Source organism: Chiloscyllium plagiosum, unplaced genomic scaffold (assembly GCF_037043375.1).
Source record: "Chiloscyllium plagiosum isolate Xiang-an unplaced genomic scaffold, Cpla_swu_hap1 HiC_scaffold_30, whole genome shotgun sequence".
In the NCBI taxonomy this organism is placed as follows: Eukaryota; Metazoa; Chordata; class Chondrichthyes; order Orectolobiformes; family Hemiscylliidae; genus Chiloscyllium; species Chiloscyllium plagiosum.
In genome coordinates this window covers 55,639,180-55,711,268 of record NW_028270168.1, presented here as the reverse complement: position 1 = coordinate 55,711,268, position 72,089 = coordinate 55,639,180, and the positions used below count along the sequence as shown (strand labels likewise).

At 44.0% G+C, this 72,089-nt stretch overlaps 1 protein-coding gene across 2 annotated transcripts; it reads left to right on the top strand.

Moving 5' to 3' along the window:
• Window positions 1-16,960: 16,960 nt before the first annotated feature.
• On the top strand, window positions 16,961-55,219 carry LOC148142204 (putative G protein-coupled receptor 139). Of its 2 annotated transcripts, none has more exons than XM_087977031.1 (2): window positions 16,961-17,556; window positions 54,082-55,219. In XM_087977031.1, the coding sequence occupies exon 2, from the start codon at window positions 54,159-54,161 to the stop codon at window positions 54,984-54,986; it is 828 nt and encodes a 275-aa protein (XP_087833157.1). In that variant the 5' UTR covers window positions 16,961-17,556; window positions 54,082-54,158; the 3' UTR covers window positions 54,987-55,219. The 2 variants fall into 2 exon arrangements, with proteins under 2 accessions (XP_087833157.1, XP_087833156.1); XM_087977030.1 differs by lacking the exon at window positions 16,961-17,556 and adding an exon at window positions 50,808-51,111.
• The last annotated feature ends 16,870 nt before the right edge of the window (window positions 55,220-72,089 follow it).

The window sequence follows — 72,089 nt, the reverse complement described above, 5'->3', positions numbered from 1 at the left end:
ATGCTTGGTTTGAAAATAAAAATCAACAAGATCACTTATATTTTGCCACATACTATAGCTGCCTATATGTTCAAGTATCATAATTATGGAATTTTTTGATAGGCAAGGGAGTGAAAGCTTCTGTAGGCAGGAAAGTGGAGCAATGATCTGATTGAATGGTGAAGTTAAACTGATCTCTTGATCAGTTTAGCTCTGCTTCTTCTCCTGCCCAAGGGAAGCCTCAGCTCATGATTTACAAGGATCCACATGCTGACTCAAAATTCCAACAAATGAAACTACAGATTCACTATCAACTGTTTTATTGGAAAAAGGACTCTTGATTTAAATTTTATAGGATAAGTTATTTAGCAGAGGTTTATAAGGACTCACTTGTTCAGTCAGCTCATGTTATAGACCTTCAAAGCCTGCAATCAGTTACACAGCCTTCTGCTCGCTCACTCCTCTTGCTGTGAGTTTCCAGGACAATCAATCCTCACTTGGCATGAAGTCCAGTCAGCAGACATTCAGAATATCAGAGGAAGGAAAACAGATTTTGAATTTGACTCCTAAAAAACAAAGAGACACACATGATTAATGTTAAAAGAGCCATTTAAAATTAGTCAAGTGAATAATTGATAGTAATATGCTTTATTTGGAAAAGTTTAAAATTAAATGCACATTGATAATGTTCACTTTCTTCTACCATGTTTTCAAAGGGTTCATATGTTCATATGTACCTTTCACCTACCGTTTTGATAAGTTAAATGGCAGCTCAGAATAGCTCAATGGATGAAACAGCAGCAGAGGTAAGGCTGAGAACGGGAGATAGGCAGAGGGAGGGAGAGAGAGAGAAAAGTGTGAGTCAGAAAGGAAAGTGATGGGAGAGATGGGTTTGGTATTCAGTCTTTGAGATGAGAAAGTCAGGCATATAGGAACAGGAGTAGGTCATTAAATCCCTCAAAAAAGGTGGTGCTGGAAAAGCACATCCAAGGAGCAGAACATTCTGGCTGAAGGGCTTATGCCTGAACGTTGATTCTCCCTTGCTCCTGAGATGCTGCGTGACCTGCTGGGCCATTCCCGCGCCACAGTTTTTGACTTTGATCTCCAGCATCTGCAGTCCTCACTATTCAGTCCCTCAAGCTTGGTCCCCTTTCAATCTGATCAGTACAGTTGTTATGTGGCCAAATTCCATATTCTGATCTTTGGCCCATATTGCTTAATACTTTTATGTAATAAATAATGATTTATCTCAGATTTACAATCAATAATTGATCTAGCATCTATGACCATTGTGGAAGAAAGTGCCAAACATCCACCATCATTATGTGTAGAAGTTCTTCACATCATCTCTCCGGAATGGTCTGATGCTATTTCTCAGACAATGCCACCTAGTTCCAGAATATCCGACTGGTGTATATAATTTACTTTTTCTGCACTGCTTTTTTTCCTGCTAATACCTTGCAAACTATGATCAGTCCAAGCCTTAATCTACTAAATTTGGAAAAAATAGGCCTACTTTGTATAGTTTCATTTCAAAACTTAACTCCTGAAGTCATATATCATTCTTGTAAATCTACTGTCTCCCTCCAAGGCCAGTACATCCTAGCCAAGCCCTGGTGCTCAGATATGCTCATAGTAGTTCAAGGGATCTAACATTTTATATAACTGCAGCATAAATTCTGAATCCTTTTACTCCAATATTCTAGATGTTAGAGGAAACATTCTATTAGCCTTTGTGAATAGTTTCTGCAACTGTTTGTGGCATCTCAAAAGATATATGCAACTGAAGCCCAAATCTCTTTGGGTGGCACACCGTCCAAAAAATATACTGATCTCGGCAGTTTCAGTTCAAAATGCATCTGCTGCAGTTTTGCCCAGTCACCGAGTGTATCAAGATCCATCAAGATCCAATAACATCCATACCATTAAAGTTGAGATTGTATTAACTCATTGCTTTCCAGACATTTCCTCAGTGTGACAAATTCTAATGCCTCCGAACCTGTGTCACCAAGAGTTAAGTTTTGGGAGGCCTGAGAATTGCTCATTAGTGGGGCAGGGGAAGTCAGGCTTGATTATTAATGTATTTGGGCTTTAATCATTCATGCAATGATGTCTGGATAATTTGTTTTATATAGTTGCAGTGATTGAGCTTGCGGTATAACAGAATCCTGTTTAATTGTTGTAACAGGGCTCTGATTGTCCATTGTAATAACATGGCTATTATAAATATTAGCATCCCAATTACTGGTGAAGTTATTTCCCAATTACTGAAGGGATAAGTGTCTGATTACTTGGGGAACAGGAACTGTGTAAATAATCCTGATTCATCACAAAGCCATACAATAGATTGATAAGTCTATCAATCTAACTCGGCAGGGGCATGGGAACCCAGATTGTAGCTTCAGGGTGCAGGGCCTGGAGTGTAGGGAGGTGAGGAACATGGCATCAATTTCCAAGGAGGGTGCCTGTAAACAGAGAAGTGGCTTGAAGTGTGTATACTTCAATGCAAGAAGTATACGAAATAAGGTAGGTGAACTTGCAGCGTTGGTTGGTACCTGGGACTTCGATGTTGTGGCTATTACGGAGACATGGCTAGAACAGGGACAGGATTGGCTGTTGCAGGTTCCGGGATTTAAATGTTTTAGTAGGTTTAGAGGTGGGGGTAAAAGAGGGGGAGGTGTGGCATTGCTTGTCAAAGATAGTATTACAGCGGTGGAAAGGACGATGGAGGAGGACTTGCCATCTGAGGTAGTTTGGGCTGAGGTTAGGAATAGGAAAGGTGAGGTCACCCTGTTAGGAGTCTTTTACAGGCCTCCTAATAGTCCTAGAATCATTGAAGAAAGGATTGGGAAGGTGATTCAGGAGATGAGTGACAGTAATAGGGTGGTTGTTATGGGGGACTTTAACTTTCCTGATATTGATTGGGAAAGCTATAGCTCAAGTTCGTTAGATGGGTCAGTGTTTGTTCAATGTGTGCAGGAGAGTTTCCTGACACAATATGTAGACAGGCCAACAAGAGGTGAGGCCATACTGGATTTGGTTCTGGGTAACGAACCAGGCCAGGTGTTAGAATTAGAGGTAGGTGAGCACTTTGGGGATAGTGACCATAATTCGGTGATTTTTACACTTGTGATGGAGAGGGATAAGTGTGTACTACAGGGCAAGAATTATAGCTGGGGTAAGGGAAATTATGATGCGGTGAGGCATGACTTAGGATGTGTGGCTTGGAAAAGTAGACTCCAAGGCAAGAGTGTAAATGATATGTGGAACTTGTTCAAGGGGCAACTATTGAGTGTCCTTGATAATTATGTACCTGTCAGGCAGGTAGGAAAGGGTCGTGCGAGGGAGCCGTGGTTTAATAAGGAATTGGAATCCCTTGTTAAATGGAAGAGGGCGGCCTATCTCAAGATGAGACGTGAAGGTTCAATTGGGGCGATTGAGAGTTATAGGGTAGCCAGGAAGGACCTGAAGAGAGAGCTAAAAGCAGCAAGGAGGGGACATGAAAGGTCCTTAGTAGATAGGATTAGGGAAAACCCTAAGGCTTTCTATAGGTATGTTAGGAATAAAAGAATGACGAGGGTAGGAATAGGTCCAGTCAAGGATAGTAGGGGGAAGTTGCGTGTGGAGGCGGAAGAGATTGGGGAGACACTGAATGAATACTTTTCTTCAGTATTCACTCAGGAACAGGGCATTGTTGTCGATGAGAATACTGAGGCACAAATAAGTAGAATGGATGGCTTTGAGGTATGTAGAGAAGAGGTGTTGGAAATTCTGGAAAGGGTGAAAATAGATAAGTCCCCTGGGCCTGATGGCATTTATCCTAGGATTCTCTGGGAAGCAAGGGAGGAGATTGCAGAGCCATTGGCCTTGATTTTTATGTCCTCTTTGTCTACAGGAGTAGTCCCAGAAGACTGGAGGATAGCAAATGTGGTTCCCTTGTTCAAAAAGGGGAGTAGGGATAGCCCTAGTAACTATAGGCCGGTGAGTCTCACTTCTGTTGTGGGCAAAGTCTTAGAGAGAATTGTAAGGGATAGGATTTATGCACATCTAGATAGGAATAATGTGATCAAGGATAGTCAGCATGGTTTTGTGAAGGGCAAGTCGTGCCTCACAAACCTTATTGAATTCTTTGAAAAGGTGACGAAGGAGGTTGATGAGGGGAAAGCGGTAGATGTGGTATATATGGATTTTAGTAAGGCGTTTGATAAGGTTCCCCATGGTAGGCTACTGCAGAAAATACGGAGATATGGCATTGAGGGTGAGTTGGAGGTTTGGATTAGGAATTGGCTGGATGGAAGAAGACAGAGGGTAGTAGTTGATGGCAAAGTTTCTTCATGGAGTGCCGTCACTAGCGGTGTTCCGCAAGGATCTGTTTTGGGACCATTGCTGTTTGTCATTTTTATAAATGACCTGGAAGAGGGGTTAGAAGGTTGGGTGAGCAAGTTTGCGGATGACACGAAAGTCGGAGGAGTTGTTGACAGTGAGGAAGCATGTGGCAGGTTACAGCAGGATATAGAGAAGCTGCAGAGCTGGGCAGAAAGGTGGCAGATGGAATTCAATGTAGCTAAGTGCGAGGTGATTCACTTTGGGAAGAATAACAAAAAGATGGGGTACTGGGCTAATGGTCGGATACTTGGTAGTGTGGATGAGCAGAGGGATCTTGGTGTCCATGTACACAGATCTCTGAAAGTTGCCACCCAGGTAAATAGTGCGGTGAGGAAGGCATATGGCGTACTGGCTTTTATTGGTAGAGGAATTGAGTTCCGGAGTCCTGAGGTCATGATGCAGTTGTATAAGACTCTGGTACGGCCGCATCTGGAATATTGTGTGCAGTTTTGGTCGCCATACTATAGGAAGGATGTGGAGGCATTGGAACGGGTGCAGAGGAGGTTTACCAGGATGTTGCCTGGTATGGAAGGAAAATCGTATGAGGAAAGACTGAGGCACTTGGGGCTGTTTTCACTAGAGAAAAGAAGGTTTAGGGGTGACTTGATTGAGGTGTACAAGATGATTAGGGGGTTAGATAGGGTCGACAGTATGAACCTTTTCCCGCGTATTGAGTCGGGTATTACAAGGGGGCATAGCTTTAAATTAAGGGGGGGTAGATATAGGACTGATGTTAGGGGTAGGTTCTTCACTCAGCGAGTCGTTAGTTCATGGAATGCCCTGCCAGTAACAGTGGTGGACTCTCCCTCTTTATGGGCATTTAAGAGGGCATTGGATAGGTATATGGAGGATAGTGGGTTAGTGTAGTTTAGGTGGGCTTGGATCGGCGCAACATCGAGGGCCCAAGGGCCTGTACTGCGCTGTATTCTTCTATGTTCTATGTTCTAAGTCCCCAGGGCCAGACCAGATTTATCGTAGGCTGCTCTGCGAAGGGAGAAAGATGGTTGCTAAGCCGCTGGCGAGGATATTTGCCTCCTCACTCTCCATGGAGGTCGTACTGGAGGAATGGAAGGAGGCAAATGCTGTTCCTCTTTTCAAGGAGGGTAATAGGGAAATCCTTTGCAATTACAGACCAGTCAGTCTCACGTCTGTGGTCAACAAAGTTTTGGAAAGAAATCTGACAGATAGGATTTATGTCTATTTGGCAAAGCATGGTGTGATTAAATGCAGTCAGCATGGCTTTGTGAGGGGCAGGTCATGCCTCACAAATCTTATTGAGTTCTTTGAGGAGGTGTCAAGACAGGTCGACGAAGGTCGAGTAATGGATGTGGTGTATATGGACTTCAGCAAGGCAATTGATAAGGTACCCCATGGTAGGCTCATTCATAAAGTCAGGAAGTATGGGATACAGGGAGATTTGGCTATCTGGATTCAGAATTGGCTGGCTGTCAGAAGCCAGCGAGTGGTTGTAGATGGAAATTATTCTGCCTGGAGGTCAGTGTTGAGTGGGGTCCCACAGCGATCTGTTCTGGGCCTCTGCTCTTTGTAGTTTTTATAAATGACTTGGATGAGGAGGTTGAGGGGTGATTTAGTAAATTTGCAGATGACACAAAGGTTGGAAGTGTCATCGGTAGTATAGAGGGCTACTGCAGGCTGCAGCACAACATAGACAGGATACAGAGCTGGGCTGAGAAATGGCAGATGAAGTTCAACCTGGATAAATGCAAAGTGATGCATTTTGGAAGGTCGAACTCAAATGCTGAATATAGGAATAAGGACAGGAGTCTTGGCAGTGTGGAGGAACAGAGGGATCTGGGTGTGTAAGTACATAGATCCCTCAAAGTTGCCACCCAAGTGGATAGAGATGTTCAGAAAGCATTGGTGTTTTAGCTTTCATTAACAGGGGGATCGAGTTTAAGAGCCACGAGGTGTTGCTACAGCTCTACAAGTCTCTGGTGAGACCACACTTGGAATATTGTGTCCAGTTCTGGTCGCCTTACAATAGAAAAGATACAGAGGCTTTGAAGAGGGTGTAAAGAAGATTTATCACGATGCTGCCTGGACAGGAGGGCTTGCCTTATGAAGAGAGGTTGAATATGCTCGGAATTTTATCTCTGGAGAGAAGGAGGAAGAGAGGAGACCTGATCAAGGTATACAAGGTAATGAGTGGAATCGATAGAATCAATGGCCAGAGACATTTCCCCAGGGTAGGATTGACTGGCACGAGGAGTCATAGTTTGAAAATATTAGGAGGAAGGTATAAGGAGACGTCAGAGGTAGGTTTTTTACGCAGAGAGTTGTGAGTGCATGGAATGCGTTGCCAGTGTGATAGTGGAAGCAGAGTCATTATGGACAATTAAGTGACTGCTGGACATGCACATGGATAGCTGTGAGTTGAGGGGTGCATAGGTTAAGTTATTATATTTTACATTAGGATTAAACCTGGGCACAACATTGTGGGCCAAAGGGCCTGTTCTGTGCTGTACGTTTCAATGTTCTATATTCTAATAGAATCTTAAGAGCACAGGAATGGCCATTGAGCCCATTGCACTGGTACTATCTGTGAAAATGCTGACAATCTCACCCACTCCCCGCTCCTTCTCCCTAAAACCAATTCCTTATCACTTTTGAAAGTTACCATTAAATCTGCTTCCATCAGTCATTCAGATAATGTCCTCCAGATCATCAGAACTCATCGAGTGAAATAATCTCTCATGAATTTTTTTGCAAGATAATTTGAAGTTGTGCTCTGTTGTTACCAACTACCCTACAGTAGAAATATTTCCTCCCTTTGCAAATAAAACTAGCTTAAATTCTTTTATCCTTCGATGAATTAACTCTTTAAACTTTTGAATTCAAAGGCAAAGCATCTCAGCTTCTCCAGTCTCTCCACAGTCCGTGATCAGAAGCTCATCTTTGGATTAAGCATGTGACCTAGAATGTGAGTAGTGTGGTTCCGCCTCAGATTGTTCCCAGTGAAAGGGATGGACTTCATTGTTAGGGAACAGAATTTGTATCACTGATTGAGGACAATTCTCAATCATTACACTTCCACTGCCTCCTGAGTAGAGAATTGCAAAGGCCTGGGTGAAATATTCCTCATTACCCTGGTCTTGAAGGACTTTAAGTGGCTTACCCTTTATTCTGAGACAATGTCCCTTGATTCTAAACGCCTGTGAAGAAATCCTATCTATACCCTCCCTATAAGTTTCCTTGAGTTCGTTGTTCATTTTCCAAACACTATGGAACCAGTTTATGGAACTACCAGACAAGTTAGGTCTCTGAGTTAAAGCTAACTTGATAGAACGTAAGTTTTACTTTGACAGTTTAGTTCAGATTGTAGTCAGTAACTACTCACATGAGGCTGACAGTGTCAAAGAACAAAGAACAAAGAAAATTATAGCACAGAGACAGGCCCTTTGGCCCTCCAAATCTGCACCAATCCAGATCCTCTATCTAAACCTGTTTCCTATTTTCGAAAGAACTAGATTCACGTATCTATCTGCACAATCAGTTCTCCATCCACCTTTAATGCCCTTCTCTACCACTTCCGCTGGCAACGTGTTCCAGACACTCACCATCCTCTGCATAAAGAACTTTGTACGCATATCTGTCTTAAACCTTTCCCCTCCCACTTTGAGCTCATGACCCCTAGTGATTGAGTCCCCCACTCTGGGATAAAGCTTCTTGCTATCCCATCTTGTCTATGCCGCTCATGATTTTGTAGACATCAGTCAGGTCCCCGCTCAACCTCCGTTTTTCCAATGAAAATAATCCTAATCCACTCAACCTCTCTTCATAGCCAATGCCTTCCATACCAGGTAACATCCTGGCAAACCTCCTCTGCAAGGAGAAAGTAAGGACTGAAGATGCAGGAGATCAGAGCTGAAAAATGTGTTGCTGGAAAAGCGCAGCAGGTCAGGCAGGTCAGGCAGCATCCAAGGAGCAGGAGAATCGACATTTCGGGCATTTAGGAATGAAGAAGGGCTTATGCCCGAAACATCGATCCTCCTGTTCCTTGGATGCTGCCTGACCTGCTGCACTTTTCCAGCAACACATTTTTCAAACCTCCTCTTCACCCTCTCCAAAGCATCCGCATCCTTTTGGTAATGTGGTGACCAGAACTGCACGCAGTATTCCAAATGTGGCTGAACCAAATTATTATACAACTGTAACATGACCTGCCAACTCTTGCACTCAGTACCCCGTCTGATGAAGGGAAGCATGCCGTATACCTTCTTAACCACTCTACTGACCTGCATTGCCACCTTCAGGGCACAATGGACCTGAACACCCCGATCTTTATGTACATCACTTTTCCTGAGGACTGTTCCAGTTACCATATAGTTTGCTCTTCAATTGGATCTTCCAAAATGCATCACCTAGCATTTGCCCAGATTGAACTCCATCTGCCATTTCTTTGCCCAACTCTCCAATCTATCCATATTCTGCTGAATTATTTGACAGTCCCCTTCACTATCTGCTACTCCACCCATCTTAGTGTCATCTGCAAACTTTCTAATCAGACCACCTATACCTTCCTCCAAATCATTTATGTATGTCACAAACAACAGTGGTCCCAAAAATGGATTCCTGTGTTACAGCACTGGTCACAGTTCTCCATTTCGAGAAAATCCACTCCACCATCTATCTGTGTCCTGTTGCCCAGCCAGTTCTCTATCTAGCTAGTACACCATATGACTTCACTTTCTCCATCAGCCTACCATGGGGATCCTTAACAAATGTGTTACTGAAGTCCATGTATATGACATCTACAGCCCTTCCCTCATCAATCAACTTTATCACTTCCTCAAAGAATTTTATTACGTTGGTAAGACATGACCTTCCTTACACAAAACCGTGTTGCCTATCACTAATAAGCCCATTTTCTTCCAAATGGGATTAGATCTTATCTTCAGCAGCTTCCCTACTACTGATGTCAGGCTCACAGGTCTATAATTACCTGGATTATCCCTGCAACACTTCTTAAACAAGGAGACAACATTAGCAATTCTCCAGTCCTCCAAGACCTCACACATGTTTAAGGACCCTACAAAGATTTCTGTTAAGGCACCAGTTATTTCCTCTCTTGCTTCCCTCAGTAACCTGGAGGCTGAGGGGTGACATTATAGAGGTTTACAAAATTATGAGGGCATGGATAGGGTAATTAGGCAAGATCTTTTCCCTGGGGTCGGGGAGTCCAGAACTACAGGGCATAGGTTTAGGGTGAGAGGGGAAAGATATAAAAGAGACCCACGGGGCAACTTTTTCATGCAGAGGGTGGCATGTGTATGGAATGAGCTGCCAGAGGAAGTGGTGGAGGCTGGTACAATTGCAACATGTAAGAGACATTTGGATGGGTATAGGAATAGGAAGGGTTTAGAGGGATATGAGCTGGGTGTTGGCAGGTGGGTCGAGATTGGGTTGGGATATCTGGTTGGCATGGACGGGTTGGACCGAAGGGTCTGTTTCTATGCTGTACATCCTTATGACTCTATGAGATCCCATCTGGACCTGGGGACTTGTCCACCTTAATGCCTTTGAGAATACCCAAAACTTTCTCCCTCCTTATACTGACTTGACCTAAACTTAACATTCATCATGTCCCTCTCCTTGGTGAAAATCTACGCAAAGTACTCATTAAGAATCTCACCCATTTTCTCTGACCCCACACATAACTTTCCTCCTTTGTCCTTGAGTAGTCCAACCTTTTCTCTATTTACTCTTTTGCTCTTTATATATGAATAAATAGTGTTGGAATTTTCCTTAATCCTGTTTGCTAAAGTTACTTCATGACCACTTTTAGCCCTCTTAATTCCTTGTTTCAGATTGGTCCTTCTCTCCCAATATTCTTACAAAGCTTAGTCTGTTTTCGGTTGCCTGAACCTTATATATGCTTCCTTTTTCCTCTTAGCTGGTCTCATAATTTCACCTGTCATCCACAGTTCCCTAATCTTACCATTTCTATCCCTAATTTTCACAGGGACATGTCTATCTTGCACTCTATTCAATCTCTCTTTCAAAGCCTCCCACATATCAAAATGTGGATTTGAAACAGCTGCTCACAATCTGCATTCCCCAGCTCTGGCTGAATTTTGGTATAGTTTGCTTTGCCCCAATTTACCACTGTTTCATTATGACCACTCTCATCTTTGTCCATGAGTTTTCTAAAACTTATAGATTTATGATCACTATTCCCAAAGTAATTTCCCACTGGCTGGGTTCATTCCTCAACATCAGGTCCAGTATGGCCCATTACCAAGTTGGACTATTTACACACTGCTGTGAAAAATCGTCTTGGATGCTCCTTACAATTTCTGTTTCATCTAGACGTCTAACACTAAGTGAATCCCAGTCAATGTTGGGAAAATTAAAATCTCCCATCACCACCACCCTGTTGCTCCTACATCTTTCCATAATCTGTTTTCATATTTGTACCTCTATCTCACACTCGCTGTTGGGAGGCCTGTATGCAGCCCAACATTATTACCGCGCCTTTCCTATTTCTGAGCTCTGCCCATCTTGCCTCATTGCTTGAGTCTTCTATCGTGCCCTCCTTCAGCACAGCTGTGATACACTCTCTGGCCAGTAATGCAACTCTTCCATTCCTTTTACCTCCCTTTCTGTGCTGCCTGAAGCATCAATATCCTGGGATATTTAATTGCCAATCCTGCCCTTTCCTCAACCAAAGTCTCAATAATAGCAATAACATCATACTCCCAGGTGTTAATCCAAGCACTAAATTCATCTGCCTTACCTACTATGCTTCTCACATTAAAACAAATGCACCTCAGACCGCCTGTCTCTTTGCATTCATCATCGGCTCCTTGGCTACTCTTACCCTTAGTCATACTGACTTCATGATCTCGTTCCTTACAGGCTTTATTTACTGCTCCCTTACTGTCCTCTACCCTCATGCCACATTAGATCAAACCTTCCCCCACAGCGTTAGCAAAAGCACCCCCAAGTATATTGGTTCCAGTTCAGCCCAGGTGTAGACCGTCCCACCTCCCCCAGACCTGTCCCAATGTCCCAAAAATCTGAACCCCTCTGTACTGCATCAACTCTCAAGCCAATCATTTATCCTGCCTATTCTTTCATTTCTACTCTGACTAGTGTGTGGCACTGGTAAAAATCCTGAGATTACTATCTCTGAGGTCCTACCTTTTAACTTGGATCCTAACCCCCTAAATTCTGCTGGTAGGGCCTCATTCCATTTTTTTACGTGTTTCATTGATGCCTGTATGCACTACGACAACTGACTGTTCACCCTCTCCCTTCAGAATGTTCTGCAGCCAATCTGAGACATCCCTGACCTGTGCACCTGGGAGGCAACATACCATTCAGGAATCTAATTTTCGACCACAAAACCGCCTATCTACTCCCCTTACAATTGATTCCCCTATGATTCTCTCCCTTCCACTCTTTGTCCCACCCTTTAGGGCGGCACAGTGGCACAGTGGTTAGCAGTGCTGCCTCACAGCGCCAGAGACCTGGGTTCAATTCCCGACTCAGGCGACTGACTGTGTGGTGTTTGCACATTCTCCCCGTGTCTGCGTGGGTTTCCTCCGGGTGCTCCGGTTTCCTCCCACAGTCCAAAGATGTGCAGGGTCAGGTTAATTGGCCATGCTAAATTGCCCATAGTGTTAGGTAAGGGGGTATGGATGGATTGTGCTTCGGTGGGTCGGTGTGGACTTGTTGGACTTGTTTCCACACTGTAAGTAATCTAATCTAATCTAATCTTCCGTACAGACACGGTGCCATGAACCTGGCTATTGCTGCCTTTCCCTGGTGAGCTAATGTCCCCTAACAGTATCCAAAATGGCATACCTTTTCTGGAGGGAGATGACCATAGGGGATACCTGCACTATCTTCCTGCTCTTTCTCTGCCTTTTGGTCACCCATTCCTTTTCTCTCTCAGCAATCCTAACATGCGGTGTGGCCAATTTATTAAATGTGCTCTCCACGACCCCCCTCAGCATTGCATATGCTCCAAAGTGATTTCATCCACAGCTCCAAAGCCGTCACGCAGTCCAACAAGAGCTGCAGCTGGACACACTTCCTGCACTCAAAGGAGTCAGGGATATCAGCCGTGTCCCTGAGCTCCCACATTGAGCAAGAGAAACATAACACGGGTCTTGGTTCTCCTGCCATTTTTGCTGTTAAGCTTCACTTATATCTATAAATCAAATAATAGATAAATGAAAAGACAGAAAAAGAACAAAAGAAACGTTTTTACCAATCACATGATAAAAAAATTTAGACAAACCTTATCTTATGAACACAGCAAAAGTCTATTTTTGTTAGAGGAGGAAGGCGGGTGAGGGACACCAGACATGGAGTGTATCAGATTCAGCTGCTTTTCCAATGCACAATTTGATTGCTCCCACTGTGCTACAGAAATGAAAACAAATTTATCTTCCTGCTCCAGTTGCTGCTGAAAATAGAGGGCACTGACTCTTGAAGTAAGTCTTTTTAGAGGGAAACTTATCTTCTGGCAGCTGCCTTGGTCCTTGTTCTCACCATTCCCGCTGCTGCTGCTGCTGAAAATGAAGAAAATGTCCTTTCAACAAGACACATTTATCACTTAAAAAAGTTATGTTCATGTATAACAATTTTGACAGACCTCAAATAGTAATTTAAATTATTTTCCCGGTAGTATTCTTTACAAATACTCAATTTCAGTGAAGTATCAATGCGATTCTGTTTTAAATTTATTCCTGGGTGTGGGTGTAGGTGTGGCTGACCCAGTCAACATTTATTGCCCATCTTGATTGTCCAGGAGAAGAGTCGTCTGGAAGGTGCTGTCAAAGGAATCTTTGTGTGTTACTGAAATGCATCTTGTAGCTACTACATGACTCTGACTGTGTCACTGATGAGGGTGTCGATGTTAAGGCGTCGATCCAGCAGGATTTACCACATTTTATACCTTTTGATTTTTCTTCCCTAAGCAACTTTTACAGTCTAAGTTAATGTGTTCTTTGAGCATCTGGGATTTATCGCTTGTTTATATTACCAGTTTTTTTGGTGATCCCAGTACTTTGACTTATCACTTTTTCTTGCAACATCCTTTGGTCTTATGCAAGCTTTTATTGTTTTGTCAGTTAATTTACATTTTCTGCTTTGTATTTCTGTCTTATGGGAATACATACTTTATTTAGATGATTAAATATTTGCTATTACCTGTCTACCTTTACATCATTTTACATATTTTGCCAATCTACCATAAACAATTTGCCATTCCCACCTTTATAGTTTCCAATGTTCAGATTTCAGACCATAATTCCAGAATAGACCACTTTACTTCCAAACTTGATGAAAAATTTTACAATATTATGATCATTATTTCCCAAAAGTTCCTGATCAACAAAATTATTGATTAGGCAAAAGTGAGGACTGCAAATGCTGGAGATCAGAGTCAAGATTAGAGTAGTGCTGGAAAAGCACAGCAGGTCACGCAGCATCCAAGGAGCAGGAAAATCGAAGTTTCAGGCAAAAGCCCTTCATCAGGAATGAGGCAGGAGGCCCGGACACTGAAAAATTATTCATTACCCATTTTATTTACATATTACTAAATATGAAACAACCTGATTCATAATTGGTCCTTTGAAGTTGTGCTTCATAATTTAATCTCATTCTTGCAACAGAAATTTATCTTCCACAAAATTCATGCTGATTAGGTTCATCCAGTCTCTGTGGGAATTGAAGCCACCCATTATTACTGTGTTACTCACATTACATGCACATCCAGTTTTCTGATTTATATTCAAAAAGAAGTGTGATGGATACTGAATAGATTTAGCCAACAGTGTGTTTAACAGTAAGACCACATATTTATCTTAACACATTGTATTAGCACATTAAGCTGAGCTGGGATTTTTCATCATCAGTTGTTGAACACACCACTGATCATCCTTGTTAAAAATCACACAACATCAGGTTATAGTCCAACAGGTTTAATTGGAAGCACACTAGCTTTCGGAGCGACCCTCCTTTTTAACTTTGTACACCCCAGTCCAACACCGGCATCTCTGAATCACGATCATCCTTGTGATCTGGATGTAATTAGCAGATAAACACAGCACCTGAAATCACTTGTGAACTAGTTGCTGTTTCTGCAGGTATGCCATGATGTGGAATTTCTGAGTGAAGCCTTGCCCACATTGAGTGCAGATGAATGGCCTCTCTCCAGCGTGAACTCGCTGACATACAGTGAGCTTAAGTTGATCACCTGAATCCAGCCCCACAGTGGGTACACACCTGAATGATCTCTCATGGGTGTGAATATTTTGATGGTACGTCAATTCCGCACAGCCTTTAAGGCACTGAGCATTTAAAAGACCTGTCATCAGAGTGGTGGTGTATCTGGTCCCCGAACATATAAAGTACTTCCCACCGTCTGTATATTGAGAAGGTCTCTCCCTGGTGTGAACTCTCTGGTATGTCATCAGGTGGATTTTTGGAGTGAATCCCTTCCCACGCTTGGGTGCAGCTGAACGAGTCGCTCTCTGGTGTGAGTGAGCTGGCATACATTGAGACGAGATGACAATTGGAATCTAGACCCACAGTGAGAACAACTGAATGATTTATCATCAGTGGGAACATGTTGGTGTAATGTAAGCTCCCCAGAGCTTTTATAATATTTCCCACAGTTTGGATATTTCGAAGATCTCTCCTCAGTGTGAGCTCACTAGTGTGCCTTGAATTGGAAAACTCAATGAATGAGGCAAAAACAATGACTGCAGATTCTGGAAACCAGAGTCTAGATTAGAGTGGTGCTGGAAAAGCACAGCAGGTCAGGCAGCATCCGAGGAGCAGGAAAATTGATGTTTCGGGCAAAAGCCCTTCATCAAGAATACAGGCAGAGTGCCTGCAGGGTGGAGAGATAAATGAGAGGAGGGTGGGGGTGGGGAGGGTAGCAAAGAGTACAATGGGTGAATGGGGGTGAGTATGAAGGTGATAGGTCAGAGAGGAGGGTGGAGTGGATAGGTGGAAAGGAATATAGGCAGGTACGACAGGTCATGGGGACGGTGCTGAGCTGGAATTTTGGAACTGGGGTGAGGTGGGGGAAGTGGGAATGAGGAAACTGGTGAAGTCCACATTGATGCCCTGGGGTTGAGGTGTTCCATGGCGGAAGATGAGACGTTCTTCCTCCAGACGTCGGGTGGTGAGGGAGCGGTGGTGAAGGAGGCTCAGGACCTCCATGTCTTCGGCTGAGTGGGAGGGGGAGTTGAAATGTTGGGCCACAGGGCAGTGTGGTTGATTGGTGTGGGTTTCCCAGAGATGTTCCCGAAAGTGCTCTGCTAGGAGGCATCCAGTCTCCCCAGTGTAGAGGAGACCGCATCGGGAGCAACAGTGTATGTGCAGATAAAACTTTAATGGATGTGGAAGGCTCCTTTGGAGTCTTGGATGGAAGTGAGGGAGGAGGTGTGGGCTCAGGTTTTGCAATACCTGCGGTGGCAGGGGAAGGTGCGAGGATGGGAAGGTGGGTTGCTGGGGAGCGTGGACCTGACCAGGTAGTCACGGAAGGAATGCTCTCAATGAATCCTTTCCCACAGTGCATTCGAATGGCCACATCCCAGTGTGAACTTGCTGGTGTAACACAGGATGGAGAACTGAATTTATCCCAACCCACATTCCAAGCACATAAGTGGTCTCTCCCCAGTGTGAACATGCTGGTGTATGGTGAATTGTGATTATCTCCTGAACAGTCTCTCCTCAGTGTTATTACATTGATGGGACTGCAGATGGCTGGAACTTTTATAGCATTTCCTGAAGCTTTGGCATTTAGATGGTCTCTCCTCAGTATGAACCTGCTGGTGTGACTTGCGGTGAGAGGTTTGAGGAATCCAATTCCATATTTAGAGCAGGTGAATGGCCTCTCCCCAGTGTGAATGCACTGGTGTACAGTGAGAGGACATGACCACTTGAAGACAGTCCCGCAGTCAGGGAATCTGATCCCTCTCTCCTCTGTGTGAACGCAGCAATGGGACATCCAACTCACTGGAAATTTTAAAGTATTTCCCATGATCTGGATACTTAAAAGGTCTCTGCTCAAGTCAGAACTCACAGGTGTGAGTTCACACTGAATAACTAAGTGAATCCCTTATCTTAATAGGGAGCAGGTGAATGGCCATTATCTGGTGTGAACAAGTTGATGAAATTTTAGCACAGTGTTGTTTAAAGCCTTTCTCACAGTCCCCACATTTCCACTGTTTCTCCCCAGTTTGACTGCAGTTATGCTTCTTGAGGCCAGATGGTTGGCTGAAGCCTTTTCTACAACAGGACATGAGTATCCATTCTCCATACAGTGAACAGTGCTGCCTCCTTCCATGGTTAAAAGCTCTCTGTATTCTCGTTGTGGTAAATTGGGTGACTCAATCTGATTATTATGCGATATTTGGTTTCAGTTTCATGCCTGCAACTCCTCCTCTTCTCATACCTTGCAAAACAGACATCAAACAAAAAAGAGAATGAGAGAGAAGCCGCAAACACATAAAGACAGGTTGTGAAACTATGTTGACTGAATCTGGTGATTTGTGGGACCGGCATTTGGGGAAAGTGACCGTGACAGCAGCTGAATTGTCCTCCAGCCGCTCCTCCTCTTCTTGCTACTGGCCCACAGCAGCTGCCAACCACCGTAGGTTCAGCATGCACAGGATCGATGTCGAATCGGTTGTGTCACGTGTGAAGGGGATATCGTCCAACGGTGAGTTCAGAGGTTTCAGAAACCTTCCCCGTGTCTACCGCAAGCCCCGGTGGTTCAATCGGTGGAAAGGGCTCGAGCTTTCTGCAGATCTGTTTACAGGATGTGAGGAGGGAAGGATTTACAGAAACACAGCTCTAACCAAACTTAATGGTATTTACACTTAGGACTTGGATAGCATGCATCTGGAATTATGAAAGGAGAAATCTTTCTCTGCTCTGAATGTGGGAAATTATTTCATCTGTAAAAACACCAAGACACACACAACAGTGTGACAGTGCTCTGGTTATGGAAAATCCTTTCTAATATCTGAAAGACATCACACCAGGGAAAAACTGTACATGTGGCGTCTATATGGAACACTTTCCCTGACGCAGGAGCAGTACTCCGGAACCTTGTTATTTCAAATAATCCTGTTGGACAATGGCTTGGTGTCATGTGACTTCTGACCATGTATGGAGCAGGCTTCAGCTAATAACATACTGGTGAGTAACCATATTATGGGGAAAATTTGAGGTCTGTGGGAGAGTGTGAAACGCCCATCTTAATTGGAAACACATTGCTGCAGTCGCACTGGGGAGAAGCCATTCACTTGTTCAGAGTGTGGAAAGGGATTCATTCAGTCACCACACCTGCTGATACACCACTGAGTTCATAAAGAAACCTGTTAAATTTCTGCAGGAAGGTCTACAAAAGCTCTGGTGAACTGTTGATGCAACATGTTCACTGTGATGATAGACCATTCTCATGTTCTCACTGTGGGACTGGGTTTAAGCGATCTTCTGACCTCACTTTAAACAAGCGAGTTCAAACTGGGGAGAGGCCGTTCTCTCGCTCTGAGTGTGGCAAGAGATTCACAACCTTATCCAACCTGCTGAAACATCAGTGACTTCACTCAGACCCCCATTCACCTGCCCTGAGTGTTGTCAAGGATTCACTGTTTTGTCTACCCTGCCGACACATTAGCTGGATCACAATGACGAGAGACCATTTACCTGTTCCAAACTTGATTACCCCACTTGCTGAGTAACTAGCAAGTTCACAAACAACTACAGTGATTGTTGTTTTCTGTTAATCACAGCCAAGACTGATCCATGTTCATCAGGATCTGCTGCAGATGTTACTAACTTTAGCCCAATTATTCTGCACATCTGGCTGCATCTGGGGGAAGAAACCAAAAAAGTGAGGGCCAGCTGAATCCTTCTGTAATCAACGGGAACTGACTTCAACAAATAGTTAATACCCTCTGGGTTTCAGTGTTACAACAAGAAGATGATTTAACAGAGATTTAAGTCAAAAGAAAACCAAAATCAAATCCTGGAAAACTGAAAAGAACAAACATGGAAATCGGTTATACATTATTAGAAAGTGGTAAATTAATGGTGACAGTTTCAGATGAGCTTCCAGCAGAATGAACACTGTCCAGCACAGCACCAAACCATATTTTATTCCTCCTTGACCAATCGATGTATGGTTAATTTAACATGAATTTTAATATTTGGTCAACCTCCCCCATGGTCACACTCATGGTGAAGTATAATTTCTAGCTCAGTTTGAATTGCTAAACACTGTTTTATCTTTACTAATGTAGGGGAAACTTAAACCAGCAGGTTCACTTCACGCCAAGAACAGATCACAGTTTTTCACTAATCTCTGATTGGAAGCACATTTCCAGCATTCACCATTGTTCTTCCTCTGACTCTAATCCAGTTGTAAATGAGATTCTGTTCTGTGTCCAGAAGCTTTGACCATGGAAGACAGTGGTTGGGATACATTTCTTACACACACACAGGGGCTTCGCTGTCAGGGAAGAGAGACAAGAAACATCAAACTGCCATTTGTTCCCTCAGTGTCACCCTGAAGTATGTGTCCAGATTGGAGTTCTGTTGCTGCCATATGATTCTCCCCTGAGATTGTCCTTTCTGAACTCTAGCTGATGTGAAACACTCAGCAGAAATACAACAATCTATAGTGACTTTTTTGAAGGAGAGCTCATTTATTTTACATTTCTGTCCAATGTTAAACTCCAGTCCGATTTGAGAGGTTATAAACATCATCAAAAACAAACTCCAAAGGTCAGAATAAAGATATCTGAAAGTTAGAGCACACATTGAGACTACTTGATGCATCATGTTTTTGTTGCTGAAATAGAACCATCCTCACTGATCCCATTTTGCTGATGTTAGCACATAGGCCTCTACCTTCTGCACTTCAAGTGTATCCGTGTCCTTTTATTTACTGTGATGAAGGTTTATGCCTCTACCACCCATCAGACAGTGAGTTCCAGCTCCCCACCATCTCTGGGTTAAATGAGGTTCCTGTTCCTTGTAAATTACTTTCAATCTAAAACCTCCAGTTAGTGACTTATCTGTTAATAAATAGCTCCTTTCAATCAACTCTATGTGAATTCCTCATTTTCTTATCAATTCAATTAAGTCACACCTTATTCTGCTCTGTTCCACAGAAAACATCCTCAGCCTATCCAATCTTTCCCCAAAGCTAAAATTCTCCAAACATAGAAACATTCGCATCAATTTCCTAGGTGACCTTCAACTGGTAATTCATGTGCTACACATAACACTTCATGTCTGTATGTTACCAGCAACACAATCTGGTGCACTTCTACCCATTTCTCCTCTGCACTAACCTGCCATGTGTCCATTTTCATCTTTGAATTGTATCTTTAAGATGATAACTCTCAGGAATATTCTCTGACTCCTTTCTGAGTATGTATCAATATATATATCTTCTATTGTGTCTTCTTTCTGTTGCAAGTCCATTAGCCTTTCAGGACTAAACTGATCTTCTGCCTATTCAGATTTTTCCTGCACCATTACATCAAACAGGGTGTCAGCTAACTGAACCTCAACTCCTTCATCTTTCTCTTTAGCTTTTGCTTTGTGCTGTGACTTATGATGGTGGGATCTTGTTACTACACAGTCTGGGAAAATTCCTGGATATTTCTCTTTTAACCCCTCAGTTCCCTGGTCTTACTTTAGCTTTTCCACAACAAGGATCCTGCTAAATTGCTGCCAAGAACAAACTGTATTCCTGGAACTAACACTCTGTCAATCATTCCCATTGTTACTTCCCCAGTCTTGAATTGGCACCCCAATCTGATCTTACATAGGGGACTGTTATATTCCTGTCCATCTATCCCACAAATTACTAATCCCTCTTGGGCAACAGGTCAGAAAGAGTGGAGCAAAATTGATCTCTTACCATTAAAGACTGGTTAAACCCTGTATCTCTCAAAATTATAAATTCTTTCCCATCTCCCCCAGTTCTCTCTGAGTAAACTTTACCCACAGAGATGAGTTCTTAATACCGATCAGGCACTAACTCCATATTCAGCCCCTACCTAGGCTGTGTACTGTCCTGCAGCTCCTCGACTTTTCTTGGGGTTTCCTTTAAACTTTCAGTAATTCCACTGGCTTAGCTTCTTTTACCACATCTTTTTCCACAGTGCCTTTCTTTAATGACCAGCACGTGACTTTACATGTCCCACTTTACCACAGTGGAAACACCTGAGGCCTTTCACTTCCTTTCAACGGTCTTGGGACTCTTGGGGCAGTACATTGGTTCAGTGGTTAGCACTGCTGCCTCACAGTTCCGGAAACCCAGGTTCGATTCCAGTCTGTGTGAAGTTTGCATGTTCTCCCTGTGTTTCCTCCGGGTGTTCCGGTTTCCTCCCACAATCCAAAGACGTGCAGGTTAAGTGAATTGGCTATGCTAAATTGCCCATATAGTTCAGAGGTGTGTAGGTTAGTTGCAATAGTCATGGGTAAATGTAGAGTAATAAGGTAGGGGAATGGTTTTGGATGGGATAATCATTGGAGGGTCGGTGTGGACATGTTGGGCCAAAGGGCCTGTTTCCACACTGTAAGGATTCATGAACTTTTTAGCCTGTGGTAAACAATTACCAGTGTGGTCTACTCTTTGTTTTGTAGTGCAGGGTCTCCCCTTCTCCCAATTTCGATCCCTCTCAGGATGAAATTCTTACTGGAAGCTAAATTTTGCCTTATGCACCAAAGTATAATCTTCTGCCATCTCTGCTGCTCTTCTCACTTCTTGAGCTTTGTGAATTCATCCATGTGAATTCTTATCATCACTGGAAGTGAATTTTTAAATTCCTCCAGCAGAATAATCTCTCTTAGAGCCTTATAGTTCTTATCTATTTTTAAGGCCCTCACCCATCTATCAAAATTACTCTGCTTAAATCTCTCAAACTCAACCTAAGTCTGACTTGGTTCCTTCTTTATGTTTCTGAAATTCTGTCCATATGCTTCTGGTACAAATTCATAAACACTTAAAATACCCTGTTTAACCTCTTCATAATCTCTTGACCCCTCATCTGACAGTGCTGCAAACACCTCACAAGCTCTGCCTACCAGCTTAGTCTGAACTAGGATTACCCTCAAGTCCTCCTACTACTCCATCTGCCTAACAAATGTTTCAAATGAAATAAAGAAAATATCAGCATCTTTCTCATCAAAATGTGGCAGTGTTTTAATATATTTGTATATATCACTACATTCTATCTTCATCTCCATCCTGTTAACTTGACTTTCCTAACTAAGTCACAACTTCTGAAGTTCAAATTTTCTCTCCTTCGCTCTTGTTTCTCTTCTCTTCTCTCTCTCTTTCTCTTTCTTCGCTGTCTCTTTGCTCAGCTAAGAACCTTCTCTCTTTCTTTTTCCTCTCTCTCTTTCTTGTCTCTTTCTTTCTCTTTCTCTCTCCCTTTCTTTTTCCTTTCTCTCTTTTTTTATTCTTCTAACTCCATTTTTCTCAAATGTCATTTAGGTTTTTCTAACTCTACTGCACTTGTCTGCTTCTCTGACACACCTAAGTGCTTGACAAACTCTCTTACAATTTCAGCTTTACTTTTGTCCTTGGTTAAACGCAAGTCTAACCTCTTTGCTAATTTGAATAGTATGGCCTTTTTTCTGTCCTTCTAAACTTCCTCGGCAAATTTGGGAATCACGTTCAAACCCCAGAACCTCTTTAGCAATCTTAAGAGCCATTTCTCGCACTTTTAGTTTAACCCACCACAAATAACCAAAATTAAACAAATTGTCTTACCTACGTTTTGTTTAAAGATTTAGGACACTAATCGGCAAGTGTTTAAATCTGCTGGGATCTTTCATAACCCAAATCTGTTCAAATCTTTCCAAACCTCAGACTGGATCTGTCTAAACCTTTCCAAATCATGGACCTGAGCCCCCAAACAGTTACAACACGGTGGTGTACTCTTCTGCTAATTAAACCAGACACACAGAAAAGCTCACCTAATTTGTTAAAGAATGAGTGACAGAGAACTCCCAAATTCCACAATTTAAAGAAAAAAAGATAAATTTATTCTCTATCTCTAAAAGTCAACATTAAACAACAATAATTTACAACTCTTAGCCACTTTCTCCTAACTGCTGGTTAGACACCTCCAACTCTATAACACTAACTTGTTAAAATTACATCAACTTAATTTTCAAAACCCTACAGTGGCTGTCATCTCCAGTTTCTTCCCTCCTCTGACTGTAGATTTCCCTGGGTCATCTTCAGTCTTTTGCTGCAAAGATGTTTCATATGAAAAGGTACCTTTGGTAGAGAGTGCTTTGCTAGCAGTTATTCTGACAATGGAAGTTGGTTGCTCTCTATAACTAACTCTCAAAATGTCTGCTTCTTTATACCCCAAACATCAGATTGTTTCATTGGTTCAATGTTGTCAAAAACAATAAATTCAAACTTGGTTGGGTTATAGTATCCTGGGGCATAATTTAAACTGATTGGTTAAATATGAATGGTGGTCAATACCTAGCTGAGGTATCTAGTTTACAATCAAAATGTGTTTTCAATTTTCTAGTACATTCTGAGACTGCTAATCAGTCACATGCAAGCTCTCAGTGCAAAGCAACCTTCACTCTCTCTTAAAGATACAGCACACACCTTCAACTTCACAACACTACCCAGGCTTCAGAGCAAAATTGACCACAACACCACACAATCCTGCCATGTGAACCTCTGCAAGAGCATTGACATGGACACATGTGAGAATACCACCCATCGTGTACACAGCAGATACTCATGTAACTCAGCAAATGTTGTCTTCCTCATATGCTGCAGTCAAGGATTCTGTGAGGCATGGTATATTGATGAGACAATGCAGACTTTATGACAACAGATGAATGGACACCATTCAACTTTCACCATGCATAAATGTTCCCTCCCAGTCAGGGAACATTAGAACAGTCAAGGATATTTAGTTTCTGAGCTCTTGGTAAGCGTTCACCAAGGCATCCTTCAAGAAACACAACAATGCAGAATTGCCGAGCAGAAATTGATAGACAAGTTCGGTACCCATGAAGATGGCCTCAATCATGATCTTGCATTCATGTTGTGCTACATCTGACCCCAACACACTATTCTGTCTTTGTAAAATCTTCCTGGTGATCCTGTTTTGACACTATCAGTTGATAACTTTTTAAGATCTCCCTACCACAACTGATTTGTACAGTTCTGGATTACAAGTTAGTTTGGTTAGATCCTGGGCATGTGATTCTTATACCTATTATATTATTTCAGAAATTTGCTTTTTCACTAGTATGACCTTATTTTTAACTTTTCGTAATTATCTGTCTGCCTTAATTAATCGGTTCATACGCCACCCCTTCACCAGCTCTTCAGCTGTTGACATTTTACTCACACCGACTGACACTTTGGATCACCTTGAGAGAGTTATTATCCAGACTGTCCACAATCAACTCACACCATTTGTATGATGGTTTGATCTCTTTGCCAATAAGTTTTGTTCCTATGTGTTTCTCCTCATTTCACCTAATGAAGGAGCAATGCTCCAAAAGCTTGGGATTTGGAATAAGCTTGGTGTGATGTGACTTCTCAGGTTGTGAAATCCAGCCTCCCACGCAGCAGCTTTTATACAACGAGTTTCAGCTGGCTCGGGGATGGGCACCAGTTTATGATAATGACTCACTCTGGGGGTTGCACGTTGTCGACAGGTGAGACGTCATAGGTTCAACTCCCAGACGAGTGCCGCTTTTTTGTTTGTCATCAGTTTTGTCAAATCATCCGATCAGCTTTCTGAAAAAAACACTGCGTTCAATGAAGTCAGACTTCTTGAATTAGGGATTGAGTATGGGGACAAGAGTGTCATTGTAGTGAGCATGGCACAGCAACACACACGTTGAAAGTGAAAACAAGTGTTTCAGGATGTATGCCCACACAATCCAGCGTGAAATGAATCCTCTATTTGGATTATTGCACAGCTTTGAGCGTCACAGTGAAGCGATTGGAGACACCCCTGAAGAGGTTCACGTGAATAATGCCACTTACAAGAAATGGCAGCAAGTAAGATAGATTGGAAAGTTGGGACAAGTCTCCTTGGAGAACAGCAGGCTGAAAACATGTCTGATTGAAGTTTCCAAAGTTGTGAGCAGTCTAGACAGAGGAAGTAAGGAGAAAAATGCTCCCACTCCTGAAAGGATCAAGAACAATTAGGCAGAGATTTAAAGTCACTAAGAAAATCAACAAAAGTGAAGTGCGATAGAACGTTTCCATACCGGAGTGATGTGTGTGTAAGTCATAGAGTAATATCGCATCACGTAAATTTGTCAGTTTATTTTACTTTTCAAGCTATCTCACTCGTGATTGCCAAACTGATAGAATGCCATGTTTTAGTCAGTTCATAAACTCTGTGATGGCAGGGCACCATGGCCAAATGGGAAGGCATTGGTCTTATAAAACCACGTGTTGGATTCCTGTCCATGGATAGCAGCGCGTTTGTTATCAATTCCTGAGTTGCAGTGTGCCCTGTTGGATTCTGGCCCTTCCACCACTGCTATATTTAAAACAGTGTTTTGGCTTTAAGTTGGGTGATTGGCAAATGTTATTTTGAATGAGATGTTGTTGCTGTGTATTAAAAGTCTAATTTCCAGAGGAAAGCAGGAAAGCTGTTAATGTGAAATGATATTGGAGTAATTAATTACCTCAGAGTGAAGAAGCTGCATGGTAGCAGTGATCACAGTGTGGCTGGGTTTCACGTTTACTTTGAGAGAGGGCAGGTTGGATCTAAAGCGAGTGGTTAAAACCTAAATAAGGGAAATGGTATCAGTGCAAAGTTGGGCTGAAATGAAATGGGAAATTAGGTTAAGAAATAGGTCAGTGTAAGTACAATGGCAGAGATTTAAGAAGATATTTCAGTATACTCAGAAAAAAAGCACTGTCAATTTTCCATTGCTTTTGAAGATGAGGACATGTTTTTGAGCCTGACTCTGGCTTCACATTTGCACTGTGTCACACCACCCAGAAGGTAGGAATCAGGCAAATGAAGACAGTGCAGTGAAGGCAGTTTTCGTATGGAAGGGAAAAATGTGACAGCGCAGACTTGGAGGGTAGAAGGGCCTGTCCTGTGCTGTTGTTCTTTGTTGTTCAACAAGACACACAACACCCTGAGATGGAGTGTGATTATTGATGTAAAAAGGTTCGTTATAAAATCTCCATTATATAAAGACTCCCCTCACGTTGGGAAAATGAATTTCAGGCAGTGTATCTGTGATATGCAGCTAAATATTTACCTCACTGTCTCACAATGCTGAGAAGCACTGACATACTATCTTCTGTAGCAGCATGGCCTAGTGAAAGCATGCAAGGCTGATCAACCTGAATTCAATACATCAAAGCTCTCCTCTGCGCTGCACAATGTATTTCCTGTTCCTGCTCCTGCAATCAGCTCTCAATAGCGTTACCTTATAACTGTTCAGCTTCCTGCTTCTCCAAACTCTTCAAATCCGAGCAAATCTATCAAGTGCTTCCAATTTAATGCTTCTTCTGCAAAGCCCCCTGACCTTACACAGGTACAATTGACTGAATGGCCTTCCCAGGCTCGCTCACTCTGGCATGATCTGCATGATAAAAGTGCACTGTATCGGATCCACAGGACACTGTGCCATATTTCCCCACGTGGATCCAGACATGCCTTCCTCCCTGTGACACGTATATGTTGTGAGATATTCGATTGCACAGATGTGTCGTGGCTGTGTAAATATAACCTTTGTCTAACTTCCCATGTGCTGTTGGTCGAACTGTGATTTGACTCAGAATCACAAAATGTGTCTCAGTGCAGACGGAAGCCAGGCAGCCCATCTTAGCTGTGCTGGCTGTACACAATAAATAACTAAGTGTTTCGTTTGATATGATTCTCTTGCCTTCTCCTTGTAATTCGATTGAAACTGCCTTTTTGTCACATCAGATAGTGACTTGTTTAGATCAATGCAAAGTGCTACATTTTGGAAAAACAAATCAGAGCAGGTCTTATACACTTAATGATAAGGTTCCAGGGAATGTTGCTGAACAAAGAGTGCAGGTTCATAGCTCCTTGAAAATAGAGTTTCAGGTAGATAGGATAGTGAAGAAGGTGTTTGGTGTGCGTTCCTATCGGAAGGATGTTGTGAAACCTGAAAGAATTCCGAAAAGGTGGACAAGGATTTTGCCAGGGTTAGAGGATTTGAGCTGCAGGGAGAAGCTGAATAGGCTGGAGCTGTTTTCCCCGGAGCATTGGAGGCTGAGGGGTCACCTTAAAAAATCATGAAGGGCTTGGAAACGATGAATAGACAAAGTCTTTTCCCTGTGGTGGGGGAGTGCAGAACGAGAGGGCATAGGTTTAGGATGGGAATGGAAAGATATAAAAGGGACATAAGGGACAACTATTTCATGCAGACAGTGGTGCGTGAATGGAATGAGCTGCCTGAGGATGTGGTGGAGGCTAGTACAATTACAACATTTAAAAGGCATCTGGATGGGTATATGAACAGGAAAGGTTTCGAGGGATATGAGCCAAGTGCTGGCAAATTGGACTGGATTAGGTTAGGATAACTGGTGGCATGGATGAGTTGGACCGAAGAGTCTGTGTCCATGCTGTACATTTCTATGACTCTATATCCCCTTTTTCAGATATTATGAACAAAGATGACCTGTCAGCGTTTGAAGAAAGTTTTGTAAGAGGCAAATCAATTTTAAACAATTTATTGTTGAATTTGTGAAAATTCTTGTTAAAGGGGCACCAGTGGATGGTGTAGCAGCAATAACAGGAGTTTGTGGGGATAATTCAGGAGGTACAACAAGCAAGAAGTAATGTGTAAGAAGAGGATGAGGCAATGAATGCTGACAAGGGACGTCAGGGGCACATAAGAGCAAAAGAAAAAGCCTACAATGTTGGAAGTCAAAGCATTGGCAAGCCTTTTAAAAACCCAGCAGAGGATAACGAAAAAAGTAATAAGGAGGTATAAAATGAAATATTAGAGTCCACTAGCTAGTAAAATAAAATAAGGTTTTGGGAGCAGTAATCGCACTCCTTACATTTTACGGTGCGGCAAGGGCAGTACGGTAGCTCAGTGGGCAGCAGCGCCAGGGACCCGGGTTCGATTCCATCCTCGGGCAACTGCCATGTGGCATTTGCACATTCTTTCCGTGTCTGCTTGGATTTCCTCCAGATGCTGTTTTCCTGCCATTGCTCCAAGATGTGCAGATTAGGTGGATTGGGCATACTACTTTGGGGAGACTGGACATCTCCGAGCAGAGCGCTTTAGGGAACATCTCTGGGACACCCGTACCAATCAACCACACCACCCTGTGGCCCAACATTTCAACACACCCTCCCACTCAGCTGAGGACATGGAGGTCCTGGGCCTCCTTCACCGCCGCTCCCGCACCACCCGACGCCTGGAGGAAGAATGCCTCATCTTCCGCCTCGGAACACTTCAACCCCAGGGCATCAATGTGGACTTCAACAGTTTCCTCATTTCCCCTTCCCCCACCTCACACCAGTTCCATCCTTCCAGCTCAGCACCGTCCCTGTGACCTGTCGTACCTGCCTATATTCCTTTCCACCGATCCACCCTCTTCTCTGACCCAACACCTACATCCCCACTCCCATTCACCCATTGTACTCTTTGAACCTTCCTCCACCCTCCTCCCTGACCTTTCACCTCCATCCCACCCCATTCATCTATTGTACTGTATGCTACTTTCTCCCCACCCCCACCCTCCTCTCATTTATCTCTCCACCCTGCAGACACTCTGCCTCTATTACTGATGAAGGGTTTTTGCCTGAAACGTCGATTTTCCTGCTCCTCGGATGCTGCCCGAAATCCTGTGCTTTTCCAGCACCACTCTAATCCATACTGAATTGCCCATTGTGTCTAGAGATGGATTGGTTAAGTGGATTAGTAATAGGAAGCACATTAGTAATAGGAAGCAGGGATAGAATAAGGGGTGAGCCTGGGTAGTGCTATGAAGTACATTTAAGAGAGAGTGAATGCTGTTCAGAACCGAGAGCTTACAAGCACCTGTGTGATATGACTAATTGTCAGTTCATAGAACCCGTAGAGTGTGGAAACAGGATCTTTGGCCCAACAAGTCTACACCAACACTCCGAACAGTTACTCACCCAAACCCACTCCCCTACCCTATTATCCTGTATTTACCCCTGACTAATGCGCCTAATCTACACAGCCCTGAAAGCTATGGGCAATTCAGCATGGCCAGTTCCCTAACCTGCACATCTTTGGATTATGTGAGGAAACCTACGCAGACAAGGGGATAACATGCAAACTCCACACAGACAATCACTCAAGGCTGGAATCAAACCCAGGTCCCTGGTGCTGTGAGCCAACAGTGCTAACCACTGAGCCACTGTGCCACCCCATGCAGTCTCAGAGTGTTTTGAAAAATTGAAAATATGTCACATTTGACTGTGGAATCGATACTTGACTTGGTTGCTGTTTTGACAACAATGGAAATTTAACCAATCAGTTTCAAGTATGCGCCAGGACACCAAAACCCAATCGAGTTTGAATTTAATGTTTTGCCAACATTGAATCAATGAGACGATCCAATGATGGTAATATAAAATGCAGGCATTTTGAAAATTGCAGACAAAGCAACTGCCATCAACACAGATCCAAGAAATTATGAAATACTTTCTATCAAAGAAACCTTTCATATGAAACATATTTGCAGTAAAAAAGAAAGAGATGACCCAGGAAGATCTTCAGCTGAAGAACACAGACAGTAAAGGCTACAGCCACTGTGTAGTTTTGAAATTAAGTTGCTGTAATTTTAATAAGTATATTATTATAGAACAGTATCTTGTTATAGAGCTGGAGGCAGGTAATAAGCAGTTAAGAGAAAGGGGGATGAGATTTGTGATTAGTTGTTGTTTAATATTCACTTGTAAAGTTAAAGAATAAATTGATGTTATTTTTCTTAAAATATTGGAATTTAGGAGTTCTCTACCACTCATTTTAACAGATTATAAGGCAAGGTGAGCTTTTCTGGGTGTTCGGGTTAATTAACGGAAGAGATCACCGCTGTGTCATAACAGTAGGATGTTCCTCACAAAGTCGGTGTGGACTTGTTGGGCTGAATGAGGTTCTATGAATAAGAATAAGTCACAACCTTTCAGGAAGGTAGGTGCCCTAAGAGAGGGCAAGATATGTGAGTAACTTGAAATGGTGGCTGTTAATTGCCTGCAACAATAGTAGACTCGCCAACTTTAGGGGCATTTAAATGGAATACGTAGGATAGATGGGCATCAGATTGGTTCCACAGGTTGGCATAACATCGAGGACCAAGGGCCTGTATCATGCTATAATGTTTAATGCTCTATGGGAGAAGCTGTTAAAAGGCAAGTCCAGATTTGACATGTGGGAATTGTTGAAAGACCTTCTGGGCAGTGTTCAGGACTGGCAAGAAAGACAAGATGGCAAGTTAAGGGACCCTTGGAATAACGAGAGAGATTGTGAATTTAGTCAAAAGGAAAAAAAACATATTGAAGGTTTAGGAAGGTAAAATTGGACAGGGCTAGAGGAATATAAAGTGAGGAATATAAAGAAAAAAATAAAAGTGCTGTAGTGAAAGGAGCTGTTTGTTCAGTGACTGTCTTTGATGTCGGTTTCCATGGACTCTAATTATGTAACTGGAGGGTTTCCCTCTCCTATTAGTAAGGAGCTTCTTTTAGTGCATTATCCCATTGTCGCAGCAGATGCATCACCTCCGACACTAGCAGCAATCAGCAACTTGTGAGACAAGGAGAGGAGCAATCAGAATCTGAGAACAATAGACTGGAATGTACCAACAATGGATCAGAATCTGAGAACAGTAGAGAGGAATGATACAACAATGGTCAGGAATTTGTCTGAGGGTCTTTTCTGGCTTTCCTGGTATTTGTCAACATTACCACATCGGATATACGGTGCACTGCTGATTATTGAGGCAGGTTACTATCCTATCCTTGCTACTGTTGGTGTTCCTGGTAAGCCTCTCTATCTGTCCATTTATTAATTCTATAAATTATGTTGAGCTTCATTGCTATTTCTATTATCCATATTTGGCAAAGACGGAAACTATTGTCTTCAGTTTCAAATACAAATTCCACGCATTATCTATGAATTTCAGACCCTTCCCTCACAAATATCTAAGAATAAGACGGTTCACAACCTCAAGACTTTTTCGCCCTGAACTAATTTATGTCTCGATGCGTTCTCTGTCAACAAACCTGTCCACGACTGGCTCCATAATACCCCCAGTCTCCGCCCCTGTGTCAGTGCCATTACTGAATGAGCCATTATCTACACCCTGGTAAAATTCAGCCTTTCACAGTTTAGCTGTCTTCTGGCCACCTTCCAGTTACAAATCTTCCAATCGCAAGTTTGTTCTTCTCTCTAAAGTTACATCATGATGGAGACACCGTGTCAGAGTAATAATGTTGCTGGATGGGTAACTCAGAGGTACAGGTTTTCAAATCCTATCACAGTGAATGGTGGAACTTAAATTCAAATGACAGGCATTGAAATAAAAGCAAATTTCTCAAATATCAAATTCATATGTAAGGAGAAAAAGGGCAACAAGAGAAAGAGTGAGATTCTTCATGAGTACTTTGGGTCCGTGTTCACTGAGGAGAAGGACATGACAGAAGTTGAGGTTAGGGATAGATGTTTAATTACTCGAGGTCAAGTCGGCATAAGGAGGGAGAAAGTGTTGGGCATTCTGAAAGGCATTAGGGTGGACAAGTCGTAGGTCCAGATGAGATCTATCCGTGATCACTGAGTGAAGTGAGAGAGGAAATAGCTGAGGCATTAACAGATATCTTTGTAGCATTCTTGAACACGGGTGAGATCCAGGAGGACTGGAGAATTGCTACTGTTGTCCCCTTGTATAAGAAGGGTAGCAGAGGTAATCCAGGTAATTATAGACTGGTGAGCCTGACGTCAGTGGTAGTGAAGCTGCTGGAGAAGTTACGAAGGAATAGGATCTATTCCCATTTGGAAGAAAATGGGCTTATCAGCGATAGGCAGCATGGTTTTGTGCAGGGGAGGTCATGTCTTACAAACCTAATAGAATTTTTTGAGGAAGTGACAAGGTTGATTGATGAGGGAAGGGCTGTAGATGTTATATATATGGATTTTAGTAAGGTACTTGATTAGGTTGCCCATGGTTCTCGATTTCAGTTGCCAGCAACAGGAAGAGCGGGAACTTGGACCATGGGCCTGTCGGGAAAGGTGAGTCACTGATTTAAAAACTTTAAACACTTACCTCTCAAGTGTTGGCGGCAGCAGCACCTCGGAGAGCAGAGTTTTCTGGGAAAGGAGGGATCTTTCTTCCCCTCAGCTAGAGAGTGAATGTTTTCTAAACCCGAGACCCTACACTTACAGGGCCTCCCATCCATCCACCTCCTCTAACCTTATCCACAATGATACATCAGGTATGTTTCTCTTTTTCTTTTACTTTCAGATAAGGGGACAAGCAGGGATGGCAATGCAGGGAGAGGAATGTTCCTCTTGCATGATGTTTGAAGTGCGGGACGCCATTAGTGTCCCATCCAAGTACATCTGCAGGAAGTGCACCCAACTCTCGCTCCTCCAAGACCGTGTTAGGGAAGCCGGAGCTAGATGAACTTTGGATCATTCGGGAGGCAAAGTGTGGGATAGAAAAGAGTTACAGTGAAATAATTACTCCTAGGCACAAAGAAAGTTGGGTAATTGTTAGAAGGGGGGAAAATAGTGCAGGAATCCCTGTGCTTGTTTCCCTGAGAAACAAGTATCCTATTTTGGATACTGTTGGGGGGGGGCAACAAATTACCGGGGGCAACGACTTAGCAAGTGCATGCACTGGAGTGCAGGTCTCTGGCACTGAATCTGTCCCTGTTGCACAAAAGGGAAGTGGGGGAAGAAGGAGAGTATTGGCCATTGGGGACTTAATAGTGAGAGAGTCAGATAGACGGTTGGGAACGAACAAGCCTCACAGTTGGTTGCTTCCTCCCAGGTGCCAGAGTCTGTGATGTCTCGGATCGTGTCTTTGGGGTCCTGAAGGGTGAGGGTGACCAGCCCCAAGCCGTGGTCCATGTAGGTTCCAATGATATAGATAGAAAGAGGGAGAGGGATGTAAGGCATGATTTCTGGGAGCTAGGGTGAAAGCTGAGAGTGAGAATAAGCAGAGTTGTTATCTCTGGATTGTTACCTGTGCCACGTGACACTGAGGTGAAGAACAGGGAGAGATATCTGCTGAACACGTAGCTGCAAGGATGGTGCAGGAGGGAGGGTTTCATGTTTATGGATAATTGGAGCTCATTCTGGGGAAGGTGGGACCTCCACAAACAGGACGGTCTTCACTTGAACCATTGGGGTACTAATATGCTGGGTGGGACATTTGCTAGTGCTATTCGGATGGTTTAACCTAACTCAACAGGGGGATGAGAACCTGAGGTATAGTTTCAGTGCACAGGAGGACGAGCATATGGAGGACATGGACAGGATTTCACGGTCACAGGAGTGTGCTGGCAGACAGCAAGCTGGTTTGAAGTGTGTCTACTTCAACACCAGGAGTATGTGGAATAAGGTAAGTGAGCTTGCAGCATGGATGCATATCTGGGACTTTAATGTTGTGGTCATGACTGAGACATGGTTAGAGCAAGGTCAGCAATGGATGTTGTGCTGTATTGTTCTAGTTCCATAGTAGGCTGATGGGGAAGGTTAAGTCACGTGACATGCCAGGTGTACTAGCTGGGTGGATAAAGAACTGGCTGGAGACAGAGAGTAGTTTCTCAAAAGGAGTTGCTCAAAATGGAGAACTATGACCAGTGGTGTTCCGTAGGGATCTGTGCTGGCACCAGTTTTGTTTGTGATACACATAAATGATTTGGAGGAAGATATAGGTGGCCTGATTAGCAAGTTTGCAAATGACACTAGAGGCATGGCAGATAGTGAAGGGGATTGTCAGAGAATACAGCAGAATATTGATAGATAGAGGGTGGGGCAGACAAGTGGCACATGGCATTCAATCCAGGTAAATGCATTTGGTGATGCATTTTGAAAGATCCAATTCAAGAGTGAACCATACGGTAAATGGAAAAGTCCTGGGGAAAATTGATGTACAGTGAGATCTCGGTGTTCAGGTCCATTGTTCCCTGAAGGTGGTAACGCAGGTCAGGAGAGTGGTCAAGAAGGCATGAGGTATGCTTCCCTTCATCAGACAGGGTATTGAGTATAAGAGTTGGCAGATCATGTTCCAGTTTTATAGGGCTTTAGTTTGACCACATTTGGAATACTGCGTACAATTTTGGTCGCCACATTACCAAAAGGATGTGAATGCTTTGGAGAGGGTGCAGAAGAGATTCAGCAGCATGTTGCCCAATATGGAGATTGCTAGCTATGAGAAGAGGTTGAGTAGATTAAGATTACTTTCATTGGAAAGACGGGGTTGAGGGAAGACCCGATTGAGGTCTACAAAATTATGAGAGATATTGATAGGGTGGATAGCAAGAAGCTTTTTCGAAAATTGGGGTCTCGGTTACTGGGGGTCACGAGTTCAGAGTGAAAGGGGAAAAGTTGAGGGGAGATATGGATGTATTCTTTACACAAAGGGTAGTGAGTGCCTGGAATGCGTTGTCAATGGAAGTGGTAGGGGTAAGCTCAATAGCATCATTTAAGATGTATCTAGACAGATACATGAATGAGCACGGAGCCAAGGGATGCAGGCCCTTAGAAAGTAGGCAACAGGTTTAGATAGGGTATCTGGATAGGCACAGGCTTGGAGAGCCGGAAGGCCTGATCTAGTGCTGTAATTCTCTTTGTTCTTTGTTCTTATCAGTGATTTAACCAGCAGTACTTTGGCTTAAAACCTGTCTGTTTCATTGATGTCCTTTGGTTGACAAATCTAGCATTACTTCATCTTAATTAAGTCTGGCTTTAGACACACAACAGTGTGCTTGGCTCTATACTGCTTTGTGGAATGGTCACAGTCAAGAACAATCAGTGATGGTTAATAAATGTCACTCTTGCCAGTGATACGACATCTTTGGCAATAAAGAAAAGTTTAAATTCGACAAAGAAAGCTGCTGAATAAAAGCAGAAGTTGCTGAAAAAGCTGAACAGATCTGGTAGCGCCTGTGAAGAAAAATCAGAATTAATGTTTCGGGTCCAGTCACCCTTCCTCACAAACGTTTTGAAGAAAGGTAACCAGACTCAAAACATTAACTCTGATTTTTCTTCACAGATGCTGCCAAGCTTGCTGGGATTTTCCAGCAACTTCTGTTTTTGTGCTGATTAATAGCATCCATAGTTCTTTCAGTTTTTAAATAAAGATGTGGTGTGGCAGAATGACCTATTTCTGTTTCTAATGTTCTCTCATTCTGTTACGCGAAAGTTACTGTTTGTTGTTTTCACGGATTTCCTGTTATCAGGGAGACCAGAGGATTTTGTGGGTCATCTCTGCGTGCTGTATGGAGCTGTATTCACAGTGAATCTGTGTCTGCAACATGACCAATAAATAGAGACAGGGGACGTCTGTGAAGAGAGGGGAGGGGGCTGTTTCAAAGTGATACCTATTTTTCTTTCTCAAGAACATTTTACAATCCACACCAAATAGTGTGTCACAGTCTTGAGGGGCTGAAAACTCCCCTCTGTTTCTCAGCACCAGATACAAGGAGCAAATAGCTTCCAACCGCCCTTGTGTAGCAGATTTGAGGGGCTGAACAGAATGTTCACCAAAACAAACTGCCATTTGCCAGAGCAAAGAGTCCTCAGCTTGAGAGAGCTATGTATTAGAAAAAAAAGCACCATCTAAATTCCTGACAGAGGAATCAGAAGAAAAGATGTTCCTGATGGAACAACAAAAGTTGGCATCGAGCATTCCAGAAGACGTAATTTCGAGAGACTACATTCTAAATTCTTATTATGAATGGGACTTGCATTTATTGGAACAGCATACCATTTGAATCTTGGTTTGTTTAGTTGATTTGCTCACTGTTAGAGTTGGATAAATAAATTTTTACTTATTGATTTTAAAGTCAATGTCAGGGATTGAGTTTATTTAACCCTCAGAAGTTGCTGAAAAGCAGGTTACATTCCTTTTCACAATCCTTTTGCAGATTATAGAGTGAGGTGCTCCTCTTTCGGTGTTTCGGTTTTATTTCTTGGGTTGGCGAGGGGTCAACCTCTGCTTTACAACACATTGAAAATCTGTACATCACCATTTATCTTTCAAACAATACTGAGACACACACACAGACGCACTCATATACACACATGCCGAAAATAAACAGAAAAAAGGAGATCTGCAGAACATCAGTTTGAAAGAGCTTTGTCCAAATAATGGTTGGACTTATTATAAAAATTAAACAGAGATTCTACCAAATGTCATTCTGCCTCTAAAGTTATTCTGCTCTTGCAAGCTGCCAGCAATGTGATTTCTTCTGGAACACTTGGATTTGATAGAATTCCCTTTGTTTTAGGCAGTGTGAAGATTCCAATCACTCAACAGGAATCCTCCATGAGTGATAAAGATGATTGATAGATTTTCTGCTCTCATACTTTGCTCTGAGGAGAAAGAACGAAAGAGAGGGATCAATAGGTCATCGCTGTTCAGGCAGGTTGCTTATTCTCGTTCTCTGAGCTGAAATGTGCAATAATATTATCCGACAACCAAACTGGACCATGTGAGGTCTCTTTGTACTTTCAAACCATGTTCCCTGCTGCATGTTGGATTTATAATTTGAAGGTATTTTCATATGTCCATTTAATTTTTGCGTGATAAGTCTGTGTCTTTATAATATGTGAAAATGAATATATTGCTATCTTGAAATTTTTAATCCTTAGTTTTTGTTTCCCAAAGAAGCAGTAATATCCATCAGCTACATAATCTCCTCAATATCGTTCATGGTTCAGTATGAACATCTCTTATTCTCAGGCCTGAAGTGCTCAGGTATTGTTGAGTTAATAAAATCATGAGGGGCATCCATATCGTGAATAGCCAAGGTCATTTTTCTAGGGGTGGTGTAGTTCAAGACTAGAGGGTAAAGGTTTAAGGTGAGAGGGGAAAATTAAAAAGAGACATACAGAGAGTGGTGCTTGGAATGAGCTGTCAGAAGAAGTTAGATTAGATTAGATTACTTACAGTGCGGAAACAGGCCCTTCGGCCCAACAAGTCCACACCGACCCGCCGAAGCGCAACCCACCCATACCCCTACATTTACCCCTTTTAACGTAACACTACGGTCAATTTAGCATGGCCAATTCACCTAACCCGCACATCTTTGTGACTGTGGGAGGAAACCGGAGCACCCGGAGGAAACCCACGCAGACACGGGGAGAATGTGCAAACTCCACACAGTCAGTCGCCTGAGTCGGGAATTGAACCCGGGTCTCTGGCGCTGTGAGGCAGCAGTGCTAACCACTGTGCCCACGGTGATGAAGTGATGAAGTTAATACAATAACAACATTTAAAAGGCATCTGGATGGGCACATGAATAGGAAAGGTTTAGATGGAAATAGCAAATGGGACTACAGGTACATCAGACTGGGATTTCTGGTCAGCACGGACGAGTTGGACTGAAGGCTCTGTTTCCGTGCTGTATGACTCTGTAAGGCCTTCATTCCAGGAATGAGTAAAGTGAAACATCTTTGAAAAGCTATGAAAGCATTTGCACTTTATTTCAGTTTGTACATTCATGATTACACACAGTACATAGATGTGGTGCCAGTAATGCCCTGTACAGATGCAGTAAAACATCCAAATGATGATATCCAATAGTTTTTACATAAAACAGCATCCATATACCTTCCTAATCATTTGCTGCATCTGCAGCCTAACTTTCTGATTCATGTCTCCGGCCTATCACCCTCACCTTAATCTCCTTCCACCTATCGCATTCCCAAGCCAGGACAGACCTCCTCACAATATTTTAAGAAGGTAGTGTAGATCCTAACTTTTCCTTATTTTAAAGGCAGATGTGAAGTGGATATTCCAGGTGTGATGCAGCTGGTCAAACCACTCGGCTTTAAGCAAAACAATTTATTTAACCACTACAGTTGAAACACGAACAAAAGAAAACAGAATTTAGAATAACAACTATTGGAAAAATTAGTTGAAAGTGAGGACTGCAGATGCTGGAGATTAGAGTCAAGAGTATGGTCATGGAAAAGCACAGTAGGTCAGGCAACATCCCAAGGAGGAGAGTCGATGTTTTGGGCAAAAGCCCTTCATCAGTACTGGAAAAATTAACGGACCCGAAACAGCAACCGAACTAAGGAGCCAATCCAATCCAGTAACATTCCATAAACACACACCATGGCAAAAAGGTACATTGAAACACAGTCTCTTACAGGCAGCAGGGAAAATCATCCAAAGAGACTTCAGAGAGAAAGTCACTCAGGAATCATCTGCTGAAGCTTTGACCCTTTCCTGAACTCCAGCATCTTCTGACTGCAACAGCTAAACCAAACTAGAAAAACATGAACTGGGACAACTGGTCACTCCAATGCCATTGTTAAACAGGGCTCTTTCCAGACTCGTTGGTACCTCTGCCATTTTTGACTCTACCATCAGACATTTTAAAGAATGGAATATCCTTTATTGTCACGTGTACCCCAGTATAGCAGTACTTGACATCTTATAGAATGACTATCTTGGTGGATGAGCTAATTGTACTCCAATCCTAAACTGTCCCACCTAGAACATAGAACATTACAACACAGGACAGGCCCTTTGGCCCTCGATGTTGCATTGCCCTGTGAAACCAATCCAAACCCCATCTAACCTACACCATTCCATTCTTATCCATATGTCTATGCCCATAAAGTTGGTGAGTCTACAACTGTGGTAGGCAGTGCGTTCCATGCCCCCTACTACCCACTGAGTAAAGAAACTACCTCTGACATTTGTCTTATATCTATCACCCCTCAATTTGAAGCTATGCCCCCTTGCGCTAGCCATCACCATCCCAGAAAAAAGGCCCTCAATGTCCACCCGGTTTAACCCTCCGATTATCTTATGTGTCTCAATTAAGTCACCTCTCAACCTTCTTCTCTCTGACAAAGGAGAAAGTGAGGACTGCAGATGCTGAAGATCAGAGATGAAAAATGTGCTGCTGGAAAAGTACAGCAGGCCAGGCAACATCCAAGGAGCAGGAGAATCGACATTTCGGGCATAAGCCCTTCTTCAGGAATGAGGAGGGTGTGCCAAGCATGCTAAGATAAAAGGTAGGGAGGAGGGACTTGGGGGAGGCGCGTTGGGAATGCGATAGGTGGAAGGAGGTTAAGGTGAGGGTGATAGGCCGGAGAGGGGGTGGGGGCGGAGAGGTCGGAAGAAGATTGCAGGTCAAGAAGGTGGTGCTGAGTCTGAGGGTTGGGACTGAGATAAGGTGGGTGCGGGGAAATGAGAAAGCTGGAGAAATCTGCATTCATCCCTTGTGGTTGGAGGGTTCCTAGGCGGAAGATGAGGTACTCTTCCTCCAGGCATCATGTTGCCATGGTCTGGTGATGGAGGAGTCCAAAGACCTGAATGTCCTTGGCGGAGTGGGAGGGGGAGCTAAAGTGTTCAGCCACGGAGCGGTTGGGTTGGTTTGTGCGGGTGTCCCAGAGGTGTTCTCTAAAATGTTCTGCAAGTAGGCGGCATGTCTCCCCAATGTATAGGAGGCCAAATCGGGTGCAGCGGATGCAGTAAATGATGTATGTGGAGGTGCAGGTGAATTTGTGACAGATATGGAAGGATCCCTTGGGGCCTTGGGAAGTGAGGGGGGAGGTGTGGGCGCAAGTTTTGCATTTCTTGCGGTTGCAGGGGAAGGTGCCGGGAGTGGAGGTTGGGTTGGTGGGGGGTGTAGACCTGACGAGGGAGTCGCAGAGGGAGTGATCTTTCTGGAACACTGATAGGGGAGGGAAGGGAAATATATCCTTGGTGGTGGGGTCTGTTTGGAGGTGGTGGAAATGACGGAGGATGATGTGATGTATCTGGAGGTTGGTGGGGTGGTAGGTGAGGACCAGTGGGGTTCTGTCCTTGTGGCAATTGGAGGGGCGGAGGAGCAGGAAGTGGAGGAGATGCGGTGGAGAGCATCGTCAACCACATCTGAGGGTAAATTGCGGTCTTTGAAGAAGGAGGCCATCTGGGTTGTTCGGTATTGGAATTGGTCCTCCTGGGAGAAGATGCGGTGGAGGCGAAGGAATTGGGAATATGGGATAGCGTTTTTACAGGGGGCAGGGTGGGAGGTGGTGTAATCTAGGTAGCTGTGGGATTCAGTCGGTTTATAGTAAACGTCCGTGTTGAGTCGGTTATCCGAGATAGAAATGGAGATGTCTAGGAAGGGGAGGGAGGAGTCTGAGACGGTCCAGGTAAATTTGAGGTCGGGGTGGAAGGAACACTGGCACCACCCCCCAACTTTTCCTCTACTACATCGATGACTGTATCGGTGCTACCTCATGCTCCCACGAGGAGGTTGAACAGTTCATCCACTTTACTAACACCTTCCACCCCGACCTCAAATTTACCTGGACCGTCTCAGACTCCTCCCTCCCCTTCCTAGACCTCTCCATTTTAGATTAGATTAGATTAGATTAGATTACTTACAGTGTGGAAACAGGCCCTTCGGCCCAACAAGTCCACACCGACCCGCCGAAGCGCAACCCACCCATACCCCTACATTTACCCCTTTAACGTAACACTACGGGCAATTTAGCATGGCCAATTCACCTGACCTGCACATCTTTGTGACTGTGGGAGGAAACCGGAGCACCCGGAGGAAACCCACGCAGACACGGGGAGAATGTGCAAACTCCACACAGTCAGTCGCCTGAGTCGGGAATTGAACCCGGGTCTCTGGCGCTGTGAGGCAGCAGTGCTAACCACTGGGCCACCGTGCCGCCCATATCTCGGAAGACCATCTCAACACGGACGTTTACTATAAACCGACTGACTCCCACAGCTACACCAGAGTTTGGTACATGACTGCATGGCTCCAAAACTCAAACCCTCTACTAATAAAAGCTAGCACACTGTATGCCTTCTTAACAACCTGAGTGGCAACTTTCAGGGATCTATGTACATGCACATGAAGATGTCTTGGCTCATCTATATCCAAGAATCTTACCAATCACCCAGTACTCTATATTCCTGTTACTCCTTCCAAAGTGCATCACCTCACACTTATCCACATTAAATTCCATTTGCCACCTCTCAGCTCAGCTCTGCAGCTTATCTATGTCTCTCTGTAACCTACAACATCCTTCAGCAATGTCCCTAACAATATTGACGTTAGTGTTGTCTGCAAATTTACTCACCCATTATTCTACGCCCTCATCCAAATCTTTATAAAAATGACAAACAGCAGTGGACCCAAAACAGATCCTTGCAGTATACCATTAGTAACTGAACTCCAGGTATGGACATTTCCCATCAACCACCACCCTCTGTCTTCTTTCAGCTAGCCAATTTCTGATCCAAACCGCTAAAACACCCTCAATCCCATGCCTCCGTATTTTGCGCAGTAGCCTACTTGGGGAACCTTATCAGTGCTCAGTGGTTAGCACGACTGCCTCGCAGCGCCAGGGACCTGGGTTCGATTCCAGCCTTGGGCGATTGCCTGTGTGGAGTTTGCACATTCTCCCTGTGTCTGCGAGGGCTTCCTCCGGGTGCTCCGGTTTCCTCCCACTGTCCAAAGATGTGCGGGTCAGGTGAATTGACCATGCTAAATTGCCCATAGTGATAGGTGCATTCGTAGGGAGTAGGTGAATGGGACTGGGTGGGTTATTCTTCAGAGGGTCGGTGCTGAAGGGCCTGTTTCCGCACTGTAGAGAATCTAATCTAATCTAATCAAATGCCTTACTGAAGTCCATATACACTACATCAACCGCTTCACCCTCATCCACCTGTTTGGTCACCATCTCAAATAACTCAATAAAGTTTGTGAGGCACGACCTAACCTTTACATGCTGACTATCCCTAATCAATGTATTCCTATTAAGATGATGATAAATCCTATCTCTTATGACCTTTTCCAACACTTCACCCACACTGAGGTAAGGCTCATTGATCTATAATTACTAGGGTTGTCTCTACTTGAACATGAGAGCAACATTGCTACTGCATCACTAAGTCCTGTCATCTCTCTCCATTTCGGTCATACATAGCCTCTTGTTCTTACTGAAAAGTTGAAAAATGTGTTGCTGGAAAAGCACAGCAGGTCACGCAGCATCTAAGGAACAGGAGAATTGACGTTTCGGGCATGAGCCCTTCTTCAGGAATGAAGAACGGCTTATGCCCGAAACGTCGATTCTCCTGTTCCTTGGATGCTGCCTGACCTGCTACGCATTTCCAGCAACACATTTTTCAGCTCTAATCTCCAGCATCTGCAGTCCTCACTTTCTCCTTCCTGAAAAGTTCACAGGTTCACAGTTACCCACATTATAATCTATCTACCAAATTGCGGTCCATTGCTTATCCATTTACAGACTCTATACCTTCTCTTGATAACCATGTTTACTGCCTATGTTAGTGCAATTGACACATTTAGTTAGAATATATTGGATCCAATTATCTAACCTGTTGATATAGTATGCAAAATGTTAAGAATCTAGCACTGGTCACTGCAGTCATTCACTTTTCTTAAAGTGTTAAAGAGTAATTTATCCATACTGCATTCCGGCTCAGTAACCAGTCCTCCCACATTCCTATGTAGCAGCTTTGAAAGCAGCATTTCCTGTGTAACAGGTATGACAAATTAAAAGATCCGTTTCAATTGCTGAGAAGTAGCCTCGAATGGTTGAATGGTCTCATTCTGTTCCTGTTTAAAACTCTTGATGGGCTGAATACGTGGAGTTGTGAATGGTGCTGAACATATTGGAACCATGAGAGAGTGCGACTGCAGATGCTGGAGGTCAGAGTTGAGAAGGTGCTGCTGAGAAAGCACAGCCAGTCAGGCAGCATCTGAGGAACAGGAGAATCGCCAGGAATGAGGTTTGTGGGCCGAGGCTGAGACACCAGTGGGAAGGGGGTGGTGTTGGGGGGAAGGAAGCTGAGAAAGCGATAGGTGGATGAAGGTGAGCAAGCAGCTGATAGGTCGGGGGGGAGATGATGAACGGGTCCGGAGGGCGGTGCCAAGTTGGAGGCTAGGGGCTAGGATAATGTGGGGGGAGGGGAAATGAAGAAGCTGTTGAAATCCACATTAATCCCATTTGTTTGCAGGGTCCTAAGACAGAATATGAGGCATTCTTCCTCCAAGAATTGGGTAGTAATAATTTGGCAGTGGAGGAGGCCCAGGACCTGCATGTCCTTGATGGTGTGGGAGGGGGTGTTGAAGTGTTCAGCCACGGGACGGTGGGGTCAGTGGGTGCGTGTGTCCCAGAGATCTTATCTAAAATGATCTGCAAGATGGTGTCCTGTCTCCCTGGGTTAGAGAAAACCACCCCGGGTGCAATGGATGCAGTAGCTGACATTGGTATAGATACAGGTAAATTTCTGACAGATGCGGAAGGATCCCTTTGGGGCCTTGGGTGGATATGAGGGGAGTGGTGTGGGCACAGGTTTTGCATTTCCTGTGGTGGTAGGGAAAGATGCCAGGAGTGGGGTGAGGGATGGTGGGAGACCATGGACCTGACAAGGGAGTCATGGAGGGAATGGTCTCTCCGGAATGCTGATCGGGGTAGGGAAGGATATATATCTGTTTTGAGGTGGCAGAAGTGGTGGAGGATAATGAGATGTATACGGAGGGTGGTGGAGTGGAATGTGAGGACCAGGGGGGTTTTGTCCTTGTTGAATTGGGAGGGGTGATATCCAAGGGCGGTGGTGCGCGAAGTGGAGCAGATGTGCTGGAGGATATTGTCAACCACATGGGAAAGGAAGTTGTGACCATGGAAGAAGTAGACCATCTGGGACTTTCTGAGGTGGAATTGGTCATCCTCGGAACAGATGTGGTGGAGGCGGAGGAATTGGGAATAAGGGATGGCATTTCACAGGAGGCAGGGCAGGAGAAGGTGTAGTTTAGGTAGCTGTGGGGGTCAGTGGGCTAGTAGTAGATGTCGATGGTTATTTTGGAAGAATGACTGAACAGCCCACTTCTGACTCTATGATGGAGGGAAGGCCATTGATGCTGCAGTTGCTGATGGCCCACAGTGCCTCATGGATGCCCAGTTTCCATTTGCTCAATCTTTTAGAAGTATGACCCACTTCTGTGGCAGGTAGTGCCACATAACACTGGGCAGTGTCTTCAGTATGAGGCTGAGACTTTCCCTTTGCCAGGACTGTGTACTGGGAGCTCCTACAGATACAATGAGGGACAGATTCATCTGTGAGAAGTAGTTTAGTGAAAATGTTTCCCTCTGTTGGTTCACCCATCACTCCCCTCAGTCTGTCTGCTGCGTATTTGAGGCCTTGCCCTGCTCAGTCAGTGGTGGGCGTGTGGAGACATTCTTGGTGACGGACATTGAGAGGAACTGATTTATCACGGAGGGCTGGTGTAGAGGACAATGATGTACATCATCTGGCAATTTCCTTGATCATTGTTTTAGAAACAAAATTCAATAAAATTTAGATGAGACCACCAAAACTGGAAACAAGACAATTTATTATGAACTTGCAAGGGCTTCAATTGCATAAGCGAATGAGCAAATTAGAACTTAGGTTAGTGTACAGTTATACCCTTTGAGCTGAGTGAGTTCATCGCTCCAGACTCCTTATTGCCCAATCTCTCTTACTGTGCCAAATCACTGCCCAGCTGTGCTCCACCCTTATTACTTTCCCCTTCCCCAGGTTGGCAACCTTCCTTTCTGTAAGTGCTGACACATACATTATTTTGTCGACAGTACATCTAGACCTGGTTTAACATTTTGTATCAATTCTGCTGGTACATTCCATCCTCAGACATCTCATTAACTTGTATCATTTTGTATAGCTCAAGCATTTCGGTTATCTCAGCTTTTTGCTGAAAACATAATTTTACAAAAAGAACTTTTTGTTATAGTAATTACACACCAAATTTAGTATTTAATTAACCACAATTATACACTGAAAAGTCCCTAAATACCTGCAGGGTTAATAGTTCTCTTGCTGTACCCCTTTTCTGTATGCTTTTTCTATATCTGCCAAAACAACACTTTACCCTATTTCTAACAATTCCCCCATTTCTTAACCATTTGTTGTTTTTGCAATCTTATTTTCTGCCCTCTTTTCACCCTATGGTGTCGAGTTTCACAATCTAGTCATTTCTGTCCTTTTTCAAACTCTAGGAGTAATCTGTTACTCTCTCTTTCTTGCGCTTGCGCTATTTTCATGACCATTATTAGTTGTTGTCCTCCCAAAGACATTACCAGCTTAACACACAATTTTAACACATTAAACTCTATCAGTAAACCTACAATTATTAGTAGCACATAAATGCCTAAATTCACTTACCATTTTCCCACCCGGTCAATCTCCAGTTACCCCATTCCCATCCCCATCCTTCATCTTTTCGGAGTTCATCTCCAGTTTGTCTTATATTGTTTATCTTTTTCTTTATTATTTCCGCCTTATGGAAGAGGTGTCTGGGATGAAGGTGCAGCATTCTTTACCAATCAGAGCACAAGTTCCCCCTTTTTCGGCCAAAAGATAGTCTAAAGCCATTCGATTTGTAAAGCTGTTAGTCTCGTGGCAATCACTTCAGTGGTTATGGCCGATATTTGGGATTGAGCTTCCCCCATTGCGCCGGCGGTACCATGAATTAAATTTTCAAGGGCGGCCGCCAGTTTCTGTATTTCCACCCCTGCCCTTGTAGTGCCGTAGTTTGGGAGCAGTGTCCACAGTAGACGGTCATCAGAGACCTCTCGGGTCTTACGTCTTATCCCCCCCTCCTTTCCCAGGTTGGGCTCATGCTTTTCTATTCGGAGGTGAGGGACTATATAAGCGAGGTAACAGCAGCAACTCCAACCTTTCTGGATTTGAGGAAGTGTTTATCACACGAACATATTTTTCCCCAGAAATAAATGGATAGGCCTTCAGACCACATACCGAATATGTTACGTTTAATATTCGGGGAGTGGTCGTGGCAGTGGCTTGACTAGTGTGGATACCAGACGGTTTTCCTAGTTGGAAAGGCGCAACATCATTCTGATTACAGAATAAGGTGGTATTTACTGCTCCTTTCAGTAGGGAGATTCTAAGACTATCAATAGTGCCCTGACTTTTCGGAGCTGGCCTTGGGAATCATCCCGCAAAGCTATATTTGCTTCTTTCAAATCTCCACTTTGTACTATTTGAACCCACATCAAATTGTTGTACATGGTATACTTCTTTTTTAGTGAGCGGTATTACCGAGGTGGGGATTCCAGATTCGCCATGGTGTGGGACCTCTGCACAGACCCAACAGTCAGCAAGTCCCTTTTGTTCAGCATAATTTTGGCATAGTGAAGTAAAGTGATTTTTCCCATCTCCTTGAATAGTTAGTACTACTAACGTTACAATACTATACGAATACCCGCCCATCTCTAACCCCTGTCTACCATCCTGCCTATCTGTCTTAATCTTTTAGGCGCCAGGGAGAGGTGAGTCCACACAGCCCTTACAATCAATAACAATATATATATCAGCAAACGTTAAAAGAGTCTTTTGTCTCAGTTCATTCTTTCTTTCTCAGCTTAACTTTCAGAGGGTTGTCTGTAGGATGATCATGCCACTCTGCAAATGGGGCGTTCACAGGACCTTTAACGCGAGTGTGATGACTCCAGCCTTTATCAACAGTCCGAATAGCTGTTTCACTAGTTAGGAGGGTTAGGAATGGTCCCTCCCAGATCGGGTGCAGTTTGGTATCTTTCCAGGACCCAATCACCCGGTTGTATTCGATGTACTGCAAACTCGAGTGGCGGTGTCTGTACCAACAGGCCTTTATTCCTAAGGATAGACAAAGAAGAGCCGAGCGCCACAGTATAGTTCTTTAAAAATTTATCATTGAACTCTGACCAGCCATTAGGCAGTCTTTCAGACTCGATAATGCTTCCCTCTATCCCATCTACTAGAGTATATTCATTGTGCTTTTTACCCTCAATCATCCAGGAGGACCCATCGATAAACAACCGACCTCTCGCATGCAATGGTATGTCTCTTAAGTTCATTTGCACTTTAGTCTGATATTCAGTAATATCAAGGCAGTCATGTTCTGGATTGCCAGGGGCCATCCCCCTCTCTCCACCACAGAAATGCAGCTGGATTCAAGCAACTGTCTGTGACTAACACAAGGTCATCCTGTTCTATTAAGATTGTCTCATATTTCAAGATCCTAGAATCTGTGAGCCATTGTCCTGCATTCTGATTTAAGAATTCTTTGCCTTTTACACCAGAAACCTTGAGACCTTTGTTAGTTAATTTAACACTGCTAGGTGTAAAGCTTGGATGATCGTGCTGCTCCCGTATCCACTAAAAACACTGTTTCCTCTCCTTCAGGTCCCATCTTTAAGTTTATCAAGGGTTTCTGGTGGGTCTCAGGAGGAGGGAACCCCTGACTCCCCTAATCTTCATCAAAAATCATCAATGATACCGCTTCTCTTTGTCGTCCTAACCTTGGACATTGTCTTTTAAAATTTCCTGTTTTTCCACAGTAATAACATCCTGCCAGTTGCTTCCTTCCCCTACCATCTGCTCTCTGTCTCTCTTGTCCTCCTCTGTTCTCTGATTCTAACTTTCTCGTTGTAATTTCTTCAACTGCTGCAACCATTATTTTAGCTTTTTGTTTTTGTTTCTCCACTTCCCTTTTCACACACACTTTCTGTGCCTCTTATAACAGATCTTCTATCTGTTTTTCACTCCAGCCTTCTAATTTCTGTAATTTCCTTTGTATGTCTGGCCATGATTTAGTCACAAAATGGACCTTTAAAAGTCCCTGTGCTACCGGATCTTCGGGATTCATTCCCGAATATTTTCTAGTGGCTTCTTTTAATCTCTGTAAAAAGGCTGTCGGGGCTTCCTCCTTTTCCTGTCTTACTTCAAAGACTTTTTAAAAATTCTGAGATATAGGTGCTGCTTCTTTAATACCCAAAATGACCATTTCTCGAAAGTCCCTAATTTTTCCTCTATCGTGTTCATCCATACCCTTCCAACATGGGTCCACATTGGGGAATTTGTTTTTGGCTGGTATAACTCCCTCACCCACTGGATGTCTCTTTTCCATTCCCTCAGAGCAGCTCTTCTAATCATGCCCCTTTCTTCTCCTGACCGTACCTGATGTGGGGGGCTGACTACTAAGGCTCCCCTAAAAGTAAGTTCCCGACTCTCCTCTACCAATAAGGCTATTGCTACCACTGCCTGCACACACTCTGGCCAGTAATGTAGCTTTCCATTCTTTAATTAACAATGAATTAGTGCAGTCATGTTTTAAATTAACCATGAATCAATATGACAAGTCACTGAGAATGTATGAAGGAATCCTGCCAATTAATATTGATTCAGGCTAACACAATTGAATTATTATAAATATTAATTATTAATTATATATATTATATATTTCAGGATGGAAACACAACAAGTGATTAAAACATTTTAAAAACTAATTGCGCAGTTCTGTTTGTTTACCAGTCACTTGTGACTTCTCATTCTGTTTCTGTAATTGTTTTGCTCGAGCACATTCATTTTTTAAGAACCTCAACAGATTCCATAGCACCTTTTGCAGTTAATTAAATCCCCAGTTTGGTGACAATATCTCGTCATGAACGCAAAACTGATTCTTCATGCCTCATCACAAAACTGTTGCCATAATCCAATTAACTTTTTTTTCATTCCCACTCCCTTGGGCTTAAAATTTAAGGATGACCTTGCTGCCCCCGTATCGACTAGGAAAACTAAGTCCTCTTTGTAAAGTCCCACCTTTAAATTTATCAAGGGTTCCTGGTGGATCCCGAGGGGCAGGAACTCCGGACACCCCTATTTTCATCAAGGTTCATAAACGGCACTGCCTTTACTTCCTTTTTCGGATCTGGACACTCTCTCTTAAAGTGACCTGTCTTTCCAGAGTAATAACATCCCGCCTGTGGGGATTTCCACTTTGATCCTTGTTCCTGTCTACCAGACCTCTTAACATCTCCTCCCTGATCCTTTCTCCTCACTTTATTTTCAACATGCTGCCCGCCACCATTCCGGTTTCCTTATCCTTTTAGTTTTGTCCTTTTCTTTATGAGGGGGGGAAAGTGAGGACTGCAGATGCTGGAGATCAGAGCTGAAAATGTGTTGCTGGAAAGGCGCAGCAGGTTAGGCAGCATCCAAGGAGCAGGAGAATCGACATTTCGGGCATGAACCCTTCTTCATTCCTGAAATGTCGATTCTCCTGCTCCTTGGATGCTGCCTGACCTGCTGCGCCTTTCCAGCATACACATTTTCAGCCCTTTTCTTTATTACCTCATTAACCGTGGCTTATCATTATTTTTGCCTTCTGTTTCTGCTTCTCATGTTACATTGCCAGATCAATTGCTGAGCCAATTTAACCAACTGAACAGCTTTAGGGCAACCTCATGGCCATTCCTCATCACCCAATGTTTTACTTAGACCTTGATTCTTTTAAAGAAATATTGCAATATTTCTTGCTCCCTGTAATGTCAAATACAATTTATCAATTTATGCTTGCTTTTCTTTAAAGCCTGTTCCTAACTATACATTTTGGAATCTTACTTGTAAACATATATTTATATATTATAAATTCATTTATTCAGTGTTTAATATGCAAAATGCACACAGTTCCCAACTCTGAAATCCACCACAGTCACCCGGTTCCAGTCCCCTGATTCAAATCCAAAACTAGTCCTCCCAAGTAGTCCTGACCAGTCATTGCTCAATTACAATGCTATAGGTCGTGAAATAACTAGAGCTGCCTTAAAAGGATTTGCCTATTCAAGTTAAAACTTCAACTGTCCTCCATAAATCGCTTTTATGTAAGGATAAAAGAGATTAGTTAGAAACTGATAGTAAGGCAGTCATGACCTGTAAAAAAAACATTTTATTTCATAATCTTGCAAAATCCTTAACCTTAAAAGAAATCATGTTAAAATTTCCATAATAGAAATCAGATTCAAAACAGTCCTGGATCTCAAGCTCCAGGAAACATTCAATCACCAACAAGCAAATGTGCATTCACACTGAATAACAAAGGGTTAAACTTTCTACTAGCTGTACAGCTCTTTTCTCTCTCTCTCTCTCTCTCACACAGACATCATGTTTCACAGACACCATGAGTTTCCCGCAACGACTTCTCTAGCTTTTGAATTAGTTACGAAGTGCACCCTCAGTAGCCCTTTAGCTACTAGCCCTTCTGACACGAAGCATAATCTGATTCCTCCTGACTGTAAGGCCTTTTTTCATTGACATTTTATCAGTTGTTTTTTATCCTTTCCTTGCATCCAAGGATTGTACTTCCAATCTCTTAACATTTTTCCTAAAGGACTGTCCATTCGGATGTGGTCCTTGGACATCCCTCTCATGTCTCTTTCTACATCTAAATTGCTATTCTTATTTCCCATTTTAATACTCGGCCGTTTTCTTTATATAATTTTAATTAACCTCTCTGAGGTTCGGTGTCACCTTCTTCCACACCCACTTCAGGGTCCTAATCTCCTAATTTCCCCTCTTAATAACCGGTCTAAGGCTGGGTGATCGAATCAGTTAGACACCTTACTTGTTAGATTAATCTAGCCAATTAAAGACTTTTATTCTCTATTTTTTTAAGTTGCCAATTCCCCTGTATACTTCTCGTACAGAACCGACCACCAAGGTAATACTTAAAGGTCAATTTTGGTCTGTGCACAAAAGTTACCTGGTCGAATGCGCGCCCCGTCCCACGGCAATACCAGACAGCAAAAACCATTGTCAATCTAGGTCGCCCGAAATTTACCTTTACCTGGGTCTTACAAGAGTAACCCGACTGAACCACCACGTCTTAGTGACCTTTGCACCACGGCGAAACAGCAAGTAATGCTCCAAATCCCAGTTGTTCGTGAATGCCGACCAACCCACCACGACTCAGCGCACCTAGAACCACGGCGAAACAGCAAGTACTGCTGCAAATCCCGGCCGCCCTCGAATGCGGGTCTTAAGTCCATAAGAGTTACCCGACCAACCCGCCGTGTCTCAATGCACCTCGCTCGTGGCAACCCACTGCGTCATAGTTCACCTTGTCCGTGACAAAAACTAACAACAAATGTCGCTGCAAATCTAGATCGGTCTTGTGTACATAAGAGTTACCCGACAAACCACCACGTCTCAGCGCACCTAGAACCACGGCAAAACAGCAAGTACTGCTGCAAATCCCGGCCGCCCGCGAATGCAGGTCTTAAGTCCATAAGAGTTACCCAACCAACCCGCCATGTCTTAGTGCGCCTCGCTCGTGGCAAAGACTGACAGCAAAACAAAACCCGCTGCCTATACCGGTCGCCCGGATAATACTTATTTAAGAACTTTTTCTTACCCGGGTCTTATGCACAAGAATTACCCGACTGAACCCGCCGCGTCGCATCTGCCCGTCTTGTTTCCAGGGTCTCTCAGTCCGGATCTCGCTCGCCCGAGCCGCCGCAGCAACAAGGGGAAACTAGAGATCGCCGAAATCAGCGAGGTGTACCTTCTCCGTTTCTCCAAGAATGCCGAGCGACTGGAGCTTGGGATCCCGGAACAAGTCTCCAAATCTGTTTGAATCAAAATTCAATAAAATTTAGATGAGACCACCAAAACTGGAAACAAGGCAATTTATTACGAACTTGCAAGTAAGGGCTTCAATTGCATAAGCAAATGAGCAAATTAGAACTTAGGTGAGTGTACAGTTATACCTTTTGAGCTGAGTGAGGTCATCTCTCCAGACTCCTTATTACCCAATCTTTCTTACAGTGCCAGACCACTGCCCAGCTGTGCTCCACCCTTGCTGTGGTTCTGTTCGCCGAGCTGGAAGTTTTTGTTGCAAACGTTTCGTCCCTGTCTAATAAGTGCTCCACCCTTATTACTTCCCCCTTCCCCAAGTTGGCAACCTTCCTTTCTGTAAGTGCTGACACATACATTTGTTTTGTCGACAATACATCTAGATCTGGTTTAACATTTTGTATCAATTCTGCTGGCACATTCCATCCTTGGACATTTCATTAACTTGTATCATTTTGTGTAGCTCAAGCATTTCGGTTATCTCAGCTTTTTGCTGAAAGCATAATTTTACAAAAAGAACTTTTTGTTACAGTAATTACACACCAAAGTTAGTATTTAATTAGCCACAATTATACACTGAAAAGTCCCTAAATACCTACAGGGTTAATAGTTCTCTTGCTGTACTCTTTTTCTATATCTGCCAAAACAACACTTTACCCCATTTCTAACAATTGTTTACCTGCTACCATGAGATTTCCCAGATTCTGGAATCCTTGTTGAGGAATTCCAGGGTCAGTCCTTACCTGACTTCAGATTAGATTCCCTACAGTATGGAAACAGGTCCTTAGTCCCAACCAGTCTACACCAACCCTCCGAAGAGTAACCCACCCAGACCCATTTCCCTCTGACTAATGCACCTAACACTATGGGCAATTTAGCATGGCCAATCCACCTGACCTGCACATCTTTGTGACTGTGGGAGGAAACTGGACCACCCAGAGGAAACCCACGCAGACACGGGTAGGATGTGCAAACTCCACACAGACGGTCACCCAAGGCTGGAATCGAACTTGGGACCCTGGTGCTGTGAGGCAGCAGTGCTAGCCACTGAGCCACTGTGCCGCCACCGCCACCACCACTACTACTACTACTACTGGAGAGTCTGTCCTGCTGGTGGGACAGGATATACCCAGGGATGGTGATGGGGCTTCATGAAGTATTCCCCATGAGGTCTGATTCTGAGAGTATGACAATGTGAGACTGTTTCCTGATTGGTCAAAATGAGGAATAAAGGCGACAATGGAGCAGGGCAGAATCACTTAACAAGCTGAATGAGAGGCACTATATCTGAATATGTGCTGTATTCTCAAAAAAGGATTGATGAACTAAGTGTATCCCCTGAGGGAAATGGATGTGATTTAATGGCATTAGAGAGACATGGCTACGGGGTGACTGATATTGGAAACTGAATATCCAGAACATTTTACAGCTGGGGGTGTTATATAAAACTGAAAAGGAGGTGGGGTACATCACTGAATAAGGGGCAGCATCTGCATGATCGTAAAAGAGGAACTTACATTAAATGATCGAGATATTGTCTTCATCTTTTTGGCTTTGTGTGCAAAGTGTCAATTGAGGTGAGTTTGGGGAGAGATTCCCACCATGTGGCTGAGTGGATCTCACCAAACTTAGTGTTCAGAAGAGCCTTTGTGATTTGGATCTTTAGGACTCCATCACATTTTGTAACCGACATTCCCCAAAGCATTCTATAACTGACATTCCCCTGAATGTTTTATAATCAACATTCTCTGGAACATTCTATAACTGACATTCTCCAGAAAGTTCTGCAACTGACATTCCACAAAACATTCTTTGACCAACATTTCCTGTAACATTCTATAATCAACTTTCTCCAGAATATTCTGTAACCCACATTGTCCAGCTCATTCCATAACGCATAGTCTCCGGAATGTTGTGTAAGTAACATTCTCTGGAACATTCTATAGCCGACATTCTCCAGAACATTCGACACCTGACCTGTGAAAGGCCGGATATCAGTAAATTGAAAAAAAGATGAGCCCGAGGGAAGAATATGTTTTCCTTGTGTTCACATTTCTTCTCGAATCATTCTTGTGGGATATAGGTAAAGTAGTGTTACTTCTGCAAACATAACTGCTTATGCAAACCTACACCAGTGTATAATGGTTTCAGCAAAGAGCTGAGTTAGCTAAAATGTGCATACAAGAATGGAACGTGCCTGCAAACAATGGAAGATGTTACCGACAAATAGATAAGTTGAAAAAGAACATCAAGATATTCCAAGCTCAGCAAATTTCCCTCATGTCAGCACTGAAGCGAGCCAAGTCACTTATAGAGGGGAGGGTCTCCCGGCTTGGAGTAGGGGAAGAAGTAAACAAGGGCGGGGCACAGCTGGACAGGGGCAGAACACAATAAGGAATATTGATAGGTTTGAAGGCCAATGAGGTAAACTGGGAAGTACCGAGAATTAAAGTGTATAAATTATGGAGTAATTTCTGGATTGGGGTGGCTAATTGCTAGTCACCCCTTCTTGAAAGAATGTTTCAATAAAATTCGCTGTTTCAGAATTTGATTCGGACTGAAATTTATTATATTGTGAGCTCTGTTTCTCACAATTCTATAGCCGACATTTCCCAGAACATTCTATAACCATCGTTCTCCTCTTCAGAGAATTAACCACAATTCAAACTAAAAGACAGAAATTTCCAAACTCCATTTGGCCTCAATGAACTGGGAGAGAATCCTTCAAGATGGCAATTTTTTCACTCTCCATATTAGGAGCTGTAAAGAAGTGACCTGTGTCAGCTCTCAAGTGATTGAGAGTGTGGTAATGTTCTAGAAACCATCTGTTCTTATGAATGTGTGTTTGGGGAGGGAGTCTTTGTGTTTTAAGTCACATTTTTGTAACTAATTTGGAAGCTCCCATTTGTTATTTCAGCTACAATTATTTCATTAAATCTCTGAATACAGTGACACATTTGAAAATCTCACTATGTCCTCAATCAAACTGGTAATTTTACCTCCAGGCTGATGTATAATATGTTTGTTTTCCTTCCTCACAGTTAACATCGTGACGATCTATGTCCTGCTTTATAAAGATTGTGGATTGTCTCCATGTGTCAGACGTTACCTGGGGGCCATGGCAGTGGCGGATCTACTGGTCATTATCTTCGACCTGATATTGAGACACATTCCCATTGTTTATAAGGAACAGTTTTATTTCCTGAAGTCCATCCCTGTGTGTAATATCCACGCCGTCCTGCTTTATGCAGCCACTGACTGCTCTGTCTGGTTCACCGTCACTTTTACCTTTGATCGATTTGTAGCCATTTGTTGCCGGAAGCTGAAAAGTAAATATTGCAGTGAGAAAATGGCAGCTGTGGTTCTGGGAACAGTGACTGCGCTGAGCTGTTTAAAGAACATTTTCTGGTATTTTATGCTCACAGCTCGTTATTGGCTGGGGAACATCCCCTGGCTTTGTGAGGTAACAGACGATGTTAAATTGTCTCGTGTCTGGGTCACAATCGAGTTCCTCCATAACATTCTTACCCCGGCTTTCCCATTTCTCCTGATTGTGCTGCTCAATGTTCTCACTGTCAAACACATTTTAGTGACCAGCAGAGCCCGCAGCAGACTCCGGGCTCACAGCAGTGGGGACGTTCGATGTGACACAGAAATGCAAAATCGAAAAAAATCCATCATTTTACTGTTTGTGATCTCAGCTAATTTCATCCTGTTATGGTCAACGCTAATGGTGTTTTCTATATGGTACCGGATGTATAATATTGGGTATCGGTCTGTATATTTAGATTGGTTTGTGCAGGAGTTGGGCTTCATGCTGCAGCTCCTCAGTTGCTGCACAAACACCGCGATTTATGCCGTGACCCAGACTAAGTTCAGACAGCAGCTGATGAATGTGCTGAAATATCCCTTTACCCAAATTCAATCAATCAAATTCACTCATTAATCAATCCATCCAGGAGTTTCTTCTTTCAGTTCAGTGTTTCAGCATCGGAGCAGCCTCTCGCTGTGGGAACAAACTGAGGGTACTGTTGGTTTGTCCAAGCTTATCCCATAGGGGGTTACAGGGACACATTTCAATGTTTCTCTCAACTCAGGGGCCAATGAGAAAAGGCACCACTGACTGTATCAATAACTTTAATTTATAAATAATAAAAATATTCATTAAAAATTGCCAAGCTGTAAACTATATTGTTGTTTGTCTTTGTGTTGAAGAAGCTGAGCTGGAGAGAGACAGACTCAGCCCAAAGTCCTGGACCTCAGGGAGGGGAGGGGATCAGGCCTGAGCTCGGGAGTTGAGTTTAAGTCACTCTGTCCTTGCTTTTACATCTGATGTTATCCAGCTTGCTCCATTCTCCTTTACTCTCTCTTTCTCTTGCACTCTCTTTCTACTTCTAAATCACCGTCTCACTGACTTACATCACGCTTGTGTTTCCTACTTGGTGATGTTCTTACAGGCCGTATCTATGGAATAGAGCGTGGATAGGTTCGCAGGCCGTATCTATGGGAATAGAGCGGGGATGGTTCACAGGCCGTATCTATGGGAATAGAGCGGGGATGGTTCACAGGCCGTATCTATGGGAATAGAGTGGGGATGGGTTCACAGGCCGTTTCTATGGGAATAGAGCAGGGATGGATTCGCAGGCCGTATCTATGGGAATAGAGCGGGGATGGGTTCGCAGGCCATATCAAATGGAATAGAGCGGGGATGGGTTCGCAGGCCGTATCTATGGGAATAATCTAGGGATGGGTTCGCAGGCCGTATCTATGGGAATAGAGCGGGAATGGATTTGCAGGCCATATCTATGGGAATAGAGTGGGGATGGGTTCGCAGGCCGTATCTATGGGAATAGAGCGGGGATGGGTTCACAGGCCGTATCTATGGGAATAGAGTGGGGATGGGTTCACAGGCCGTATCTATGGGAATAGAGTGGGGATGGGTTCACAGGCCGTTTCTATGGGAATAGAGCAGGGATGGATTCGCAGGCCGTATCTATGGGAATAGAGCGGGGATGGGTTCACAGGCCGTATCTATGGGAATAGAGCGGGGATGGTTCACAGGCCGTATCTATGGGAATAGAGTGGGGATGGGTTCACAGGCCGTTTCTATGGGAATAGAGCAGGGATGGATTCGCAGGCCGTATCTATGGGAATAGAGCGGGGATGGGTTCGCAGGCCATATCAAATGGAATAGAGCGGGGATGGGTTCGCAGGCCGTATCTATGGGAATAATCTAGGGATGGGTTCGCAGGCCGTATCTATGGGAATAGAGCGGGAATGGATTTGCAGGCCATATCTATGGGAATAGAGTGGGGATGGGTTCGCAGGCCGTATCTATGGGAATAGAGCGGGGATGGGTTCACAGGCCGTATCTATGGGAATAGAGTGGGGATGGGTTCACAGGCCGTATCTATGGGAATAGAGCAGGAATGGATTTGCAGGCCGTATCTATGGGAATAGAGCGGGGATGGGTTCGCAGGCCATATCAAATGGAATAGAGCGGGGATGGGTTTGCAAGCCGTATCTATGGGAATAGAGCGGGAATGGATTTGCAGGCCATATCTATGGGAATAGAGCGGGGATGGGTTCGCAGGCCGTATCTATGGGAATAGAGCGGGGATGGGTTCGCAGGCCGTATCTATGGGAATAATGTAGGGATGGGTTCGCAGGCCGTATCTATGGGAATAGAGCGGGGATGGGTTCGCAGGCCGTATCTATGGGAATAATGTAGGGATGGGTTCGCAAGCCGTATCTATGGGAATAGAGCGGGAATGGATTTGCAGGCCATATCTATGGGAATAGAGTGGGGATGGGTTCGCAGGCCGTATCTATGGGAATAGAGCGGGGATGGGTTCGCAGGCCGTATCTATGGGAATAATGTAGGGATGGGTTCGCAGGCCGTATCTATGGGAATAGAGTGGGGATGCGTTCACAGGAGAACTGAATAGAGATGGGTACACAGGCCATTGCTCGGGGAACAGAGTGAGGAAGAGTTCACAAGTCATTGGTAGGAGAACAGAGTAGGGATGGGTTTTCAGGCTGTTGCCAGAGAAACAAAGTGGGAATAAGTTCACAATTCATTGCCCGGGAGAACAGAATGGGGATGGGCTCACAGGCCATTGCTAGGACATCTGGCTGGTGACATTTTCACAGGTAGTTTTTGCAGATACCAGTGGTGATCTGTATGCAGGCTGTTGCAAGGCAAACAGATTATGATGGGCTCACAGGCCATTGCTGGGAGAACAGAGTGGCAGTGGGTTCACAGCCCATTACAAGGGGAACAGAGTGAGGACCAGTTCACACACCACTCCTAATGATAGTGTTGGGGATGAGATCACAGGCTTTTGCTAGGGGAACAGAGAAGGGATGGGTTAATAGACCGCTACCAAAGGAACTGAATTGTGAATGGGTTACAGTCCGTTGCTGATAGGACAGCGTTGGGATGTGTTCCCAGGCTGTTCCTAGGGGAACAGACTGGGGATAGTGTCACAGGCCATTACTGGGAGAACATAGTGTGGATTGTTTCACAGGACGTTGTTAGGAGGACAGAGATGGCTGGGTTCACTGGGAAACTGAATTGGGAATGGTTTCACATGCAGTTGCTAGGACAACAGAGTGGGGACGGGTTCACATACAGTTCTTAGGACAACAGAGTGGGGTTAGGTTCACATGCCACTGTTAGGAGAACAGAGTGGGGATGGGTTCACAGCCCATTGCTAGGTGAAGAGTGCAAATGTGCTGAAAATGTATTGCTGGAAAGCACAGCAGGTCAGGCAGCATCCAGGGAACAGGAGAATCGACGTTTCGGGCATAAGCCCTTCTTCAGGAAGGGCTTATGCCCGAAGGGCTTATGCCCTAATACATTTTCAGCTCTGATCTCCAGCATCTGCAGACCTCACTTTCTCCTCGAAGAATGCAAATGTGTTGACAGGCTGGTAGTAGGTGAACAGAGTGGCAATTTGGTCACAGGTTGTTGCTAGGTGTAGAGTGGGGATAGGTTCCCAAGCATTTGCCGGGAGAACAGACTGGCGATGGGGTCACAGGCTTTTCCAAGAACAACAGAGTGTGGGTGGGGCCACAGGCTATTGCCACGTGAACAGAATGGGACAGAGACCGTTGCTCGTGAAACAGAATGGGAATGGGTTCACAAGCTGGCACAAGGAGAACAGAGTGAGGGACATCACGGTGTCTCAGTGGTTAGCACTGCTGCCTCACAGCACCAGGGTCAATTCCAGCATTGGGTGACTGTCTGTGTGGAGGTTGTACATTCTCCCTGTGTCTGTGTTGGTTTCCTCCGGGTGCTCCGGTTCCCTCCTACATTCCAAAGATGTGCAGGTCAGGTGAAACCATGCTAAATTGCCCATAGTGTTAGGTGCATTAGTCAGAGGGAAATGGGTCTGGGTGGGTTACTCTTCGGAGGGTTGGTGTGGACTGGTTGGGCTGAAGGGCCTGTTTCCACACTGTAGGAAATCTAATCTAATCTAATCAGTTCACACGCCATTGCTTGGGAAACAGACTGGGAATTGGTTCAGAGGCTAGGGGAACAGAGAGAGGATGGGGTCACAGTCCATTGCTAGGAAACTAGAATGGGGATAGAGGTCACAGGCCATTGCTAAGAGAACAGATTGGGGATGGGGTCACAGGCCGCTGTTAGGGGAACAACGTTGGAATAGGTTCACAGTTCATTGATCAAGAACAAAGAACAAAGAAAATTACAGCACATGAACAGACCCTTTAGGCCAGAGAAAGTGAGGACTGCAGATGCTGGAGTACCAGAATTGAAAAATGTGGTGCTGGAAACACACAGCAGGCCAGGCAGCATTCGAGGAGCAGGAGAATCGACGTTTCGGGCATAAGCCCTTCTTCAGGAATGAGGCTGGTGTGCCAAGCGGGCTGAGATAAAAGGTAGGGGGGAGGGAATTTGGGGGAGGACCTCTGGGAATACGACAGGTGGAAGGAGGTGAGGGTGAAGGTGATAGGCTGGAGAGGGGGTGGGGGCGGAGAGGTCGGGAAGAAGATTGCAGGTCAAGAGGGTGCTGAATCCGAGGGTTGGGACTGAGATAAGGTGGGGGAGGGGAAATGAGGAAGCTGGAGAAATCTACATTCATCCCATGTGGTTGGAGGGTTCCTAGGCGGAAGATGAGGCACTCTTCCTCCAGGCGTCATGTGGCCAGGGTCTGGCGATGGAGGAGGCCAAGGACCTGCATGTCATTGGCGGAGTGGGAGGGGGAGCTAAAGTGTTCAGCCACGGGCAGTTGGGTTGGTTGGTGTGGGTGTCCCAGAGGTGTTCCCTGAAATGTTTCGCAAGTAGGTGGCCTGTCTCCCCAATGTAGAGGAGACCACATTGGGTGCAGCGGATACAATAAATGATGTGTGTGGAGGTGCAGGTGAATTTGCGACGGATATAGAAGGATCCATTGTGGGCTTGGAGGGTGGTGAGGGGGAAGGTGTGGGCGCACGTTTTGTACTTGTGGATGCAGGGAAAGGTGCCGGGAGTGGAAGTTGGGTTGGTGGGGGGTGTGGACCTGACGAGGGAGTCGCGGAGGGAGTGGTCTCTCCTGAATGCTGATAGGACTAGAGAGGGAAATATATCCCTGGTGGTGGGGTCTGTCTAGAGGTGGCGGAAATGACGGAGGATGATACGATGTATCCGGAGGTTGGTGGGTGGAAGGTGAGGACCAGTGGGGTTCTGTCCTGGTGGCGATTGGAGGGGCGGGGTTCAAGGGCGGAGGTGCCGAAAATGGAGGAGAAGCGGTGGAGAGCATTGTTGATCAGGTTGGAAGGAAAATTGCGGTCTTTGAAGAAGGAGGTCATTTGAGATGTTCGGTAGTGGAATTTGTCCTCCTGGGAGCAGATGCGGCAGAGGCGGAGAGATTGGAATATAGGATGGCATTTTTACAGGGGGCAGGGTGGGAGGAGGTGTAATCTAGGTAGCTGAGGGAGTCGGTCGGTTTGTAATAAATGTCTGTGTTGAGTCGGTTGCCCGAGATAGAAATGGAGAGGTCTAGGAAGGGGAAGGAGGAGTCTGAGACGGTCCAGGTAAATTTGAGGCCGGGGTGGGAGGTGTTAGTAAAGTGGATGAACTGTTCAACCTCCTCGTGGGAGCACGAGGTAGCACCAATACAATCATCGATGTAGTGGAGGAAAAGGTGGAGGGTGGTGCCAGTGTAGCTGCGGAAGGTGAACTGTTCCACATATCCGACGAAGAGGTAGGCATAGCTGGGGCCCATACAGGTGCCCACGGCTACTCCTTTGGTTTGAAGGAAGTGGGAGGATTGGAAGGAGAAGTTGTTAAGAGTGAGGACCAGTTCAGTCAGTCGAAGGAGGGTGTCAGTGGAAGGGTACGGGTTGGGTCGGCGGGAGAGGAAGAAGTGGAGGGCTTGGAGGCCTTTGTGATGGCGGATGGAAGTGTATAGGGACTGGATGTCCATTGTGAAGATAAGGCATTGGGGGCCGGGGAAGCAAAAATCATGGAGGAGGTGGAGGATGTGGGTGGTGTCCCGAACGTAGATGGGGAGTTCTTGGACTAAGGGGGATAGGACAGTGTCGAGGTATGCAGAGATGAGTTCGGTGGGGCAGGAGCAGGCTAAGACAATGGGGCAGTCGGGTTTGTGGATTTTGGGCAGGAGGTAGTAACAGGCGGTGCGGGTTGTGGGACTATGAGGTTGGAGGCAGTGGATGGGAGATCTCCTAAGGTGATGAGATTATGGATGGCCTGGGAGATGATGGTTTGTTGGTGTGAGGTGGGGTCATGGTCAACAGGGCAGTGGGAGGAGGTGTCCGTGAGTTGGCGTCTAGCTTCAGCGGTGTAAAGATTGGTTTGCCAAACTACCACTGCGCCTCCCTTCAGCCCTCCAAGCCTGCACTGAAACAGATCCTTTATCTAAACCTGCCACCTATTTTCTAAAGGTATGTATCCCTCTGCTCCCTGCCCAATTATGTATATGTCTCGATACATCTTAAATGACAGTATCATGTCAGCCTCTACCGCTTCTGTGGCAATGCATTCCAGGCACCCACCACCCTCGGTGTAAAGGACTTTCCACACAAAACTCCCTTAAACATTTCACCGCTTATCTTGAACTCATGACCACTAGCAATTGAATCTCCCATTCTGGGAAAAAGCTTTTTGCTACCCACCCTGTCTATACTTCTCATGGTTTTGTAGACCTCAATCAGGTCCCTCCTCAACCTCCATGTTTCTCATGAAAGTAATCCTTATCGACTCAACCTCTCTCTCAACCTTCTTGACCAGTCTATTGAAATGGGTTGGCACCTCAGGGTGCAATGGACCTAGATCTCTCTGTACATCAATTTTCCCCAGGGCGTTTCCGTTTACCATATAGTTTGCTCTTGAATTGGATCTTCCAAATGCATCACCTTGCATTTGCTTGGATTAAACTCCATCTGCCATTTCTCTGCCCAACTCTCCAATCTACCTATATTCTGTGGAGTTCTCTGACAGTCCCCTTCACTATGACTCCACCAATCTTAGTGTCATCTGAAAAATTGTTAATCGGACCACATACACCTTCCTCTAGAACATTTATATATATCACAAACAACAGTGGCCCAGCACAGATCCCTGTAAGTCTCTTCTACCAATACACTCTGTCCCCTGTTGCCCAACCAGTTCTCTAGCATCCAGCTAGTACACCCTGGATCCCAGGCAACTTCACTTTCTCCATCAGCCTACCATAGGGAATGCCTTACTGATGTACATGTCATGTACATACTGACATGTACAGCTCTTCCCTCATCAATCAACTTTGTCACTTCCTCAAAGAATTCTATTCAGTTGTTAAGACATGACTGTAATGAAAATTGGTTGTACTTTAACAGAGTTAAAGGCAGTAGAACTATCAGCCACAGCACCAAGTGTTCTCAATAAGGTAACAATGTAACACTTGTCAAACAACTCAATTAGATTGTTGCCTGAAAATAAAAACAAATTCAAATTCAGCCAATCAGTTTACATTATACCCCGAAAAATATCCAATTTGAATTGAGCATATTGACCAACTTAAAAGCCAATGACACAATCCAATGCTCTGGGGTATAAGACCAGGGAAAATTGAACAGTTGAGAGGAGAACTGCCAACCCCAGCATGTAAACAGATTGCTTGTAAAATAGCTCTCTTAAAAGTACCTTTTTTGATCAGTAACCTGTGAAGCAGAAATTCCTAAGAAGAAAAGAAGACACAGGAAGATCCAAATAGAAGAACTAAAAGCTACGTGGTTTTGAGAGAAGAAGTATTGTTTTGTAATTCTTAACTGGGTGTTTTATCAGACTAGTATAATAGAAGGGAAGGTAAAAGATAGGTTAGGGGAAGAACTTGTGAATAGTTGTTAGTTAATTGTTCTCTGTTATACTTTAAGGTATAAAGTTGTTAATTTTTACTTGAAATAGTTCTGGGCCACTTGAATTTTTACAGATTACTGCACGGGATGAATATTTTCTGCGTTGCTGGTTTTAAATTAAGCAGGAGAGTATACCTGTGTCATAACATGACCTTCCCTGCACAAACCATGTTGCTGATCACTGATGAGCCTATTTTCTTCCAAATGTAAATAGATCCTATCCCTCAGTATCTTCTCCAGCAGCTGCCCTACCACTGACGCCAGTCTCACTGGTCTATAATTATTTGGATTGTCCCTGCTACCCATCCGAAACAAGGGGAAAACATTAGTAATTCTCCAGTCCTGAGGGAACCCACCCATGTTAAAGGATGCTGCAAGGATATCCTTTAGTGCACAGCAAGGACAACAGAGTGGGGATGAGTTCACAGGCAGTTGCTAGGAGAACAGAGTGAAGACGGGATCACAAACCATTGCTAGGGCAACAGAGTGCCCATAGTATCTCAGACCATTGCCAGGGAATGGGAATTGGAAATGGGTCACATTCACGGAACAGTGTCATACCTGCCTCTTCCACCTTGGCCAGCATCGCATTCTAAGCATGGGTTTCACAGACTGTTGCTAGGAGAACAGAGCAGCGATTTATTCACAGGTTGTTGCTCAGTGTACAGAGTGAGGATGGATTCCCAGGCAGGTGCTAGAAAAACAGAGCGGGGATGCAGTCACTGGCAGTTGCCTGGAGAGCAGATTGGGGATGTGTTCAAATCCCATTGCTCAGAGAACAGAGTGGGAATAGGTTCACAGGTCGATGCAAGGTGAACAGAGTGGGGATGGAATCATAGGCCGCTGTTATGGAAACAACGTTGAGATAGGTTCACAGTGTGTTGAACAAAAAAAACAAAGAAAATTACAGCTCAAGAAGAAATACTTTGTCCCTCCAAGACTACACCGAAACAGATCCTCCATCTAAACCTGCCGCCTATTTTCTAAGGATCCGTGTCCATCTGCTCCTTGCCCATTCATGTACCTGTCTAGATACATCTTAAATGACAGTGTCATACCTGCCCCTTCCACCTTGGCGAGCAGCGCATTCCAAGCATCCACCACCCTCTGCGTATAGAATTTCCCACGTATGTCTCCCCAGAGGGGAGAGGCCATTTTGGATTTGGTGCTCATCAATGAGCCAGGACAGGTGGCAGATCTCATGGTGGGAGAGCACTTTGGTGAAAGTGATCACAACTGCCTCATATTTAGCATAGCCTTGGAGAGTGAAAGCAGCAGTTACCAAGGAAAGATAGCTAATTGGTGAAAAGCAAATTGTGACGCTATCAGACAGGAGTTGGGAAGTACCGACTCTGAGCAATTGTTCCACAGAAAGGTTGTAACAGACACCTGGAGACTATTTAAGGAGCAGTTGTTGTGAGTGATGCACGAAGTTGTTCCTCTGAGACAGGTAAGAAGGGGATAAGATTAAGGAACCTTGGATGACAAGAACAGAGGAACTTCTCATGAAAAGGAAGAAGGCAGTTTAAGTAAGATGAAGGAAGCAAGGATCTAGCACAGCTTTAGAGGATTACAGGCTTGCTAGAAAGGAGCTCAGAAATGGACGAGGAGAGCCAGGAGGGAGCACGAAAAAGGCTTGAAAAGAAGGATTAGGGAGAACCCAAAGGCATTTTACTCATACATGAGGAATAAGAGAATGATCAGAGACAAGGTAGGGCCAATCAGGGATAGCGGAGGGAACTTGTGCATGGAGTCTGAACAGATAAGGGCAAACCCTAAATGGGTTTTTTGCTTTGGTTTTCACCAAGAAAAGGGAACTTGTTGGAAATGACAACTTTGAGGAGCTGGGATACAGTCTTGACCAGGTCAAGATTGATGAAGTTGATGTGCTGGAAATTTTGGAAAATATTAAGATTGATAAGTCCCCAGGGCAGACCAGATTTATCCTAGGCTGCTCTGAGAAGTGAGAAAGGAGGTTGCTAAGCCGCTGGAAAGGATATTTGCCTCCTCACTCTCCACAGGAGTCGTACCAGAGGATTGGAAGGAGGCAAATGTTGTTCCTCTTTTCAAGAAGGGTAATAGGGAAATCCCTGGCAATTACAGACCAGTCAATCTTACACCTGTGATCAGCAAAGTTTTGGAAAGAATTCTGAGGGATAGGATTTATGACTATTTGGCAAAGCATAGTGTGATTTAAGGGTAGTAGGGATATTCCAGGTAACTAAAGGCTAGTGAGCCTGACGTCGGTGGTGGGAAAGATGCTGGAGAAGGTACTGAAGGATAGGATCTATTTATATTTAGAAAAGAATGGGCTTATCAGTGATAGGCAACATGGTTTTGTGCGGGGAAGATCGTGCCTTACCAACATAACAGAGTTCTTCAAGGAAGTGACCAAGTTGATAGAAGAAGGAAGGGCTGTTGATGTTATATACATGGACTTTAGTAAGGCATTTGATTAGGTTCCCCATAGTAGACTAATGGAGAAAGTGAAGTCATATGGTGTGCAGGGTGTTCTAGCTAGGTGGATAAAGAACTGGTTGAGCAACAGGAGACAGAGAGTAGTAGTTGTAGGGAGATTCTTGTTATGGAGAAAGGTGACCAGTGGTTATCCACAGGGGTCAGTGTTGGGGCCACTGTAATATACATAAATGATCTGGAAGAGGGCACTGTTGGTATGATCAGCAAGTTTGCAGATGACACGAAGATTGTATGAGTAGCAGAAAGCATAAGGGACTGTCAGAGAATACAGGAGGATATAGATAGACTGGACATTTGGGCGGAAAAGTGGCAGATGGTTTTCAATCCAGCAAATGTGAGGTGATGCATTTAGGCAAGACTAATTCTAGAACGAATTATACAATGAATGGAAGAGCCTTGGGCAAAGTTGTTGGGCAGAGAGATCTGGGAGTGCAGGTCCATTGAACCCTGAAGGTTGCTGCATAGATGGATAGAGTGGTCAAGAAGGCATATAGTATGCTTGCCTTCATTGGACGGGGTATTGAGTATAAGAGCTGGCAAATCATGTTAAAATTGTACAAGATATTGGTTCGGCTGCATTTAGAATACTGTGTACAGTTCTGGTCGCAACATTACCAAAAGGATGTGGACACTTTGGACAGGACGCAGAGAAGGTTTATGAGGATGTTGCCTGGTATGGAAGGTGCTAGCTATGAAGAAAGGTTGAGTAGGTTAGGCATATTTTCATTAGAGAAAAGGAGATTGAAGAGGGTTCTGATTGAGGTTTATAAAATCATGAAGAGTATAGACAGCGTGGATAGAAACAAGCTTTTTCCCAGGCTGAAGGATTCAATAACGATAGGTCACGCTTTCAATTTGAGAGGTGGAAAGTTTAAGGGAGATACACATGGCAAGTACCTCACACAGAGGGCAATGGGCGTTTGGAACGCGTTGCCAGCCGAGGTGATAGAGACAGGCATGGTAGATTCATTTAAAATACGTCTGGACAGATGCATGGATAGGTGGGGAGTAGAGAGATACAGATGCTTCGGTTTAGACAGTACATTTGGTTTGGCTCAGACTTGGAGGGCCAAAGGGCCTGTTCCTGGGCTGTAAATTTTCTTTGTTCTTTGTTCTTCTTTGTTCACCCCTCAGCCTCCGTCACTCCAGGGAAAACAGCCCCAACCTGTTCAGCCTCTCCCTATAGCTCAAATCTTTCAACCCTGGCAACATCCTTGTAAATCTTTTCTGAACCTTTTCAAGTTTCACAACATCTTTCCAATAGGAAGGAGACCAGAATTGCACACAATATTCCAACAGTGGCCTAATCAATGTCTTGTACAGCCGCAACGTGACTGCCCAGTTCCTGTACTCAATACTCTGACCAATAAAGGGAAGCATACCAAATGCCTTCTTCACTATCGTATCTACCTGTGACTCCACTTTCAAGGAACTATGAACCTGCACTCCCAGGTCTCTTTGTTCAGCAACACTCCCTAGGACCTTACTATTAAGTGTATACTATTAAGTCCTGCTAAGATTTTGGGGGTCTGGAGCCACAATGTAGGTCACACCAGTTGAAAATGGCCTTTTTTGCCCCTTGAAGTACACTAATGAGCCAGGTACATTTTCCTGACACTCAACGATGGTTTCATTGTTTGATTAGATTCTTAACTCCAGTTAATTTGTTGAATTCTGCATAAGTGATTTAAGGGGCTGAATTGTCTCCACCTGCTCCTGAGTTCGTGACTTGAGGGGTCAAATGGCCTCCTCCTCGTTCCAGAGTAGACGTTCAAGAACCTGACTGGGCGACCCCTGGTTCCTGTCTAACAGCTCAATGTGCTGACTGCACTCCTTCTCTTCCTTTGTAATAGGCAGGAGGGACTGAATGAGCTATCCCTCTTCTTATCCAATAGTTTTGATAGGTTTCATGTGAAACCAGCTTGAAGTACTGCATGAACTAGTCTTCTGTTTTACTGTGGAAATGAGCAGCATCTCTTGGTACTGTTCATATAGGTTACCTAGACTTTGGAGTGTTGTCCAAATCTTGCAGCACATGAACTGCTTCAAGAGCTGATTGGGGACAAATTGTTCAGAACATTGTGTGGTTTTTCAGTGAGTATCCCCACTTCTGATCTTATGGGGGAAAGACATTGATGAAGCAGCTGAAGATGTTTGTGCTGAGGAAGCTACCCTAAGGATCTCCTCCAGAGATGTCCCAGGACTGAGAGGAATAATGTCCACCAACCATAAATATCTTCCTTTGTGTTACGAATGACTCCAAACAGTTGGGGGTGTTTACAGCTCACTTCCATTAAATTCAATTTTGTTCGGTTCCTTGATACCATTCTCACTTAAATACTGCCTTGATATCGTGGCCAGTCACTCCTATCTTGTGCCCATATATTTTGATTATTTCAATAGGTTATGGTGTATGTGTGGGCAAGCGTTTCTTTCTCACAAAGAGAAGTAACTGTTGGGACTTCTCTGCTTAAAGGAGTTAAGGGAGCTAGATCTCTGAGATGTTTGGAAGGGAGGATGTCTTAATGGATGCTTGACAAGTTAGAGAGTTCAGGGCTACAAGGGATTGGGCATGAAAGTGGAGTTGAGGCTTAAAGCAGATCAGCTGTGATCTTGTTGAAGGGAAAGGCAGGCTTGGGTGGAGGGGAGGGAGGGAGGGTTTGGGTGGGGGGGGAAACGTAGAGGGAGGATTGGTGCAGAATGACCTATTTCTGTTTCTAATGTTCTCTCATTTTGTTACGAGAAAGTTACTGTTTGTTGTTTTCACGGAATTCCTGTTATGGAATGTTGCAGCCAGGGAGACGAGAGGATTTTGTGGGTCATCTCTGTGTGCTGTATGGAGCTGTATTCACAGTGAATCTGTGTCTGCAACATGACCAATAAATGGAGACAGGGGACGTCTGTGAAGAGAGGGGAGGGGGCTGTTTCAAAGTGATACCTATTTTTCTTTCTCAAGAACATTTTACAATCCACACCAAACAGTGTGTCACAGTCTTGAGGGGCTGAAAACTCCCCTCTGTTTCTCAGCACCAGATACAAGGAGCAGGTGGCTTACAACTGACCTTGTATAGCAGATTTGAGGGGCTGAATAGAATGCTCACCAAAACAAACTGCCATTTGCCAGAGCAAAGAGTCCTCAGCTTGAGAGAGCTATGTATTAGAAAAAAAGCACCATCTAAATTCCTGACAGAGGAATCAGAGGAAATGATGTTCCTGACAGAAGAACAACAAAAGTTGGAATAGAACATTCTGGAAGATGTAATTTTGAGAGACTACATTCTAATTTCTTATTATGAATGGGACTTGTACTTATTGGAACAGCATACCATTAGAATCTTGTTTTATTCCAGAATAGTTAGTAGTGAAAAGGGATTTATTCAGTTCGTCAATAGTTTAGTCGATTTGCTCACTGTTAGAGTTGGATAAGTAAATTGTTATTTATTGATTTTAAAGTGAATGTCAGAGATTGAGTATATTTAAACCCTAGAAGTTGCTGAATAGCAGGTTACATTACTTTTCAAATTCTTTTACAGATTATAAGGTGGGGTGCTCCTCTTTCAGTGTTACAGTTTTATTTCTCGGTTGGGGGGGCAAACTCTGCTTTACAACACATTGAAAATCTGTACATCACCATTTATCTTTCCATCAATTCTGAGCCCACAAAGTGATACACACAGAGACACACTCATATACACACATGCTGAAAATAAACAGAAAAAAGGAAATCTGCAGACATCAGTTTGAAAGAGCTTTGTCCAAATAATGGTTGGACTTATTATAAAAATTAAACTGAGATTCTACCAAATGTCATTCTGCCTCTAAAGTTATTCTGCTTTTGCAAGCTGTCAGCAATGTGATTTCTTCTGGAACACTTGGATTTGGTTGAATTCCCTTTGCTTCAGGCAGTGGGAAGTTTCCATCATTCAACAAGAATCTTCCATGAGGAGTAAAGATGATTGATAGATTTTCTGCTCTCATACATTGCTCTGAGGAGGAGGAAAGAAAGAGAGGGAAGGGGATTCTGGGTAATCCAAGATGGAGGATGGGAAATTTTCTGGCTGTAACTGCTGCTCCTTTTTTTGAGATATTTTAGGTGCTGGAGGTGATTTCCTCGAATTCCAGGAGCAACAATTCCTGTTTTATATGCTGTTGCATTGTTTTGGAACATTGGGAAAAAAAGTCAAAACAACAGCAGATATAAACGGAAGAGAAACAGACAAAGGAAGCACGTGGTGAGGACAGTGCAGGAGAGAGAGAGAGTACAGTTACTGCCTTTGCTGTTTTTGAATTCATGTGTTGCTGGACATCAGAATGCGCCTGGGAAAATTAACAAAGTGAATTTCACAACTAATCTTGGAGGAATCAGTTTGGATGAAGTTCGCAACACAGAATCAAATAAGTTAATCATTGTTTTACGTCTGTCCAATAGAAAGGCTGCAGTAGTGAGTACAGTGGGTTCTTTCTTGATTATATGTTTTTTGGAGATAAGTCTCCACAAGTCTGTGGCCAGCAGAGAAAAAGCAGAATGGTGTGTTATTTCCCTGGTGCCAGGATCAAGGATGTCTCAGAGAGGGTGTAGAATGATCTCACGGGGGAGAGGGGCCAGCAAGAGGTCATTGTCCACATTGGAACCAACGATACAAGAAGGGAAAAGGTTGTGATTCTGAAGGGGGATTACAGAGAGTTAGGCAGAAATTTACAAAGGAGGTCCTCAAGGGTAGTAATATCTGGATTACTCCCAGTGCAACGAGCTAGTGAGGGCAGGAATAGGAGGAAAGAGCAGATGAATGCATGGCTGAGGAGCTGGTGTATAGGAGAAGGATTCACATTTTTTGATCATTGAAATCTCTTGTGGGGTAGAAGTGACCTGTACAATAAGGATGGATTGCACCTAAATTGGAAAGGGACTAATATACTGGCAAGGTAATTTGCTAGAACTGCTCAGGAAGATTTAAACTAGTAAGGTGGGGGGGGGGGGGGGGGGGGGGGGGGGGGGGGAGGGGGTGACCCAGGGAGATAGTGAGGAAGAAGATCAATCTGAGACTGGTACAGTTGACAACAGAGGTGAGTCAAACAGTCAGGGCAGGCAGGGACAAGTTAGGATTAATAAGTTAAACTTCATTTATTTCAATGCAAGGGGCCTAACAGGGAAGGCAGATGAAGTCAGGGCATGGTTAGGAACATGGGACTGGGATATCGTAGCAATTACAGAAACATGGCTCAGGGATGGGCAGGACTAGCAGCTTAATGTTCCAGGATACAAATGCTACAGGAAGGATAGAAAGGGAGGCAAGAGAGGAGGGGGAGTGGCATTTTGATAAGAGATAACATTACAGCTGTGCTGAGGGAGGATATTCCCAGAAATACATCTCGGGAAGTTATTTGGGTGGAACTGAGAAATAAGAAAGGGATGATCACCTTATTGGGATTGTATTATAGACCCCCTAATAGTCAGAGGGAAATTGAAAAGCAAACTTGGATGGAGATCCAGATATCTGTAAGAGTAATAAGGTAGGGGATTTTAACTTTCCAAACATCGACTGGGACTGCCATAGTGTTAAAGGTTTAGATGGAGAGGAATTTCTTAAGTGCGTACAAGACAAATTTTTATTGAGTATATGGATGTACCTACTAGAGAAGATGCAAAACTTGACCTACTCTTGGGAAATAAGGCAGGGCAGGTGACTGAGGTGTCAGTGGGGGAACACTTTGGCGCAAGCGAACATAATTCTATCTGTTTTAAAATTGTGATGGAAATTGTTAGACCAGATCTAAAAGTTAAATCGGAGGAAGGCCAATTTTGATGGTATTAGGCAAGAACTTTCAAAAACTGGTTGGAGGCAGATGTTCACAGTTAAAGGGACGGCTGGAAAATGGGAAGTATTCAGAAATGAGATAACAAGAATCCAGAGAAAGAATATTCCTGTCAGGGTGAAAAGGAAGGCTGGTAGGTATCGGGAATAGAACATAGAACATAGAAGAATACAGCGCAGTACAGGCCCTTTGGCCCTCGATGTTGCGCCGATCCAAGCCCACCTAACCTATACTAACCCACTATCCTCCATATACCTATCCAATGCCCGCTTAAATGCCCATAAAGAGGGAGAGTCCACCACTGCTACTGGCAGGGCATTCCATGAACTTATGACTCGCTGAGTGAAGAACCTACCCCTAACTTCAGTCCTATATCTACCCCCCCTTAATTTAAAGCTATGCCCCCTTGTAATACCCGACTCCATACGCAGGAAAAGGTTCACACTGTCAACCCTATCTAACCCCGTAATCATCTTGTACACCTCAATCAAGTCACCCCTAAACCTTCTTTTCTCTAATGAAAACAGCCCCAAGTGTCTCAGTCTTTCCTCATACGATCTTCCTTCCATACCAGGCAACATCCTGGTAAACCTCCTCTGCACCCGTTCCAGTGCCTCCACATCCTTCCTATAGTATGGCGACCAAAACTGCACACAATATTCCAGATGCGGCCGCACCAGAGTCTTATACAACTGCATCATGACCTCAGGACTCCGGAACTCAATTCCTCTACCAATAAAAGCCAGTACGCCATATGCCTTCCTCACTGCACTATTTACCTGGGTGGCAACTTTCAGAGATCTGTGTACATGGACACCAAGATCCCTCTGCTCATCCACACTACCAAGTATCCGACCATTAGCCCAGTACCCCATCTTTTTGTTATTCTTCCCAAAGTGAATCACCTCACACTTAGCTACATTGAATTCCAATGTAGCTACTGGCTTTTATTGGTAGAGGAATTGAGTTCCGGAGTCCTGAGGTCATGATGCAGTTGTATAAGACTCTGGTGCGGCCGCATCTGGAATATTGTGTGCAGTTTTGGTCGCCATACTATAGGAATGCTGGATGACTAAAGAAATGGAAGGTTTGGTTAAGAAAAAAAAGGAAACATATGTAAGGTGTAGACAGGATAGATCGAGTCAACCCTTAGAACAGTATAAAGGAAGTAGGAGAATACTTAAGAGGGAAATCAGGAGGGCAAAAGGGGACATGAGATAGCTTTGGTAAATAGAATTCAGGAGAATCCAAAGGGTTTTTACAAATACATTACAGACAAAATGGTAACTAGGGAGAGAATACGGTCCCTCAAAGATCAACAATGTGGCCTTTGTGTGGAGCCACAGAAAATGGGGGAAATATTAAATGAGTATTTTGCATCAGTATTTACTGTGTA

What these genes read in the sequence shown, in the direction of transcription:
- LOC148142204 (XM_087977031.1), top strand. Translation starts at nt 54,159, where the DNA reads ATGGCAGTGGCGGATCTACTGGTCATTATCTTCGACCTGATATTGAGA.